A 58909-nucleotide genomic window follows, 5' to 3' on the forward strand; every position below is an offset into this window, starting at 1 on the left:
GCGCTTTATTCCGGGGACCCCGCTTATCCGGGGGCCTGGGGCCTGCAGACCGCAGCTCAGGGGGCGCTGCAGCCTGATTCTGAAGAAATGGCCTCCGCGCAGAGGGGTGTGTCGGCTCCTGTTCTCAGGAGGCTCAGGGGGGTCAGGACTCTCACATTTGGGGCGATGGGGCCTGGCAGTTGGGCCCCAGCCACTGCCTCCCCCACCAATCGATGGGCTGATTTGCATGCCCTGTTGTGGTCCAGTAGCCTCCGGGGCCCGTGCCTGAAGCACCTGGAGCGCACCCCACAGAACAGCGCACCCCACAGAACAGCGCACCCCACAGAACAGCGCCCGCCCGCCCGGCTGCCTGCTGCGGCCATGGCCTGGCGGCGCCTGGCCCTCCTCCTGATCGGAGCCCTCCTGGCAGGTGAGCTCGCCCTGGGCCTGGCTCCCCGGGGGGGGGGGGGGGGGGGGGGCTAGGGGACAGCACTCGCTCTGGAAGACCCCCTGCAAAGAAGCAAGTTGAGACGAGCAGGGGGAGGCTCTGGAAGGGGCACCGAGGCGAAGGGGAGAACTGGCTGCCCGGGGCTGGCTGTGCCCTAGACCTGGGGCAAGTCACTTCTCTGTGTAGGCCTCAGTCTCTCCATTTCTGATGGACCCGATCACCAGCGTCCCTTTGACCTTGGACTCCTCAGGGTCTGAGAAGGGGCTGGAGCTGGTTGCCTTTGGAGTTTTTCACAGGAAAAGCTGGTGTGGGCTGATCCCTACCTCACGGGGCCTCAGGAACAACCTAACTCCAAGGAGGTCCTCAGCATCCAGTTGCTTGAGGCTGAGCTGATGGGTGGGACAGCCCAGAAGCTTCGTGGGGGTGGGTAGTCTGTAGGCAGGGTTTGGCAGAGCCAGTGTGACTGAGGGGATAGGGATCTTCAGGGCAAGGGGTGGGCGTGAGCAACGAAGGCCACCAGTCCCACCTTTTATTTATTTTTATTTACTTTTTAAAATATATTTTATTGATTTAAAAAATATATATTTTATTGATTTTTTTTTACAGAGAGAAAGAGAGAGAGATAGAGAGTTAGAAACACCGATGAGAGATAATCATCAATCAGCTGCCTCTTGCACACCCCGTACTGGGGATGTACCTGCAACCAAGGTACATGCCCTTGACCAGAATCAAACCCTGAACCTTTCAGTCCGCAGGCCAACGCTCTATCCACTGAGCCAAACTGGTTTTGGCTGATTTTTTTTTTTTTTTTTTTTTTTTTTACAGGGAGGAAGGGAGAGGGATAGAGAGCTAGAAACATCGATGAGAGAGAAACATCAATCAGCTGCCTCTTGCACACCCCCTACTGGGGTCATGCCCACACCAAGGCACATGCCCTTGACCGGAATCGAACCTGGGACCCTTGAGTCCTCAGGCTGACGCTCTATCCCCTGAGCCAAACCGGTCAGGGCCACCAGTCCCACCTTTTAGACTTTAGGCCTTCAGCTGAACACAGATCCTTGGGAACGTGGCACTCACGGGGCTTTAGGAGTCACCAACTCTGTACCCCGCCCTGTGCCACACCCATGGCACCAGGTCCCGAGCCCTCCAGGAACAGGAGCTGTTGGGTTAGGGAGTCTGAGCACGTCTTCCTTAAGGCAGAGGTGGGAGAGCAGGGGCCCAGGGCAGCCAGGCCTGAGCAGCTCTGTCTCTTCCAGGCTCCCGGCCCGTCCTGACCCAGCCAGATGCACTGCTGGTGTTCCCGGGCCAGGTGGCCCAGATCTCCTGCATGCTCAACCCCCGCCTGGCCGCCGTGGGGGACTACGGCGTGTCCTGGTACCAGCAGCGGGCGGGAAGCGCCCCCCGCTACCTCCTCTACTACCGCTCAGAGGAGGACCAGAGCCGCTCCCCGGACCTCCCTGACCGCTTCTCGGCAGCCACAGATGCGGCCCAAAACGCCTGCCTCCTGATCATCAGCCCCGTGCAGCCCGAGGACGACGCCGATTATTACTGCTCCGTCGGCTACATACCCTAGGGGTGGGGGGTGGGGGGCCGAATGCCTCCTCTGTCTCCCACGTCTGTCCCTGACCTTGGGCCTCTCTCTTGGAACTTTCTCTGAGCCTTGATTTTCCTCCTCTGTAAAATGGGCTAATAATATGCAACTTGTCAATATTGACATGAAAATGTGACTGGTTGGTCGGGGAGAGTGGAGGGATTCTGGGGATTGGTGCATAAGAGGAAGCACTTGAGACCCTTGGGACAGGGCCCAGCCTCTCTCCACGGGCCCCCAGGGGTTTCAGACAGGTCGCTTGGCCTTCCTGTGACCCCAGGGAAAAAAAGGAACCAGCCCTGCCACTCCCAGCTCTGTGCGCGGCTGGTTGTGGTCCAATGCTCACTGAGTGACACCTGGGTTCCCAAGGATCCCAGGCTGCTAGGTAGGGCAGGGGCGGTCCCTGCCTACTCCTTGATGAAGCAGGGAGGCAGCTGTGTGTGTGTGTGTGTGTGTGTGTGTGTGTGTGTAGGGCACTCAGAGGCACCTGAGGGCGAGGGTGGAGGTGTGAAGGCGGTGGGCAGATGGCAGGGCTGGCTGAGTGGGCAGCACCCCCCCCTCAGGAACACGTGTTCTATTGGTCTCCCATGAGAGGCCTCTGCCCTCACTCTCCCCAGGGAGGCTCTCCCTCAGGCAGGTGGGCCCAGGAGGAAGCACAGAGGGAGGGAGGGGCATGTCCTGCCATCAGAAGCAGAGCTGAGAGTCTGGGAGTGGGGTGGGGGGTTCAAGAACACATCCCTCTTAAAAAACAAACAAACAAACAAACAAAAAAACAAACACATCCCTCTTTCCACCCCCTTCCTTCCTCCCCACTACTTCCTCTAGTTAGGGGGCGTCTCATGCCTGGAGGTCACCCCTCAAATGTCCTGAGTCCAGAGAGGGTGCAGCCAACACTCGCAGCCCTCTACGGCCTCCGCGGGCCCTTCTCATTCCCGTCTCCGGGGGGGGGGCTGGGGGGGCAGGCAGGACCAGGAAGGGATGATGATGAATCCCCGGGGCTCCTGGGCCTATGGGAGGTGATGGGCTCCCCTCTGGAATCCCCTTCTGCTTCTCTTGACCCCACACGCCTGGCGGCCCCTGGCTGTGCCCATCCCCAGGGCACGTGCAGCCGGCCTGCCCTTCCCGGCCTCAGTTTCCTCCCTGCACTCCTGCCCAGCTCTGTCCTCTTCCCAGCCGGACTCACTCCGGGAGGGCGGCCCAGAGACACTGCGTCCGACAGGAGAGACTCTCCCGATCCCTGTGCTGGAGCTGGGAGCTCAGCAGCCGCGCGCCCCCACGCCTGGCGCGGCGGGACCACCGAGACGCGAGGACCTCCGCGCGGCCTAGAGCGGTCCCGGAAGTGCCTGCGGGCGGGGGGCGGGAGGCGGGGGGCGGGGCTCCGGCGCTCGGGCCACCGCGGGCTCCGCGTCAGCAGCTGCCCGGGAGCCAGGCCGGGTCGGCCGCGGGTTGGAGCAGCTCAGGTGCGGCCCCGCCCCGGCTCCCGGCGGCCCCGCCCCGGCCCAGGTGAGTGGCTCCGCCCCGGCCCAGGTGAGTGGTGAGTGGCCCCGCGGAGAGCCCGTGTGCCCACCTGTCCCTCCGGGGTCCCCGGGGCGAGCGTCTCCGTTGGAGGGAAGCATGTTGTGGGGGCACCGGCGTCGCCGCCGCCCGGCCGCCGTGTGCGTGTCCGCGGCCGCTCGCTGGCCTCCTGCCAGAGAGCCCTGACCGGCCCGAGGTCCGCCCGCCGCCGGGCCGTGCGGGCTCCCCCGAGGATGGGGTGACGGATGCAGGAGCAGCAGCCCGGGAAGGCCCTGCTGAGAGAAGTGGGGAGCATGGGATCTCATACCTTTGGCTTTTTTTTTTTTTTCTTTTGTCCAAAACGTTTAAAACATTGTTGGGGGACAGGTGAAGGTTTGCCAACTTCTTAAATAGAGTGGGGACTTCAGGTGTATAGGTGGCACGTAGTGGGAATGGACAATTCCTAAGGAGGAAACGGTGGAAACACCGGGATTTAACAGGTGGGTGGGAGAAGAGTTGCAACGCACAGAAGGAGGGATCCCAGGCCATGAAAATTGGGGGGGGGGGGGGGGGGGGTCTTTCAAAAACCCAGGGAATAAGGCAGGATGTGGGAGTGGGGGGATTTGTCCAGCAAGCTCAAAGCCTTGAGGCATCCAGGTAGGCAAAGTGGGTTAAGGAAAGAGATGAGCCCCTATTGTCACATCTTTAGTGTGTTTTTTTTGTTTTGTTTTTTTTTTTTTTCAAGAGAAGGCCAGAAACCTACTGAGTTTTCCATGTTGGCAAGCTAAGTCAAACAAAAAGGAAAAGCCCAACTCTTTTGAGAGCCAGACAAAACGTGTCTATGGCAGGATCCCCAGGCTGCCAATTTTCATCGTCTCAAATGAAGGGTTTTGAGAAGGAGGTATGGGTGAGCAGTGCCAGAAGGGGTGGGGCAGGGGGCGGAGAAGAGAGGATTGGCAGTGAGGAGGTCACTGGATGCTGGAGCCGAGTGCCGAAGTCCCGGCTGAAATTGGAAACTGGAAATCTGTCTCGGTGCCATACACAGTCGTATGATTTTCCTTGGCAGCGCTTGACATTTCATGAGGAATTGGCAGAGGTGTTCGTGGCCGGTTACAGAAGGGCAAGGAATTGAGGAATGTGATGCTGGTCAGAGAGTTAGCTGAAGGGATGTCTGTAGTTAGACCCACTATGGAAGGAGGGGATCTGAGCTAGGTGGGAGTGGTAGAACTAGAAGAGGAGAAGGAAGTGAAGATGGGGAAATATTAGCCCTAGCCGGTTTGGCTCAGTGGAGAGAGCGTTGGCCTGCGGGCTGAAGGGTCCTGGGCTGGATTCAGATCAAGGGCACATGCCTGGGTTGCAGGCTCAATCCCCAGTAGGAGGCAGCCAATCAATGATCCTCATCGTCGATGTTCCTCTCTTTCTCCCTTCCTCCCTCCTTCTCTCTCCCTCTCCCTTCCTCTCTAAAGTCAATAAAAATAAAAAAATAAAAAATGGGGAGCTACTAGATTTGGTGCATTTGAGTGAGAGAACTGGAAGGACTGGAGATTATGGTTGCTGAAGAGGAGGGTAAGAAGAGGTAAAATGAGCAAAGACAATTCATTAAAGTGGCTGAAATTCATTAAGAAGATATTTCCAAATAGAAATGGCTCCATCATGACTATTCTGACTAATGTATATATTTGGATTCAGTTACTCTCTAAGCTTCAAGGTAATTATAGTAAAAGTAGTGCCTTTGTATAGAGTTGTGAAGATTAACTGAGAAACAGTTGTAAAGGTCTAGTAGTGTCTAGCACAGAGCAGATAATCAATAAACATGGCCTGCTGGGACCGGTTTGGCTCAATGGATAGAGCATCGGCTTGGGGACTGAAAGGTCCCGGGTTCGATTCCGGTCGAGGGCATGTACCTTGGTTGCGGGCATATCCCCAGAAGGGGGTGTGCAAGAGGCAGCTGATTGATAACTCCCTCTCATCGATGTTTCTAACTCTCTATCTCTCTCCCTTCCTCTCTGCATAAAATCAATAAAATATATATTTTTTAAAAATAATAATAAACATGGCCTGTTCTCATTAGGGTAGCTGTGGAGTTCCCCTTTAGCTGCACAGAAGTTTCTGAATGGGGTCCTGAGAGGCTCCCTCGGGCCACCACAGGGGCTGAGGGGCTGAGTGGGGTGTTTTAGCTTCCTTCTTTGTTCCTACAGAAACACCCTCCTTCAACTGCAGCAGTCATGCTTTTGTCTGTTTATTTGTTTACTAAAGGCCCGATGCACAAATTTGTGCATGGTGGGGTCCGGCTGGCCCACCCCAATCCTGGGGACTGATCGAGGTGGGGCCGGCAGCGGCGGTGGTGGGGGGGTCGGGGGAGGTAGGGGCCGGGGGAGGTAGGCCAGCTGGCCCTGCCCCCTGGTCGAATTCCCAGTCGAGGGGACAATTTGCATATTAGCCTTTTATTATATAGGATATCTCCCAGAGGATTGATTTTTTTATTTTTTTTTGGATAAAGAGTTCTAGTGTGAAAATCAGTTCTAGCACAAAACCAGATAGTTTTTCCTCCATGCAATTATATTGTATATTAATTCAATGAATGTAAGTGTAGAGATTGTCCTGTTGTGCTGGGGCTCAGGGTTCCAAAATGAAGGAGCACACGACTTGCCCTTAAAGGGCTCGCAGTGGTGGGGAGAGCCCTGTTAATCACGTTTGCCATCCAGGGTGGTGAGCGCCGGATGGATGTGTGCCCCGAGCTCCATGGGTCACGGAGGGCCGTGCCTGAGGGAGTCAGTCTGAGGGTGACAGAAGGGGGACATTGGGACTGAGTCTGGGAGGTTGAGAGAGGGGAGGGGCCTGGTAGGCAGAGGAAACAGCAGCACAAATGAAATGGAAGGCGAGGGGTGTGTGAAAGGAGGGGCCGGAGATGGGCTGGAAGGGCCATGCATGCGGGCCTTGTGAACGAGCTGAGCTGTCACAGGCTCCCAAGAAGAGAAATGGCACGATTAGGCCTGCATTTGGGGTATTTCACACTGGTGTCAATGCAGGGAACGGGCCAGAGGGAGGAATAGATGTTGGGGATAGACAGCCGTTTGGGAGGGGAGCATTGAAATAATCTCGGGGATTTGCACTGAGGCCTGAGCTCCAGAATCGCAGCGAGGACAGAGAGGCAGAGACAGACCCCTTCAATAAAGCTCAGGAAAAGGAAGGACAGGCCATGCAGGTGAGAGAGGAACAAGGTCTAGGCTGGCTCTCAGAGTTGTGGCTGGGGCACCAGGCGGAAGAAAGTGCACTCTCTCTTTCCCAACAAAACCCCATTCCCAGCGTCCTCCAGTAGGTGGCGTGTTGTGCCTTTTCCACATGGCTCCACTTCCTGCTCTAACCCACCTTTCTGAACACCCTCAGCCTTCAGAGTCTAGACACTATGGTGTGGTGTTTGATTCTGTAATTTCTCCGACTTTTTTTTGCAGTTGTTTATGATAAATCAAACTTCTGTCTAACCCAGTGGAGATCAAAGCAAAGGGCAAGATTGTGACTTTTTGTTTTGTTTTATTTTGTTAATCCTCACCTGAGGATATTTTTTCATTGATTTTTTTTTGGGGGGGAGGGGAGAGAGAAAAACAGTAAGCGTGAGAGCAAGAGAGAGATGTGAGAGAGACAGATTGATTGGTTATCTCTTGAAAGTGCCCCACCTGGGCTGGGAATCCAACCTGCTGCAACCCAGGTATGTGCCCTTGACCTGGAATCCAACCCAAGATCCTTCAGTGTATGGGCTGTCAGTCTAACCACTAAGCACACCGGCCAGGGCCAAGGTTATATCTTACATTTTTGTTATTATCTACCGCTGATTCTGGCACAGGAAGAAGGCACATACTAAGTGCTTGACTTGTCTGCTTGACAATGTCCCTTTTCTTTTTAGATCGTAAGAACAGTAAGTGTGTCCCAAAGAAGAACATCTTTCAAGAGATACAGTCCTTGGGGGTGATTCCAGATCCACGATGGAGATTCCCCCTGCATCCAAGCTCGGCGAGACCTTTGTGTTTGACGATGGGTTGGAGATGCAACAGGAACTTTTCCCGGAGGAGGACCTAGGGGACTCATTTCTCCAGGAAAGAGGGTTAGAGCAAATGGCTGTTATCTATAAGGAGATCCCTCTCGGGGAGCCAAACGAGGAACATGATGATTACGAGGGGAATTTCAGTCTGTGCTCAAGCCCTGATCAGCATCAGAGCATCCCCCAAGGAAACAAACCCCAGGACGATGACATCTTTGGCCAGACCTTCCTCCAGAAGTCAGACCTCAGTATGTGTGAGTTCATCCATGGCGGAGAAGAACCCAGCAAACAGGACTATGAGCTCGTGGGCAGGGAGGACTCGGGGCCCAATGAACCTCTCAGAACTGCACAACCACCGAAACCGTATGCGTGCCGGGAATGCGGGAAGGCCTTCAGCCAGAGCTCGCACCTGCTCAGGCACCTGGTGATCCACACCGGGGAGAAGCCCTACGAGTGCTGTGAGTGCGGGAAGGCCTTCAGCCAGAGCTCGCACCTGCTCAGACATCAGATCATCCACACGGGGGAGAAGCCCTACGAGTGCCCGGAATGCGGGAAAGCCTTCCGCCAGAGCTCGGCCCTCGCCCAGCATCAGAAAACCCACACTGGGAAGAGACCCTATGAATGCAGGGAATGCGGGAAAGACTTCAGCCGGAGCTCAAGTCTGAGAAAACACGAGAGAATCCACACGGGGGAGAAACCTTACCAGTGTAAGGAATGTGGGAAATCCTTCAACCAGAGCTCGGGCCTGAGCCAGCATCGGAAAATCCACACCCTCAAGAAACCTCACCAGTGCGAGCTCTGCGGGAAGGCCTTCTGCCACCGGTCCCACCTCATCCGGCACCAGAGGATTCACACGGGGAAGAAGCCGTACGCCTGTGAGGAGTGCGGGAAGGCCTTCAGCCAGAGCTCCAACCTCATCGAGCATCGCAAGACCCACACGGGCGAGAAGCCCTACAAGTGCCATAAGTGCGGGAAAGCCTTCAGCCAGAGCTCCTCCCTCATCGAGCACCAGCGGATCCACACCGGGGAGAAGCCGTACGAGTGCGGCCAGTGCGGGAAGGCCTTCTGCCACAGCTCCGCCCTCATCCAGCACCAGAGGATCCACACCGGGAAGAAGCCCTACGCCTGCAACGAGTGCGGCAAAGCCTTCCGGCACAGGTCGGCCCTCATCGAGCACTATAAGACCCACACCAGAGAGAAACCCTACGAGTGCAACCGATGTGGCAAGTCCTTCAGGGGGAGTTCACACCTTATCCGGCACCAGAAAATCCACGCCGGGGAGAAGCTCTAGAAGGAGTTCACACCAAAGCTTGAAAGCCTTTCCCTGATGGAGTCGCTGTGTCTGCAGGGCTCTATCCACCTGCCCGCCAGCAGAGTTGACCCTGGGTGCTCCTGAGCACCCACACCAGCTTGCAAGGGCCCCTCTTGGCCAGGCGCCCTGTGATCAGCAGGTTTTCTGAGCACAAGGGAGGGTGGGGGAGGGGGATAGAAAGGCTGCCAGAACGGCTGAGCACCTGAAAAGAGAGGGGTGCCTTCGATTTTCTCATTCTCCCCATATGACTACCAAGCCTGTGAGGTTCAGTTCTGCCCTCTGTTCCAGAATCCAGAGGAGAAATGACTGTAAGAGGGAGAAATTTGAGTAGAAACCCATGAGAATGTCAGGTGAGAACTGTAACAACCATTCTCACCGTTCACATTAGCTAAAGAAAAGTGAATCCAAAAAGTAGATACCTCAGCCACCAAATGGAATCTTCTGCCTGGTTTGGGTCGTCCTTGCAGGGACAACCCAAACAGGTTCCAGAACAAAGGGAGTGTCTGGAAGGATTAGGATTGGGACGGGGAGTGGGGGTGCGAGTCCCTGGTGTGGTCTCTGAGTCCTGTTCCGTGTTAGAGTGAGGGCGGTTTCTTCCAAGGAGAGGAGAGGTTGGGTCCTGCAGGCCAGAGCCCAGCTCCGGCTCAGCCCAGGCCCAAGGCATCGGTGCCTCCGGGAGTAGCCCCCCCACAGACCCCGGGCTCCTCACACCGCAGCGTGCCTTGGACATCAGCAGGGCCCCTTTCTGGTCCGGCAGCTATGCAGCCTCCACCGCCAGTGCAGGGGCAGGCGGGGTGGGGGGATGTTGGAAGCGGGGTGATTCAATCAGAGATCTGGGTTCAGGTCTCAGGTCCATCCCTCCTACCTATGTGTCCATGAGGAAGCCCCAGGGCTCAGTTTTCCTGCCTGTGAAGTGGAGATAGTGGGATCTGGCCCCATACTTCCAAGGACCGGTGCGAGGCTCCCATTCAGAATGAGAGCACATGTGAAAGTGCTCTGACAACTGGAGATTGAGTATGGATACCCAGGGTATGCCTGCCCCCAACCCCCCAACCTGGAAACACTGTCCCTGAAACCTGGAGAGGCATCCCCATCTGCTTTCTGACACGGCAGAGCCTGCAGCAGGCCCTCATTAAACCGGGCTCTCCCACACGCCTCAGGCTCGTACCCTGGGCCGGGGGTGCCCTGTGTTTATCTCGCAGATGTTTCCTGGAAGCCATCCTGAGCCTGCCTGTGGTGGTCATCCATGTCCCATATTTCTCTTGGTTCTCTCCCCCTCCCCACCCTCCCCCCCACCCCAGCCAACTGGTGTTCACCTGGGACCAATTCAGTGGGCATCCCCAGAGGTGGGGCTCAGCGGTGTGTTTTTGAAGCTGCCAGGTGGTTATAATGTCCCAGCATGCATCTGGGCTGTGACATAGTTAATCATGCAACCCCACATCTCGCACATGTCAGGCCTGCTTGCCCTGACTGAGCAGAGCCTGAAGGTGGCCCAGGAACCACACACTGACAGGGCTGGCTAGTTGGTCACTGTTTGTCCCAGGCCCCCGGGCCTTCGTGTGCCCATGGGGATCCAGTGCTGGCACTCCCCCCAGGTTTCTCAGCTAGTGTGGGCGGAGGCAGTCTGGAATCCCACGAACCTACCTATCGTGGCAAAGCTGGTTATGTCAGCCAATCAGAAGCTCAGGTTGACGGATATGTGTGGTTTCGATGAGTAAAATGGGAGAGCCGCACTGGCTAGTTCTCTCAGTGGTTAGGGAGTCTGCCCTCGGACCAAAGGGTCACAGGTTCGATTCTGGTCAAGGGCACATATCTCAGTTGTAGGCTCAATCCCTGGCCCTTCAGTCTGCGCATGCGGGAGGCACCCAATCCATGTGTCTCTCTCACATCAGTGTTTCTCTCTCTCTGCCTCTCCCCATCCCTTCAACACTTCCTCAAAATCAATGGGATAAAAATATTCTCGGGTGAGGATTAACCAAAAATAAAATGGGAGAGTCACAATTGTCACTGAGTAAGTTGGGGTTGGTAGCCAGAGATTTTAAACGGAATCGTCTGATGGTCTGGGAAGATCACTTCTGTCAAGTCCCTCTTCGCCATGTGAAACATTTAGCCAGCACCCCAGGCTCCCCAGACCCTGCTGTACCAAAGCTGGACTGGTCAGTTGCGCCTGGGCATTGTTGGCAGGAGGCCTGCAACCAGGCTCCGTAGTCATTTACCAGGAGCCAGGAGAGAATGCTAGGACCCCTGCTTGGCGCGGGTGACAGCAGCCACCAATCCCACCAGATCTACCTCCTGGCACCCCCCCATTCTGTGCCTATCAGGCAGGCATCAGTTTCCCTCCCACCTCTAATGTCTCCCTCCACATCCTATACACCCCAACCAAACCGATTTTTTTAAAGCATCACTTTGCACATGTCACCACTCCCCTTAAAACCAACCTTTGGGGGTATTTCTGCACATAAACCCCCATTTCAGCCAATCTGCTTCACCCGCCTCTACACAAGCCACATGGCATTCATGCCCGCCTCTGTCCTCAGCTCACCCCCAGCCTCTCGCAACTCATTTTGTGCTGTTCTCGCGTTTTGAAATATGCACTTTCTCCCCCTGTACCCTCTGCCACCCGTCTCCTTTCTTCCTTTTGACAATTAGTGTAACAGGATAAAAACCCCTTTCTGAAGGGTTGACGGATTCTTAACCATGGTTAAGACCAGGTACTTGTCATTTTTGGAAGTGTGAGTGAAACTAGTTCTCTGTTCAATGTATTTCATGGTTTGACTATGTATGTAAATTCCTTTCACTTTATTTAGGTCTCGGTGTAATGTTATAAGGGATTGCCCTGGTAACACTTTAATCGTCCTTGAATTTAGTGGTTTTTGTTGTCTTGTGTTTTTTCCCTGATGTTAGATGTTGAATGTTGTAAAGCTCCCAACTCGTGATTTTTTTTATTAGTTGGATTGTTGTGTCAAAGTATATGTGTTCTGGTGGGTTGTTGTTGGTTTTTTAGCTTAATACTTTATGTTTCTAAGATTATATATATATATTGATTATATATATATATTGATTTTAGAAAGGAAGGGAGAGAGAGAAACATGGATTGGCTGCCTTCTGCACGTGCCCTGACCGTGGATCAAACCCTCAACCTGGCTCTGTCCCTGACTGGAAATCAGAATCGAACCTGCAGCCTTCTGGCGCATGGGATGATGCTCCAACCAACTGAGCCACACAGGCCAGGGCATTAGTTAATCATATTTTTACTATTTCTAGTAAAGGTAGGTAATTTCATCTGATTTTTTTTTAATTGTTAGAGCTTTTTCTGCACTCCATAAGTTTGACATGTGGTATTTCTTGTTATTATATTATTAATTTCCTTTTGGCCCAAGTGTTGTTATTACTTTTTTATATTTCTAAGTGATGAATGCTTAAGGCATTATTGTTAATTCTTACTTTATTGTGGTTTCAACATTTCAAAGTGCCCACAGGACTTCTTTGGGCCTGAGTATATTATCCGTTTTTATGAAGCATTTGTGTACTCTTAAGAAATGTGTTTTTACTCCATCAGTTCTATTTGTTAGCTCCGTTTTAAAAATATTTTATACAAATTAATATTTTCTCTAATTGTGTTTACTTCAGAGTTCTGAACCTCAGGTCCATGGCCTGCCTGGGGTCTTCGGCACACAGGGGTTTTAAAAGGCTGTGGACCCCTAGGGACTGAACAGAGCTGTGAGGGCATGTGTATGAGTGAGTGGTCCTGGGTCTGTAGCATTCTCCTTATTTTGGAAGGCCTCTGTGACCCCAAAAGAGTTAAGAATACTTTCTTACCTGATCTAATTGTAGTCTGATTTTGTGTGTTCTTCTTTATGTGGTTTCTGTTCCTTTTTTATGTGTGTTGCTATGTTAGTCATGCAATTATCTCAGCTCTTTGGAGGAATAGACAGGGTATTTGTTGTCAATAAGTAAATACCAAGGTGTTTGGGATATATATATATATATATATATACACACTTAATAGTGATTTATTGAAAACCTGTGCCTTTTTGTGCCCTATTTGCCTCTTCATGCTTCTAGCTTAAACTTCTCTTTTCAGAATATTATAATTGCTTTTCTTGCATTTGCATGGGAGTTTAGCTCAGCATTTTAATTTTTAAATGTGTGTATATATTTTGCTATATACCTGTAACTTATAAACACCAAATTCTTGGATTTGATTTTCTGATTCTTGCTGTGATCCTTTTCCTTCTTGTGTAGCAAGTTCTGTCATTGGCATTATTGGTGTGTTTTTTTTGTTTGTTTTTTTTTTAAATATATTTTATTGATTTTGTACAGAGAGGAAGGGAGAGAGAGATAGTTAGAAACATCGATGAGAGAGAGTCATCGATCAGCTGCCTCTTGCACACCCCCTACTGGGGATATGCCCGCAACCAAGGTACATGCCCTTGACCGGAATCGAACCCGGGACCCTTCAGTCCCCAAGCCGACGCTCTATCCATTGAGCCAAACCGGTCCCGGCGGCATTATTGTTTAGAGTAAGGTAGACGTTTGCACTTAAACATTTTAGTTTCTGGTAATTCATTGAACCCACAGAGGCCATGCTCATTCATGTGTGAAGTCTGCCATTGGGCGTACCTGCTCCTTGCCTTCATCAGTGCCAGGCTCTCCCATAAGCCCACTCTTCAAGTCACAGGCTCTGTTGTCAGTGTCCTTGGCCGCAGTGTGGGGGAACGGTGCCACCTCAGCCCCGTGGAGGCCAGAGGACGGAGAACAAACCTGCATGGCAAACAGCAGGCACAGACCATTGCCACACTATTCCTATTTTGAATATTTAATTTTCTGTCCTTACTCCTAAAGTCCTTTGAACATAAAGCATTACATTGTGCTTTCCTTTTCAGAGAATCCTACCAGCTGTAGCAAAGAATTAAGTAGGCATCACAGGTCCATCCCAGAGTGAACCCACAGTCATTTGAAGAGAGGTGGGGGCCCCGGTCTCATAACCCCCATCCCCACCACCTGTCTGTCCCAGGTTGGTTCCCCCTCAACCTTCCCCTTTCTCCCCTACACCCCTCCTGGGATGGGGGAAGGGAGCACTGCAACGGCTCAAGAAGACGGCCCCTTATGGCTGCTCCTGTTACAGTGGGGAAACAGGCCAGTGACTTACCAGAGGTCCGACGTAGGGTCTGATCCACAGGCAGTCGTGGGAAGAACATTCTGGATGCTACGCCGGAGCCTGGCCAGCTGCTGCCAGGGTTTATCAGAGGTGGCAGGTGGGGTTAGCCATCTCGGGCCGAGGTAAAAACCAAATTGCCTCCATCTGTTCAGAGTTGCCCAACTCTTGGGTGTAAGTGGACATTTGCAAACATCACACAAAACGGATATATTTACTAGAAGGCCGATGCCTTGATTTACTGGGGGAACCCCATCTTTAGCATCTGATAACCCAGACACCAAGGTGGGTGCGAAGTTGGTGTGTCTCTCTCACATTGATGTTTCTCTTTCTCTCTCTCCTTCCCCCCCCCTCTCTCTCAAAATCAATAGGAAAAATATCCTCAGGTGTATTACCAAAAAACAGAAGGAAGACTGATTCTGCTGGTGTGTCCTCGACCCCGTGGGGGGGGGGGGGAGGTGTCCAGCCTGACGGGGTGAAAGGGAGGGGGTGAGGGTGGGGAGGAGCTGAGCTGGGCTCGGAGGGAGCAGGGCATCCCAGGGGGCGAGGGCACCTGCACCAGGGCAGGGAGCGAGAGCTTATCTGGCCATCATCGGCCATAGCCAGCTCCATCCGAGCAGGAGGGAAGGGACATCATGGGCTGGAGGAGGGACCGGGGGGAGGAGAGGGCAGAGGGACTGAAAGGTGACCGGACTCCTGTGCCCTGGCCGGGTTCCTGCGAGGTGCCCCAGGAAACTCCTGCGGGCACAGAGGATCCTCCCGCCCCGCCCCGAGAACCAGGGAGAGCCACACATTAAAAATGAGACTAAGAAAGAACGAGCAGAGAGCACGAGTTCTGATTGACAAGAACGTCTTGAGGCTTGATTGGGTTCAGGGAGCAGGGCTGGGGAGGACTGGGGTGGAGGGGAGACCCTCCCAGAGGTCCCGAGGCTCCAGCCCCGAGGGGGGGGGGGCTCAGGGCCCTAGGAGCACTCCGCGGGGACCACCGCCTTCTCCACGGTGCCCGCCTCGTGCGTGACCCGGCAGCTGTAGCTGCGGCCGGACCGCCACTTGGCGGGCGTGAGGCTCAGGAAGCTGCTGGCCACGAACGTGTTGTTGCTCTGCCTGGAGGGCGCGCTGGTCTCCACGCCCTGGGTGACGGGGCTGCCGTCCGCCTTCCAGGCCACCGTCACGCGGCCCGGGCGGAAGCCACTGACGAGACACACCAGGGTGGCCCTGTCGGTGCGGAGCTCCTCGGGGGAGGGCGGGAACAGAGTGACCGAGGGCGCCGACTGGGGCTGGCCTGCGTGCACAGAGGAGGGGTGTGAGCCGCAGGGGGGGAGCGGGTGTGGTGCAGCCCCCTACTGATCTACACCCTCTGCGACCCGTCCTTGTCCGTGTTTGTTCACCCAGGGAGCCTCCTTCCTCCTCCTCCTCCTCCTCCTCCTCCTCCTCCTCCTCCTCCTCCTCTTCCTCCTTCTTCTTCTCCTCCTCCTCCTTCTCCTCCTCCTCCTCCTCCTCCTCCTCCTCTTCCTCCTTCTTCTCCTCCTTCTCCTCCTCCTCCTTCTTCTCCTCCTCCTCCTCCTTCTCCTTCCTCCTCCTCCTCCTCCTCCTCCTCTTCCTCCTTCTTCTCCTCCTCCTCCTCCTCCTCCTCCTCCTCCTCCTCCTTCTCCTCCTCCTCCTCCTTCTCCTTCCTCCTCCTCCTCCTCCTCCTCCTCCTCTTCCTCCTTCTTCTCCTCCTTCTCCTCCTCCTCCTCCTCCTCCTCCTCCTCTTCCTCCTTCTTCTCCTCCTTCTCCTCCTCCTCCTCCTCCTCCTCCTCCTTCTTCTCCTCCTTCTCCTCCTCTTCCTCCTCCTCCTCCTCCTCCTCCTCCTCCTCCTCCTCCTCCTCCTCTTCCTCCTTCTTCTCCTCCTCCTCCTCCTTCTCCTCCTCCTCCTCCTCCTCCTCCTCCTCCTCTTCCTCCTTCTTCTCCTCCTTCTCCTCCTCCTCCTCCTCCTCCTCCTTCTTCTCCTCCTTCTCCTCCTCTTCCTCCTCCTCCTTCTTCTCCTCCTCCTCCTCCTTCTCCTCTTCCTCCTCCTCCTCCTCCTCCTCCTCCTCCTCCTCCTTCTTCTTTTTAAAATATATTTTATTGATTTTTTACAGAGAGGAAGGGAGAGTGATAGAGAGTTAGAAACATCGATGAGAGAGAAACATTGACCAGCTGCCTCCTGCACATCCACCACCGGGGATGTGCCCACAACCAAGGTACATGCCCTTGACCGGAATCGAACCTGGGACCTTTCAGTCCACAGACCAATGCTCTATCCACTGAGCCAAACCGGTTTTGGCCCCATTAGATATTTTTATGGATTTTGGGGGGAAGCGGGGAGGGAGGGGAAGGGAGAGGGAAAGAAAGAGAAACATGGAAATGGCTCCGGACCAGGAAACAAGCCAGCCACCCTTTGGTGCCCAGGACGCCGACGCCCAAACAACTGAGCCACACAGGCCAGGGCCTCGGCACGGGTTCTGAAGGCTGGGAGGCAGAGGGGAAGCAGCCTGCAGGGAGAAGGTGGGTTTCCCAGGACAGCAGAGGGTGGGGCGCCAGGAAAAGGGGAAGAGAGCCGCTTACCGAGGACGGTGAGCTGCGTCCCGCTGCTGAAGACGTACCACGGTGACTGGAGATCCGACCACAACCCGGGCCAGCACCGGGGGCCCGTGCCCTGGGGGCCGGTCCTGAGCAGGAACCTGCTGGGCACGATGGGCACAGGCACAGGTGGGCGGCCGGGCACACTGGGTGTCCTGGTGCCTGGCTCCCTTCCCGAGGCAGGCACCCCCTGAGCTTCGGAGTCCCCTGTGTGTGACCCCCAGAGGCTGCCCCGGTCACCACTGAAACCTCAGTCTGACGTGTCCCTCAGGCAGCTGTGTGGTACGGCCGATGACCCTGAACTTGAACTTGCTCGATCTGCTTGACCTCTCCCGGCCTCATTCTAGGGACGCGGAGGGCTCCTTCCCCACAATTCCCCACGGTCCGGCCAGGCGGGCTGCTTCCCCGGACCCAGGACACCGGTCACTCCTGACTCCCAGCATTCCCACGTGGAGGACCCCTTCCGCCTGGTCTCCACACACCAAGACACGATTCCGTTCTCTCTCCGAAGCCCGCTCCGGTCTCTTAGACCGCTGTCTTTCTGTCCATCCACCCACTAGTTCCTCCACCCGCCACCCATCCATCATCCAACCGTCCATGGGAAGGCACCCCCACATCAAGGCATCAGCCAGGGTCTGGGCCCCCTGCTCCAGAGGGGAAGAGTGAGAACACGGCTCACCCCCATGGTCACGGCTGAGAGAAGGAGGCCGACTCCCTGGGTCAGCAGCACCCACAGCCCTGGGGATGCCCTGGCCCTGCCTCCGCTTCTGCCCCACCCAGACCAGGTGAGGCGCTAGTCTTGGGTGCAAAATTTAAGGGGTGCAAAAAAAAAAAACAAAAACAAAAAAAAAAACAAAAAACAACAACAAAAATAAAACCAGTAAAGAAGAGAAATACATTTTAATACAATATTAAAAAGTAAAAATCGATGCGAACAAATTTACCCTGAACAAAATATCAACTCTTTCAATAAAAGCAGAGTCTGCCCAGGCCCCTGTTCTCCAGCTCACCCTCCCTTCTCTCCCTTTCCTCCTCATGGCCACTCTCTGTCCCCCACTCCCAGTGTGGGCTCAGGGACGCTCAGGTCCCCCCCACCCAGGACGCACTCGGCCCCTTACCTGCCCCACAGGCTCCTTGGGCTGCTCCTTGTCGGGGCTCCGGCCCCGGGAGCCTGGCTGTGAGGCCCCGAGGTGGAGGACAGCAGGCCACGGGCGCCCACGGCCAGGCCCAGCAGCAGCAGGGCCCAGTGCTGCCCGAAGCCGGGCCTCTGCCCGCTGCGGGCCTCAGAGCCCGCCCGCCCTGGCCTGGGCCTCATCTGCGCTCAGGGCCAGAGGCGCCTCTGGCTGGCCTGCTGGTGCACGCTTCCCGCGGGGAGGGTTAGGCTGGCAGGTGCCTCTGGCGCCTCTCGCTGACAGTGACTGTGCCGTGTGCCCGGGCCATGGCCCTGTCCTCCGCCTGGGCCTTTTCTGGTCCCTGCCCCCCGGGCCCCGCCCTCTATAGGGCCATGGCCGTTCGTTACTCCCGAGGGTCTCTCCCAGCGGGGCATCTGCCAACTGTCGTGCTGTGGTCAGGATCCAGGATTCAACCGCCTCCCGCCACAGCTGCCAGCCTGGCCGGGCCCCTGGGGGGCCTCGCGTGGGGCACACCTGCTCCTGCCCAGGCCCCGCAGGAAGTCAGTAACGGAATAAACAGGCCAGGGGAATCTCTCCTGAGGAGTGAGATTTGAGGTAACTGTGGGACCCCGAGTCCGTGCAGCCGGCTGGAGGTCACTGACTGACAAGGGACAGCAAGGACACACCCTGAGCAAAGGTTTGGAGGCAACCAAGAGGAGCAAGGGTCGGATCAATTGTGGGGGCTTCACAGGACACAGACAGCGAGGGGGGCGCACCTGTGTCATGGTCAGGTGTCTGAATTTTCTTCCTCATCCTGTACGGTCCTGTCCCAAGCCATAGGCAGCTGTCACTCCCTGGGGACATGGCTGGTGCAAACGGAGATGGACCCCAGTGTAAAATACATGCTGGGTTTTTAAAACTATATTTTGTTGATTTTTTACAGAGGAAGAGAGAGGGATAGAGAGTTATTGTAGAAACACCAATCAGCTGCCTCCTGCACACACCCCACTGGGGATGTGCCCACAACCAAGGTACATGCCCTTGACCAGAATCGAACCTGGGACCCTTCAGTCCGCAGGCCGACGCTCTATCCACTGAGCCAAATCAGTTTCGGCTACACACTGGATTTTGAAGATTAAAAAGAAAGCATTTAAACCATCTTATAACTAATGTTATCATTTTATTTTTTTCTTATAACTAATTTTATATTGATTGCATGTTGAAATGACAGTATCTGGGATATATTAGGGTAAAACTAATTTCACCTGTTTCCTTTTTTAAAAAAAAATGTAGTCAGCAGAAAATTGGAAATAACAGAAATGGCTTGCATACATACTTTTGAGATCAGGAGACAAGCTTAGAGAGAAGTGCAGGCAAGGCTGGATCTGGGACTAATGAGGGGATTGGACAAGGGAGAGGGCCAGGCCTGGTGACTGATGAAGACGGAATGATACACTATTTCGTTAAGCGTCCATTATAGTTAAGGCCAGGTAAGCACTTTATATAAATTAATGGGTGTTATTATTATTCTCCTTCCATACAATGTTGGAAATGCCGGCCTAGATTTCAACTGACCCTGGCAAGGCTGACCTCTGGCAAAGACTCACACTCTGCCTGGCCCGAGGCCTGAGGCCAGGGTCTCCGCGCAGGAATCCGGTGGGGCAGGGGCCTTAGATGATGGAGGAGCCCAGTGCAGCCCTGGTTCTCCGGGTTTATTGTCGCAGCACGGAATGCTGGAATCACGAAGGATGAACGCAGAAGGGCAGGTTAAAGGGAGAGACGGGGTCCTTTGGGACCACCTGCCTGGCCTTTAACAACACGAGCCTGCCCTGGCTGGTTGGCTCAGTGGTTGGAGCGTAGTCCCGCACACTGAAAGGTTGTGGGTTGGATTCAGGTCAGAGCACATACCTCGGTTGAGGGTTACCTAGGTTGAGGGTTTGATCCCTGCTCAGGGCACGTATGGGAGGCAACCGATCCATGTTTCTCTCTCTGTGTCTCCCTTCCTTTCTCTCTAAAAATCAACAAAAACATAGTCTAGCATCTTTCTCTCTGTAGCATGCCCACACCTTTCCCCATCTCCCTTTTCACAGTCTTTTTCTCCAGGACACGCCTCCCCCCTCTCTCTCTCTCTCTCTCTCTCTCTCTCTCTCTCTCTCTCTCTCTCTCCTGAAATCCAAGGGCCCTTCTTTTGCTATAACTTGTTTCTGAGCCCATTGCTTCTGCAACTCACTTCTACCTCTGTGACTTTCTAAATAAAAAAACACTACCCTCCAAAACAAAAACTTGAGCCTGGAGCCTCCTCTTCAGGAACAAAGAAAGGCTGGTGCAGAAAGAACTCTGTGCATTTGAGGAGGTGAGAGTTCAAAGGGCACCTCAAATAGGCTATGAGCTGAGGGCATTGTTTTACAAAAGAGACTCGGGCACATGTGCCTGCCTTTCTGGGGGGACCCCCGCCCCGGGTTATTTTATAAATATATTTTTATTGATTTTTTTACAGAGAGGAATGGAGATAGAGAGGGATAGAGAATCAGAAACATCAATGAGAGAGAAATGTCGATTCAGCTGCCCTCTACACACTCCCCACTGGGGATGTGCCCGTGACCAAGGTACTTGGCCTTGACCGGAATTGAACCTGGAACCCTTCAGTCCGCAAGCTGACGCTCTATCCACTGAGCCAAATCAATCAGGGCACCCCCTGGGTCATTTTAGCCATGATAAGTGGATGTTCTCAGCCAGATTTGCGGGCACAGGGGAGAAGGTTTGCCTGGCACCTCTCTGTGCACAGTATGTGACCCACCACCCAGGGCTCAGGGTGCTGCGCTGGGGGTCAGGGTTGCAGGGACTCACTTGATCCCTCGTCCCCCAACAAGCTAATTGGGGAGGCCGTGCCCCTTCTGCCGCTGGGTTCCTCGTTGGGTCCAGAGGTTTATATCCCTGGCATCCTCAGGCAGGAGGATTTGAGGGTGACCCGATCACCACACCTGGCATGGCTTGTTTAACACCTGGAGGCTGGAACGGGGGTGCTTCTCTGGAGCAGAGATTGGCAAACAGTGGCCCCGGCTGCTCCTATGAATGAAGTTGACTTCATTTGTTGACGGACTGTCTGTGGCTGCTTTCCTGCTGCAGGGACAGAATGCAGCAGCTGAGAGGAGGTATCCTCAGTGGCCCGGAAAACTGAGATGATTTACCACCTGGCCCTTTACAGGAAATACCACGGCCCGCTCTGCTGTTCTCCTGCCCAGGAGAGTAAATGCATTTCTCTCCCCCTGACCAGCGGTTCTCGGCGGGGGTGGTTTTGCCACCCTGGGGACACCTGGCAACGCCTGGAGACATGTTTGTTGTCATAAATAGGGGCGTGAAGGCGCGGGGGCTGGCGTTGAGTGGGCAGAGGCCAGGTATGCGGCTCCACTTCCTACAGGGTGGCCCCCAACAACGGGCTGTCTGGCCCCAAAGTCAATGGCACTGCCATGGAGCCCTCGCGCTGGACCCATCACTCAGCATCCACTCTCCCCAGAGGCCCAGGGAAGGCACCTCTAAGCTGGCTGACCCGGTAACTTCTGCGAATAACCAGGTGACAGGAGAGGGCCCTGTCCTTGGCCAGAGAGTCTCTCCCCTCCAGCCCAAAGGTGCCATGTCAGCTCCCTGCCCCCATGACCCACAGGGGTCTGTCTCTTGGTACCTTCGTTAGCTCTTGGGTGCGTCCTACCCATTTTGACCTGACACAGAACCGCCGGGGCCACCTTCTTGTAACTCAGCACACCAGTCAGACCAAACAACTTCCCGAGACACCAGTAACTTTAATCCCCCAACCCAGCCTCCAGCAGGGCCCAGCTGGACAAGGAGCGACTCCCTCACTCTGCACAACCCATGACCCACCCTCCCGCTCGCCCTCTCTGTTGGGGATGCAAAGCCCTTCCGTCTTCAGTTCCCGGTGAGTGTGCCCGGGGGCGCCTGGGACACGGACGCAGCAGGCTCCTTTTCTTCCTCGTTCTCCGTCTCCATCTTCTCCCTCTCCCACCTCTGGGCACCCACCGCACAGTAGTACACAGCCTCGTCCTCAGGCTGCAGCTCGGAGATGCTCAAGTACCCCGTGTTCTCGGCCTCGTCTTTGGATCCAGAGAAGCGTGGAGGGACCTTGGGGCCCTGTTTCTTGTCTGAATGGGAGAAATATCTCAGCAAGAATCTGGGAGGGTGCCCGGGCCTCTGCTGGTACCAGTAGATGCTATAAATGCTGACGTCATGGTCCCTGCTCAACGTGCAGGCCAGACGGATGGTGGTTCCAAGGTAGGAGGACACGGACGGTGGCTGATCCAGCACTGGCTGAGGGCCACAACCTGGGGACAGAGAAGAACATGGACACCCGGGGCAGGGCAGGGCAGCGCAAGGGAAGGGGCCCGCGGCTGTGAGCTCTGGGGAGTGCTCACCTGTGAGGCAGGCGAGGAGCGCCAGCAGGACAGGAGCCCAGGACATGCTGCAGACGTGCCGAGCTCTGCCTCCTGAATTGTGCAGCCGCCACTCCTGGGGCTCCCTGGGGTCTGGGCAGCGTCCTCCTCCACCCTCCCAGGGGTGGGGCCATTGCACACCCAGTTCCAGCCACCGGCATCCCAGACTTCCTTGGGTTTGCAGCATCAGTTAGGGGAATGGTCCCATGGCGGCCTTTGTGGCTGTCGCCGTGTCCTCATACAAGCATTCAGGGAGGAAACACCTGCTGGGAGCTCACACTCCAGTGCCCAGCAGGCCAGCCTGCCAGCTTGGGTCCCTGAGGGAGGAGACGGACCTCAGCGTCCCCTCGAGAAAGCCGGGCCCCACAGAAACAAGATTCTCTTGTCCAAAGTTACATGCCCGGTGAACTGGGAAGAGGGCACATCCTGAAGGTGGTGGAACACCTGCTCTGAGCAACAGAAAATGTTGGGCCCTGATGGTGAGTGAGACACTGTTTCTGAGCACTCGCTACCCACAAACCTAGAGCGACCCTTCCCTCACCACGGTCCAACCCAGGCCTTGCCCCGGCCCTGCTGACCGCTCCTCTCCACCACAGTCAGCCTAAGGTTCCACTGGAGGGCTGACCCGCTGTTCCCAGGGAGGCCTGTGTGGAGGGCTCAGCCGCAGGGCTCTCAGGGCAGAGAGCCCTGGCAGAGCTGAGAACACTCCTGAGACGCTCAGCCTTCCTCCTGCCATGCAGAACGAACTCCCGAGCTGGGTTAAATGAGCGGTGGGGCTCTGGTTTTGCTTCTCTGCCAACTGATTACACTATTTGCCGTAGTTCCAACCTAAGCCATGGCCTCTAGATATAACGGGGGTGGGGGAGTGGAGGGTGCCTGGAGAACAGACCCTAGGGTGGCAGGGTGGAGGCCAGGGGGGGTCAGAGTGGTGGCAGCCGAGGCAGAGAGAATTGATTGGATCTCAGATATATTTTTAAGACAGTGATGGATAGCGAGTAAGAGAGGCGGGGATCCAGAATGCTTCCAAGGCATAGGTTTTGAGCAACAAGGCAGATGGAGCTGCAGTTTTGGAGAGAGAGAGAGCCTGCCAAGGAGTGGGCTCAGAATCAGAAGTTCTGTTTGAAAGGGAAATCTCATTGTGATTCTTAATTTTTTGGCATTTCCCAGCCTTCGTTTGACCATTGAACTTTTTTTTTTTTCTTCTTCTTCTTCCAGATTAGGGGTGTCGAACTCAATCAGAGAAGGGGCCAAAATCTAAAATCCAGCCTAAATCGCGGGCCGAATGGTTTACTGAACAGTCATAAACTGACAATGTCATAAACTGACAGCGGAGTGCAGTGATGACAGCGCGGTGCGGGCCACATTGCAAGGCCTGGAGGGCTGGATTTGGCCCGCGGGCCTTGTGTTTGACACATGTGTTCCAGATCATCTATCAGGGCTAGGATTCAAAAAAAAAAAAAAAAAAAAAAAAAAAAAGCAAGTTAGGAAAGTGGCTACAGGGCCCAAAGGAAATGTGTATATGCTATTGTTTAAAATATATTAAAATATGGTCATTTTTACGTAACCCTAGTGCTCTAACACACAAAAAAAACTTATTTTCCAATTCGTCTTCCAGACATATTTCACACAGTTCATTCATTCATTCCACAAATGTTTATAGTATTGAAGGAAGCCTGCAATACACACCTGTAGTTTTAATTATTGTAATTATTCACAGCATATATGCCTTCATGCTTATCATCCAGCTTTTTCATAATTATTGTCATGACTGCTCCCCCATGGCGAGAAAGAATGCGAACCGCCTGGAGATTTGCCAAGACCGCCTCCCCGGGCCGGAACGCACAAAGCGCGGAACCCACGGAGGGAGACGTGCGGCGGCCGGAGGGCAGACGCGGGGACGCCTGCGGCGGCCGGACCCGGAAGTCGGGGTTGCAAGTGGCCGCCCCGCGGGGACTGGGACTGAAGCGGGAGCCGCTCGGGCTGCGGGTGAGAGGCCGGCGGCGGGCGCTGCGCTGGGCGGCTCCGGGGCGTGGGGAGCGCGGGCCTTTCTGGAGCAGGTTCCCCCGATGCTGGCGGGGCACCGGGGGCCCGGGCCTCACGGCTGGAGATCGGGTCCGGGCCGCGCTCTTGGAATTCTCTCCGCCTTTTCCCTGGAGGGATGGACCCCCAGGGCCTCCTGTGGGAGTTCGGGGAGGTGCGATGGGCCAGCGGTTAGCCAGGTGTGTCTGGAGGAGCCGGCGCTGCAGTTAATTCCCTTCTTCACGGAACCCGCCTGCGGCTCTTCAGGTTGGGTCTGCTGGGCAGCAGCCGGGCCAGGGTTGGGCCAGTTCGGTTGGGCTCCACTCCACTCAAAGGCACGTTCTATTCGTAACCACCTGGGCCCCCATTCAGTCTTTTTTTTTAAATATATATTTTATTGTTTTTTTTTTACAGAGAGGAAGGGAGAGGGATAGAGAGTTAGAAACATCCGATGTGAGAGAAACATCAATCATCTGCCTCCTGCACACCCCTCACTGGGGATGTGCCCGAAACCAAGGTACATGCCCTTGACCGGAATCGAACCTGGGACCCCTCAGTCCGCAGGTCCAGGCTCTATCCACTGAGCCAAACCGGTTTTGGCGCCCACTCGGTCTTGAGGGCGTCCAGGAGTCCTCGGAGTTGCTCATTAGAGGCAGGAGAGTGCTTTAACTCGGACAAATGGGCTAGGATCTAGCGGCCTTGTCTTCCCTGTTTCTCACTCAGCCTTTGGGAACAGCACGCGAGAAGTCAGGCCCCCGTGGACGAACGGCCAGGGAGCCCTGGGGTTCCTGGAGCCTTTGCAGAGGGCATCGGACGCTCGTCTGAACCTCAGTTTCCTCGTGGTTTAAGAAGTTACACCATCAGCCGCGTAGAGTTGTTGGCAAGAGCTACTAAAGTGTGTAAAGCAATGGTGTGCGTGGCACAGGGAAGGAGCTCAAGAAATGGTTGTTTCTTTTCCTCTGTTTTCTGACGCCACAGGTATTCGGTGAGGTTACTAAGGAGGGAAATCTAGCGCTCTCACTGCAGTTCAGACCACAGCTAGGCCTTCGCTGCCAAGCTCTGTCCACTTGTCTATAAGACACTGACAGGAAAAGACTTTCTCTAAAACAGTGTGTCCCGCCCTCGCTGGTTTGGCTCAGTGGATAGAGCTTCAGCCTGCGGACAGAAGGGTCCCAGGTTTGATTCCGGCCAAGGGCATATGCCTGGGTTGCTGGGCTGATCCCCCAGTGGGGGGCGTGCAGGAGGCAGTCAATCAATGATTCTCTCTCATCATTGATGTTTCTATCAGTCTCTCCCTCTTCCTTCCTCTCTGAAATCAATAAAGTATATTAAAAAACAAACAAACAAAAAACAGTGTCTCCCAGAGGACACATCCCGTTGTGGTATTGCTGGTGAGAGTTGACAGGGTAATAACAGGCTGGCCTGCTACTCCCTTGCACTTTCAGCCCTTCTAATTACAGCCTCAAGTTGGAGAGTTTGCTGTCAACACCCCCTTTGGCACTTGCTAATCTCCCTTTTAAAAATAAAAGGACAAGCGTCAGGCTCAGAGCTCTGGCAGGCAACAAAATTAAACTCGATATATCGCGTAGGTTACTGGAAAAGATCTGGTTCTGGCTGTTGATTACCACCGTTAGTTCCTTTGGGGCTATAACGTTTCCGTTTTTTGTATTGATTTAAACTTTTTTAAAAAAGCAAAACTTAAGTGAATAATAACGTTTTGCCAGTAAGGCAAAAAGCATTAGGATGGTAGCCCTAATGCTCACAGACAGTTGGTTACAGTGTAAAGTGTTTCCACCCGGCTAAAGTGTTTCTGGGCTGAAGAAAATGCAAGGAGGCTGGTCACTAGGGAGAGGAAGTCAGGTGTTGCTGCTTGAGATCATTACCCGGATGGAGGGAAGGGCACTTAGCATATTAGACTTTTATATAGATTGATTTCAGAGAGGAAGAGAGAGATAAATATCAATGATGAGAGAGAATCATTGATTGGCTGCCCCCTGCACACTTCCTGCTGGGGATCAAGCCCCAAACCCAGCCATGTGCCTTGACCAGGAATCGAACTGTGACCTCCTGGTTCATAGGTCGATGCTCAACCACTGAGCCACACCAGCTGGGTGCTTTTTTTTTTTTTTTTCTTTTTGAGTGAGTTTCCTTGTTAGCAAGCAGTATAGGTTCCATTAGAAGCATTGCTATTTTCTGTGTGTCTTTTTTTCTCTTTAGGAGTCAGCATTGACAGTAGTGTTGGGCAGCTGAACTTCTTCATCTCCATTTCCCTGAAACTGGCGCCAACCTGAAGACAAGATGAAGACTGTGCTCATGGTTGCAGAAAAGCCATCTTTGGCCCAGTCCATTGCCAAAATCCTCTCCCGAGGTAGGGAAGACCGACCCTGGTGTCTCTCTGGCTTAGATCTGTAAGGGTGGTCATCCCTCTTTTACACAGCGCTTCTCTCTTTCCAATGTGTGACTCCAGCCGCTGGATGGACTCGGGTCAGGGCAGCAGGCATTCATGAGGCACCTCGGTGTTGGCCACTGCGGGATGCGTTTTCTGCTGCGGCCAGCGTGAGCCAGGGCTGGGGCTCCCAGAAGGCCCAGGCGCTGTTCACAGCGTAGCAGCAGGTGCAGACAGGCCACTGGGACAGCGCTGTGCTGGCCAGGGTTGTGGGTCACAAGCGGCAGGAACCAGCCCTGGTAACTTACACCAAAAGGGAATTAATTTACTGGAAGGAGGAAGACAGCCAGAGCCACACCCGGTCTAAGTCTGATAAGACCATGCCACAGGCATCACCACAAGACCCTTGCCACTTCCCTTGACCCCTGACTGCTGCAGCTTCAGCCCACAGCCTCATGCCACTCAAGAGCAGCCGCTAGCTAAGCCTTGGCCCTGGCCCTCCCAGGACAGCAGAGCGCTGGGACACAGCCTCTGCCCACACCCCCACTCCGGCTACTGAGGTGACCCGTGCTGACTTCCCTCAAAGAGGAAGGGTGTTTGGGTGCTGGGGACCCAGTAATGGCGTACGTCCACCCTGACCTCCCCTTGCTCCCAAGGCTGAAGGAGGGAGAGACCCTGAGACACTGGGCTGAAGAGGAGGGTGGACCCCAGAGTAGTGCTTGGTCCCAGAGGCTGGGAAAGTTTGGCCGAGAGGCCATCAGTGGGGAGTGTCAGACGACACTGGGATTCACTAACTAGGAGGTTCCTGGGGACTTGAGTACAGATGAGAGGAGCCAGCCAGAAATCAAATTAAGAATGAGCACAGAAATGCAGAGAAAGAGCCACGAGGGTCTGCTCTTGAGAGTTCAGGGGGTGCTCCCGGCCCCCAGCCACCCGGGGCTCTGTGTGGTGAGCGCTCCGTGCTGGGTGGTTACCCCTGGTGCTTCCCTGTGGCCGTGAGAGCTCAGCACCTAGTTCCCCGCGGTGCCTGAGGACCCTCGTCACTGACGGCTCTGGGGAGGGGCTCCTCCGAGAGGCAGCTGCAGCCCGTGGAGCAGCCCCCTCTGTGCTTCTCTGCAGGGAACATGTCCTCGCACAAAGGGCTGAACGGCACATGCTCCGTGCACGAGTACACGGGGACCTTTGCCGGCCAGCCGGTCCGCTTCAAGATGACGTCCGTCTGCGGTCATGTGATGACCCTGGACTTCCTGGGTGAGTCCCCCACCCCCTGCCCACCCTCCATCCTACTGAGGGGAGCCCTGCTTCCCAGGGTCCAGTTGGAACCAGGGGAGGGCTCCAGGCACAGGGTCCTGCCGTCAGCAGGTCGTGGAGAAGTGACCTGGTGTCCCTGGGCGAGGCGCCCAGAACTCAGGTCAGCACCCGTGGATTCCCATTCCAGCAGCGCTTACTGCATGCGCCGTGCACCCTCCTGTGCTGACTGGAGCCGGTGCCCACCTCAGGGGGCCTGGCCCGAGCAGGCCCTGGGGAGAGGGCTGCTGTTCCTGGTGACTGTCGCTGTCGTCCAGGGGTCACTTGGTGGCTGTCATCTTCCTCTTTGTTATTATTATTATTATTATTATTATCCATCATCTTGGAATGGCCAGCATGAGTGTCACACTGGGGCGAGAGGCTGGGCTCTTAACCACACTCTGCGGGCGCACAGGCTGGGACTGGGGCAGTGGCCGGGCCTCCGTGAGTTTCTGCCCCTCGTGTGAGAAATGAGTCCTGTGACAGGGCCGCCCACTCCAGGACTGTCTGGACTGAACGTGGGTGGCAGTGATGATAGGTGCTTAGCAGGGCCGGGCACATAGCAAAGCCTCAGGGCTTCTCGCTGCTCGGGGACATCGATTCACTCGTGTGGCTGAGCATTCAGACCCTGAATTTTACCACAGCCTGCAGTTGGGGAGCTGGGACTTGAACTTGGCTCTGTCTGACCCCAGGCAGGAAATGGGGGCTAAAGGAAAGCCCGAGCGCTAAACATGTGAGCACCAAGCCCTGAACAACGAAGTAGGTGGATGTGTCTCACATGAGGCACAAAGAGGTTGATTCTCCCCTGGCATCAGCTGAGCGCCCATCGTGTGACCGGTCAATGCTGAGCGTGGGGAGAAGTCACGGCATCCAGGCTGGGAGAGAAGATGAGGGCATGTCTGGTGGTTCAGGGCTCTGGCAGCGGCCCAGCCCGGAGTGGTGCTTCCGGCACAGGGGCTGTCCTGGAAGCCAGGCTAGAGCAGCGGCCCTGCCCTGTGGGGCTCCCATGGGTGGCCCCTGCCCTGTGGGGCTCCCGTGGGTGGCCGAGGTGTGGTGTCAACTCGGCAGCCAGGAGGAGGAAGGCCCTGGGCAAATCCTCTTTCTAGCCTTCCCCTCCCTGTTTGTGAGACAAGACCGCAGTATGAGGATCATGGCGGCCAAGCTCTGAGACACTGCCTGTGGTTTACAGGAAAGTACAACAAATGGGACAAAGTGGACCCCGCAGAGCTGTTCAGCCAGGCCCCGACGGAGAAGAAGGAAGCCAACCCCAAGCTGAACATGGTGAAGTTCCTGCAGGTGTGTGGGGCGGGCGGGCACGGGCGGGCACGGCATACCCTTCCTCCAGCTCCCCCCTCCCCCTCCCTCTCCTCAGCAGACGGTAATTGACCAGCCCTGGGGCAGGCTCACAGCCTCTCTGTGAGCAGCCCCAGCTGACCCAGGAGGCACCTTCCAGTCTTGCTCCTCCCCCCACTACACTGTCAGCCACTGGAATAAAAAAAAATAGTTTGGTGGTGGTAGTTGTTTTCCTAATTTTAAAACAAATGCATATGCATTATGGAAAATTAGAATATATAACTAAGTATAAAGAAGGAAAATTACTTATAATCACACTACCCAAGACAACCACTATTGACATTCAGGGTTATTTCATTTCTGTCCTTTTTCTGTGCAATTTTCCGGTTAAGATCTTATTGCATTTTTAACATTTTTTTATCCACTAGAGTAGTTCTGAAGTAAATTTTTTTCTGACTGGCTAGGCCAGTCTAACTAGTTCTTCTGCTTAGCCTGGGCCCCTGCTCTGGGCACCAGGCACCTAAACAGCTGGGGGGGGGGGGGGGGGGAGATGTCTGCTCTGCTCCCTGAGCCGGTGCCGGTGCCACGGGCACTGCAGGCTGGGCTGGGGGTACTAGGGACCTGTGCTCCGGGGCAGGTGGAGGGCAAAGGCTGCGACTACATCGTGCTCTGGCTGGACTGCGACAAGGAAGGGGAGAACATCTGCTTCGAGGTGAGGGTGGCCCCACTGTGGCCTCGCGTCTGGCCTTCCTGCCGTCTGCCCCAATCCACTCCCGGGCCCGGAGTCGGGATCCACCACATGGGCTTGAAAATGCCTTTTACGCTCCTTTATTCTGGAAATGACCCAGACACTAAAGTACATAGACTCTGCTGCGGGTCCCGGAGTGTCTCCTCGCCTGCTGGGGCCGCTGTGTGCGCAGCGGTGGAAGGGCAGGTTTCTAGTGGATTTGAGTCCAGCGTGGGGCTGTCTCGAGGAGAGAGTTGGTTTTAGCATTTGGGCCTGTCGGCACCTCTCAGGGACCTTAGATCAAGGCTGGTTGGCACCTGGCAGTCCTCCCCCTTTCCCGTGCCTCTTTCTTCTCATCGCCCACCTTCAGCAGAATGCCCTGCCTCGGCCGTGGTGCCCTCGCACTGGGTGCAGCTACCGGTGTCACCTTGTGCCCTCAGGCTGCGACTCTGTAGGTTGTTGCCCTTCTGCCTCTGCACTCAGGGCCTGGCGCGTCTCAGGGGCACTCGGGTCACCCACCTTCCAGCACCAAGGGGGTATCCCTTCCAGATACCCGTCCCCTGCTCCTCCCCTCCTGGCTTGCTCCTCCCGGGGGACCTTTGCAGCTGGGGGTAAAGAATGGTGGCAGCTCATGGGCTTTCTCCCTTCAGAACCAAAGCCACCTCTTCCCTGTAAGAAGCTGCATGCCAGGCTCCAGCATGACTCCCCTCCCACTGCACGGCCTTCTTAGTGAGTCTCCAGGACCCTGCTGTGCCGGGTCCCTGAGCCCCCCACGCCCCCCACAGGGAGGCCATCAGGGCCTCCCCACTCCTGCCCACTGCCTTTTCCTCTTCATCCGTTCTCCCTCCCTGTCTTTTCTCCGGTCTCTTAAAAACCCCACCCACTCCCCCTAGCACTCCCTCCTCTGGAAGGAGGGGACATGGTCAAGTGGGGTGATTTGGCAGCTCAGTTCCCTGTGTCCTTGGCAGTAGCATCTCTTGGTTTGGTGAGGGTGGAAGCAGGAGACAGAGAGAGGATGGTAATAGGAAGGGGTGTGTGGATAAGTTTGTAGACAAAAGGCAGGAAGCCATGTGGCTGGAGTATGCGGAGAGGCGGAGGCTTCTGGAAGGGGAGAGACAGAGGAGGGTCTGGCTAGCGCGGAGAGGGGGTCGCACACGTGGCGGGAGGCTCAGTCCCGGAGAGGAGGGCCCCGGTGGGGTGAGGGCGGGAGGTGGGGACGTGGGATTGGGCGGGACCACAGCAGCGCCTCCCGCAGGTGTTGGACGCCGTGCTGCCCGCCATGAACCCGGCGCGCGGGGGCGAGAAGACGGTGTTCCGGGCCCGGTTCAGCTCCATCACGGACACCGACATCTGCAGCGCCATGGCGCGCCTGGGTGAGCCCGACCACAACGAGGCGCTCTCGGTGGACGCCCGGCAGGAGCTGGACCTGCGCATCGGCTGCGCCTTCACCAGGTGCCGGGCCCCCGGGGCCCCCGTGGCCGAGCCCGCCCCTGCTGGTCCCACCCTCGGCTCCTGGGCCTGGTCAGCCACCCCAGTGGTCGTCATTTTAAAATCCCTGGAGATGACTGTCTAAGTAGACCACCGCATGAAAAGCAGTGTCTTGAGGGGAGGGGGAGGGGATGGAATGTCATAGAGGGGCTTCCTGGCCTGGCGTGGTCAGAGGTCTGCTCCTCTTTCCCACCTTCTCTGTCACGTGTGCACTCACACCTCCCGGCCCCGAGCTGAGCATGTCCTCTGACCCTGCCTCCTGAGCCGGGAGCAGCCAGCCACCTTGGCCGCCTCCCTGCGCCAACCAGCTAACCCATCCCAGACCCCCACCGGGGCTGAATGATGGTTTCCTGAGCACATGCGTGACCGAAAGGCCTTTCTCTCCCCACCCCTCCTCGTAGGTTTCAGACTCAGTACTTCCAGGGGAAATACGGCGACCTGGACAGCTCACTCATCTCCTTCGGGCCTTGTCAGACCCCTACCCTGGGCTTCTGCGTGGAGAGACATGACAAAATCCAGTCCTTCAGACCGGAGACCTACTGGGTGCTGCAGGCCAAGGTTCTCCTTCCCTTCTCTGTTGCCGCTGGGTCTCTGCAGGTGTGGGTGTGGGTTCTGAGAGTTCCCATCATCATCACCGTCACCATCATAGTCCTACTGGCCCCTGAGGGCGAGGGCACAGTTGTGGAGAGCAGTCCAAGCGGGAGGCCAGAGAGGGGTCTGCGGGGCCCGAGGGAGGGAGCTCGGCTTTTGTGGAGAGGCAGGGAAGGCTCGGCCTGGACGCGCTGAATTTCAATAACTGGGGATGAACTCGGCTTTGGTGGGGCGGGGTGAGGTCAACCCTTGGGGCCATCAGCTGCCACAGTCATATCCAAGGACTGACTTCAAACTTTTAAGGTTTTGGAATCCCTTCTCCAAATAGACTCCATTGAAGCTTCTTGTAAGATTTAAATTAGTTTTTTTTTTTTTTTCTCATTGATTTCAAAGAGGAAGAGAGAGAGAGAAACATCAGTGATGAGAGAGAATCATTGATTGGCAGCCTCCTACCCTCCCCACATTGGGGATTGAGCTCGCAACCCAGGCATATGCTCTGACCGGGAATCAAACCGGTGACCTCTTGGCTCCTGGGTAGATACTCAACCGCTGAGCCACACCTGACTGGGCGCTTCTCGTAAGATTTAGAACATAATGCAGAGCTGCTCCAGTTGACATGGGCCAGGGGCGCCAGGGTGAGGCCACACCTGGTGTTGGCCAGGCACGAGGACATGGGCAGGGAGGGTGTGAGAGGTGGAGGCTCGGACACTCCGTAAGGACACAGCCTCAGCTTTGTGCTCTCCGCGTGAGACCATCTGCCTAATCCCAGGGGGGGCAGCTGTTACTTTATTTTCTTTATTCACCTTTCGAGGGAGGGTGGGAAAGAGAGAGAGAGAAACACCAACGTGAGGGCCTCTTGCACGCCCCCTCCCAGGGATCCAGCCCTGACCAATTGAACTGGCAACCTTTCGGGGCCTGCGATGAGCCCAGCCCGCTGGGCACTCGGGCCAGGGCACGGCTGTGAGACTTCAGAGCCATTTTGCTCCCAGGACAGGACCAGCTTCACCCGCCCCAGTTCTCTTCTCTGGCGACAGATTCACCTGGCTCCCTGCCTTTTGTCCTTCCTGCAGGTTATCGCTGATAAAGACAGATCCCTCCTTTTGGACTGGGACCGCGTGCGAGTGTTTGACCGGGAGATCGCGCAGATGTTTTTGAACATGACCAAGCTGGAGAAGGAAGCCCAGGTGGGGCCTGCTCCTCCCGCACCTGTCCCCTCCGCCTGGGTCGGGGTAGGAGCGGGAGACCTCCGGCCGGAGGAGCAGCTTCTGACCGAGGTCACGCCGTTCTCCCCCTCTCTGAAAAGGACATTTTGGGGAAAGAGCCGTTACGCACGCACTCCCACCGGGATAGTTCTGCCCCCTGCAGTAACTGCAGCGTGCTGCGCGTGTGCTCTGTATTGTGCACCGCCCCACTCCCTGACCCGCCAGGCCCCTTCCACGCTTCCCTTTCCGCGTGACCCTGTGGGCATCATCTCCTCTGGCAGGACTCAGTTTCACCCAGACGTCCCTTTTCTGTGACGTCTAAAGCTGACAACTCCAGAGAGCACACATGCACGGCCGTGAGCCTGCCCAAGGCCTAGCACAGACGGGTCCGAGCCCAATGCCAGTCAGCTCCCATGGCCCTGGTGGGGCTGTTTGTTCCTCGGGGTTTTATGAATTGGAAGGACATTAGCAAGGAGGTGATGCCACACGGAAAGGGGCTGGCTTCAGTGGGGGTGGGGGTGAGAGGGGCCCAGGGCATTGCAGCAAATGCCCTGCAGCTGTGACAGCTGCCACAGCCTCTGAGGGGCCTTCTCTTGGCCTCCTCGAGCCTCCGTAGGTGCCTCTCCCCGACCTGCGCAGGCGACTCAGGCTTCCAGAACTTCGAACGCTGCGCTGCGCCTTGATTACATTCCTGGACTAGAGACACCAGTGCTGCTGCCTCAGGCTCTCAGCCTAGCGAGCCAGCGTTCCTGGTTGCACATGACACGCTAGCCTCAAAGGTCACCCCACTCCGTCTGTCTGGAGTCAGAGGGCCCTGTCCCGGCCGTGTCTGCATGGGATCCAGGGATGTGCTTCCGGGTCGAGTAGTTTGTGCCAAAGGCAAAGCAGAGCCGTCGCTTCTGACAGCTGTTCAGCTTGGAGTATGAGAGAAACCGCTCACCAGGATTGTATTTAAACTGCACGGTGTTACAAAAGTTTCCTAATAGTTACCGATATTTTAAAAATGATGAGGTTTTTATATTAAAAGCCTGATTTCCGCTTTTCTTGACAAATCAGAAGATAGAGCAGAACCAGCTGGCCCGTGGAGCGCCCAGGCTCATGAGGGGAAGCAGCTGCCCGAGACAGCTGTGTCCCGGCCTCCTGCCCCCACTGCCGCCCCAGGGCCGCCCCAGGGCCGCGCCGACGCCGGCTCACGGCTGGTTTTGAATTTGCAGCTCCTTCTCTTCCCTTTTCCCCATCCCTCCAGTTTTTCTCTCTCCCTAGAAAATTCTTTAGAAAATTAGCATTTTTCTTTTTTTCCTTCCTGGGCCTGAATAAATATTCAAGTTTTTTTTTTTAATATATTTTATTGATTTTGTACAGAGAGGAAGGAAGAGAGATAGAGAATTAGAAACATCGATGAGAGAGAATCATCGGCCAGCTGCCTCTTGCAACACCCCCCACTGGGAATGTGCCCACAACCGAGGTACATGCCCTTGACCGGAATCGAACCCGGGACCTTTCAGTCCCCAAGCCGACGCTCTATCCACTGAGCCAAACCGGTCTCAGCTAAATATTCAAGTCTTAAGTGCACTGTGAGGAGGGAACTTGAGGCCAGATGCATGAAACCAGACCCTTTGCCCACCTTTCCTGATTCTGCTTTGCTGTCTTTCTCCTTCCCCTGCACCCCCGTCACTGTGCTCTGTTTCCAGGTGGAAGCCACGAGCAAAAAGGAGAAGGCCAAGCAGCGGCCCCTGGCCCTGAACACCGTGGAGATGCTCCGCGTGGCCAGCTCCTCCCTGGGTACGAGGGGGTGTCTGAGAGAGAAGGCATGCCGCTGCCCCGCTCAGCCCCCGAGGGCCTGGGGGTGTGGGCAGTGCCAGCGTGCTCCCCTCCCACGTGCTCCCCTGTGCCGGCACCCTCTTTCCGCTCAGTGTTCCCCGAGGCTTAGAGGGAACTGAGATTCCATGTCGCAGGGTTGTTGGTTAACACCAACAGCTTCTCTGAATCTGTGTGGGGAAAACACAGACTGTGTCATTTTACTAAATGTCTGAGGAGCCCGGATGGGATTGAACATGGGAAGGCCGTCAGCAGGGCCACCCACGAAGCAGGCCCCATGCCCCTCAGAAGCATCAGACCATGGAGTTCAAGCTCCAGGTACAAACTCTGGTCCAAATCCCAGCTCATCACATCCTTTCTGTCCCCGAGCTTCCATTTCCTCATGAGAAAAGGGGGTGACCACAGCGAGTGCCTGGCTCTCCGGTGGTTGTGAGGGTTAAGTGATTGAAATAGCGCATCCTAACCATAGCAGTGGTGATGGCGGTCACCACCGGGGAGGGGCATGCTCACAGAAGCGTCCCAGAGCAGCCCCTGCTGCAGGGAGAGGTCAGGACCCCGCTCTCCTGCCCGGGGCAGGTGTGTGTGGTCTGTCCGAGCCTTGTTTCCATAGCAGCAAGAAGGGGGTTGGGCTGGATAGTTGGTGGCCTCTGGAAACCATGAGCAGTGTGCTCCCGAGTGTGTTCAGGGGTCCTTGGAGGGCAGCGATGACACTGAGTGACCTGTAGCCGAGTGCCAGCCTCTGCTGATCAGGGCGGAGCAGGAAGGCGAGCCTCCCAGTGGCCCTGGAGCGCTGGAAGGACAGAAACATCCCTCCTCACGTCGGAGGGAGGGAGGGCGTGTGCTAATTCTGTCTCAGCAAAGCCGTCAGCAGACCCTGAGGGGTGTGGTTCCAGCCAGGGGGTGAGGCAGGCCGTCTGAAGGCCTACCAGCATCAGGAGGGTGACGGCTCCCTGTCCTGCGTCCGTCCTCAGGTTGAGGACCTCAGCCTTGGATGTGGCACAGGCGCCTGCTCAGCAGCTCTGCCCTCCTTGCCTGCTCAGGTTCATCGTCACCCCCAGGAGGTCCTGTCCGCCTTCGGGGGAGCCTGAGGGCCGTGGCATTCCGGGCCTCCTGAGCCTCCCGTCTCTCGCAGGCATGGGGCCGCAGCACGCCATGCAGACCGCCGAGCGGCTCTACACCCAGGGCTACATCAGCTACCCGCGCACCGAGACCACCCACTACCCCGAGAACTTCGACCTGAAGGGCCCTCTGCGGCAGCAGGCCAACCACCCCTACTGGGCCGACACGGTGAGCAGAGCCAGGCCCTGCCCGCACCCCCTCCTCCAGCCTCCCATACACCCTGTGGCCAAGGTCTGGGGACCCAGCTCAGGACTGGCCAGATCCAGGACTGGCAGCAGCTCCCTGCAGGTGGGCGGGCAGCCATGCCCAGACTCACGCTCCGCTTGGTCTCTCTCCCGCAGGTGAAGCAGTTGCTAGCCGAAGGTATCAACCGGCCACGGAAAGGTCACGATGCTGGCGACCATCCCCCCATCACCCCCATGAGGTCTGCCACCGAGGCCGAATTAGGTATCAGGTGATTCCCGCCCCCGCCATGCTCACACCCGCATTCATGCACACTAGAGCACGCATACACACACACACACACACACACACACACTCTCTCTCTCTCTCTCCCCCCAAGCTTTGGGGGAGGGAAGGGTAACAGTACTTGTACACGGTGTGGGGCCCCAGTGGCAATGTGGGGACTCCCCCCTGCCCCCATCTGCCCCTGGCTGTGGCATAGGAGGTCAGCTGGAAGTGTGCTCCCTCCCCAGGGACGGGACAGGAGTGCGCGGTGAGAGCAGTGTCTCCGTGCAGGTGCGGGCCCTCTGTGCGAGACCCTCAGGCAGGAGGTGGCAGGGGAGGTGGGCGGGTGGGTGGCTGCGGACAGGACAGGATGACCCTGAGGCAGAGTGACAGGCTCAGTCGCCGGGCCGATGCAGTGCTGGTGGCCACATGCCAGGAGAGGGCAGAGGGCGGGGAGCCATGTGGGCGGAGGCAGAAGCTGCCTGTGTGGAGTGATGGTGGCCTGTCACCGGAGAGGGACAGGCCGCGTGCCTGAACAGCATCCGCCGGGAGGCAGGCGGGAGGCGGGAGCCACGGCTGCGAAGGAGCCACCAGGGACCAGGAGACTCGCTCTCCCCGCTGTGCACTCCTCGTTTCTCCGCATCCTGTGGCTCTGCTGCCTGAGCAGGAGCCGGGAGGGCCCTAGAGCCAGCGTCCTGGCTGGTGACCAGCGCCTGTGCTCCCGCAGGGGGCGAGGCCTGGCGGCTGTACGAGTACATCACCAGGCACTTCATCGCCACGGTGAGCTACGACTGCAGGTACCTCCAGAACACCATCTCCTTCCGCATCGGGCCCGAGCACTTCACCTGCACCGTGAAGACCGTGCTCTCGCCAGGTAACCCGCCGGCCGGGCCTCACTCCTCCTCGCCCCCACGGAGCGCTGTGGGGGCAGGCCCGGGGTCTGAGGCTGCGCCCCATCTCCCCAGGCTTCACGGAGATCATGCCCTGGCAGAGCGTGCCCCTGGAGGAGAGCCTGCCCGCCTGCCAGAGGGGCGACACCTTCCCCGTGGGCGAGGTGAAGCTGCTGGAGAAGCAGACGAGCCCCCCTGACTACCTGACGGAGGCCGAGCTCATCACGCTCATGGAGAAGCACGGCATCGGTGGGCGGGCCCGCGGGACCCGGCCTGAGGGCTCCCCACCCCCACCCCACCCCCACCCCGCCCGGGAGCAGTGCTTCCAGAGCTGCCGAGCGTGAATGGCGGGTGGCGCGGTGCCCGGCGCGGTGCAGGCTGGAACCGGGGGCCGTGACAGGAGGGGGCGGAGGGGAGCCCGCAGTCCGAGGGGAGTGTCGGCAGGCAGCCGAGGGACACGAGGGCCGCGCTGTGCGTTGCAGGGACGGACGCCAGCATCCCCGTGCACATCAACAACATCTGCCAGCGCAACTACGTGGTGGTGGAGAGCGGGCGGCGGCTCAAGCCCACCAACCTGGGCATCGTCCTGGTGCACGGCTACTACAAGATCGGTGTGTCCCGCCCCGGCGCTCCTGGCTGCAGCCCTCCTTTGTCAGCCCAGGGCCCCCCCCCGAAACCCTGCGGGGAGCCCCCCCTCCCGAGCAAGGTGCTGCCAGGACCTGCCCGGCGAAGGATCCAACAGGGGAGGCGAGGGCTCTTCCCCACAGACCAGCCACCAGCCAGGCCTGATCCTCACTGCAGTGCTGGCTGCTCGGTCCCCGCGAGGCCCGAGGGATGGAGATGTGGCCCGGGCTCTGCTAGGAGCACCTGGGATGCGTTCTAGAGGCGGGTCCCTGGTGACGCACCCGGGATTTTGTGGGTGGGAAATCAGGAAAGGTGTTGGGGTCAGCCACGCGCCGGCTCTGCCCCCGGGACCGTGAGCCTCAGGGGAGCGCGCTCACAGCGCTGCCCCCCCAGACGCGGAGCTGGTGCTGCCCACCATCCGCAGCGCCGTGGAGAAGCAGCTGAACCTCATCGCCCAGGGCAAGGCCGACTTCCGCCAGGTCCTCAGCCACACCCTGGACATCTTCAAGAGGAAGTTCCACTACTTCGTGGACTCCATCGCAGGTCAGGCCGCCTCTTCCCCACCCTGGCTCAGGGCCGCCCCACTCGGGTGCCACGTGCCCCCAGGAGAGACCGGCCCCAGACCTGGGCTCCAGGCCTCTGTCGGAGGATGGGGTGATGATGAGTCAGGATTAAAGGCCAGCGTATTAACACCACACGCAGCCTGCCTGGTGTGCTCCATGGGTGGAGTGTCAGACTGTGCACCAAAGGGTCCCGGGTTCGATTCCTTAGTTGCAGGTTCATTCCCCGCCTCCAGTCGATCTCTCTCACCTCGATGTACCTCTCTCTCCCCTGCCTGCCCTGCCTTCCATTCTCTCTGAAAAGCACTGGAAACAAATGTCCTCGGTGACACATGGGGCTGCCGCTCTGCCGTTCCCGTCACTGACACGGAACCCCACCGCCCTCAGGGCCAGGGCTGTTTCCACGCCCGGATCCTCTGCCTCCTGTGGTGGCCTCCCCTGCGGCCCCCGTGGCACCTGCAGGGAGTGACCCTCCTGACCGCTTCCTTTCAGGCATGGACGAGCTGATGGAGGTGTCCTTTTCGCCTCTGGCAGCCACAGGCAAGCCCCTCTCCCGCTGCGGGAAGTGCCACCGGTTCATGAAGTACATCCAGGTAGGTGGCGGCTGAGGGCTGTGCCCGCTCCTGCGGGCCTGCAGTGCCCTGTGCACAGACCCGGGCGAGTCTTGTCCCCTCTGAAGGCCCCGCCTTCTCCTCAGTCATACAATGTGTTCTTTGTCCCAGTTGCCACCCAGGGATGACTGAGAGGCCTGGAGCAGCCTAGCCAGCAGACACCAGTGTCCCTAGGACCCTGAGCACATCAGCTGTTAGGCCACTTAAACACGTGTCACATGTCTGTGTTTCCTGTCCACACGTCCTTGCTATCGTGGGCATTAACATACATGCTGGGATTTTAGAACTGCCTTTCTTCATGCACAGAGCAAGTATCCTGAGACTCGTGGCCTGGGTCCTTGCCTAGCAACACATTATACATTATGTAATATATGTCAGGTATTACGTATTACACATGGCATATTCTCTATCTGTATCGAGTCTGTACATATGTTACACGTTACATATCATGTACATGTGTGTTATGTTTTATGCGTTAGTTACGTATTACCTAGGACTTGCTGCGTGTTATATGTTACGTGTTACATGTATGACTCTATTATGGGGGGAGTGAGGGTGGGCTGCAGAGTCAGCTGGCCCCAGCCCCCCCCCCCCCCGCCCCGTGCCACTCTCTCCCCTGCCATTGCCGCAGGCCAAGCCGAGTCGCCTGCACTGCTCCCACTGCGACGAGACCTACACCCTCCCCCAGAACGGCACCATCAAGCTCTACAAGGAGCTGCGGTGCCCGCTGGACGACTTCGAACTGGTCCTGTGGTCCTCGGGCTCCCGGGGCAAGAGCTACCCGCTGTGCCCCTATTGCTACAACCACCCGCCCTTCCGGGACATGAAGAAAGGTGAGCCTCTCCCTGGCCGCTCCCTCCTGCTGGGCTGCCTCGTCCCCCCGGGGCTGTGGTCTCTGTTCCGCACCACCCCCTGCCTGACAGCACACTGGCCTTGTAGGCGTCCCTACTCTGGGCCGTCCCATGCCACTGGCGCTAAGATAGGCGTCAGCCAGACCGCCGGCCACTCTCTCGTCGTAACTGTGCCGGTGACTGGTGAGCTCACTCGGTCTGGCCGTGGTGGCCGCGCCCTCTCCTGGGCTGGGTGAGCGGGAGGATGCAGCGGGTGGGGGTGCCCTCAGTCAGCACCCTCAGAGCTCTCCATCCCCATGCTTCTCCTGCAGAAGGGAGAGCATGTATCCAGGTGGGGCTGAGACCGAGCCGGGAGCCTGAGGAGGGCCTGGGACTCGGTGCTCACCCTCAGCTGTGCTGGCTCCTTCCCACCTCACCCAGGCCCCGGTGTCATCACCCCGCACCACAGACAGGAGCGAGACCCAGCGAGAGAGGCACCCGCCCACATCCCAGCGGTTCTGGGGGCCTCGGGGTCTTCGTTTACCCCTCCTGGCTCAGGCCTGGCCCAAGGGGCAGGCATAGGCTCGTCCCTGCCCTCCAGCAGCTTCCGGGGCAGCCGGTGGTCCCTGTGGCCACTAGAAGGAGGGCCGCACAGCGGCCTATGATAGGCTGCGAAAGCCAAGTGAAGGCAGGGCCTGGCTGGAGGCCACCAGGAAGACCAGAGGAGATGACCTGAGCCCACAGAGACGGGGCCTCCGCGGGTGAGGGGTTCCGGACGAGCAGAGCCCGGGAGCGCTCCGGGCCCAGGCCAGCGAGCACAGCCGAGAGGCGCACTTCGCTGGGACGTGGGGGCGCTGGACTGCGAAGCACTGAGAGGCCGGGAGGGTGGGCAGCCCCGGGGGACCGTCCGCTGTGCCTCACAGGCTGCCCTCTCCCCTCCAGGCATGGGCTGCAACGAGTGCACGCACCCCACCTGCCAGCACTCCCTGAGCATGCTGGGCATCGGCCAGTGCGTGGAGTGCGAGAGCGGCGTGCTGGTGCTGGACCCCACCTCGGGCCCCAAGTGGAAGGTGGCCTGCAACAGGTGCAACGTGGTGGCACACTGCTTCGAGAACGCCCACCGCGTGCGCGTGTCCCCCGAGACCTGCGGCTCCTGCGAGGCCGCCCTGCTCGACGTGGACTTCAACAAGGCCAAGTCCCCGCTCCCGGGCGACGAGACGCAGCACACGGGCTGCGTGTTCTGCGACCCCGTCTTCCAGGAGCTGGTGGAGCTGCGGCACGCGGCCTCCTGCCACCCCATGCACCGGGGCGGGCCCAGGAGGCAGGGCCGGGGGCGGGCCCGGGGCCGCCGGCCCACCGGGAAGCCCGGCGCCAGGCGGCCCAAGGACAAGATGTCAGCCCTGGCCGCCTACTTTGTCTGACGGCCCCGTTGTCCCTCCCCCGGGCTCCGGGCGGCTGTCCTGTGGGCCACAGAAATCATTAAAATGGCTTCTGCCTTCTCCAGTGCGAGCAGCTGGGGACCTTTTGCTGGTGTCAGGGTTGCTGTGTCCTCCCCACCCATCTCCTCCTCACCCCTCCCATCCCCGTCCCCTTGCCTCTCCCTTCGCTCTGCAGAGGCCTCCTAAGTGCCTGCTCTTCCCACACCCAGCGGTGCCTGGAGGGAGGATACCTTTGTGCATGGCAGGCCGGGAGGGAGGGAGCCCGGGAGGTCAGGCTGGGAGAAGTGCTCTCTGGCCCCAGCCCTCTGTGTGGGTGACACCCCACACTCCAGGCTCAGCAAGACCCCACTTCTGTATTTAATCTGACTTTAACCTTGCCCACACAAACAGCTTTCTTCTGGCATAATTGTTAATATATTATGCCAGAAGAAAGCTGTTTGTGTGGGCAAGTCATTCACCACTTCAAGCAACCGCAAGTAAAACAAATATATATATAATTGTTTTACTTGTGGTTCCTTGAAGTGGTGAATGACTGTTGGAGTAAACAAAGGAGAGCTGGGCCCTGGCCGGTGTGGTTCAGTGGTTGGAGAGTTAGCCCAAGCACCGAAAGGTCACAGGTTCCTTTCCTGGTCAGGGGCATGTCCTGGGTTGCAGGTTTGTGTGTGGGAGACAAATCAGTCAATGTTTCTCTCTGTCTCTCTCTCTCTCTCTCTCTCTCTCTCTCTCTCTCCTTCTCTCCCTTCCCTCTTCAATATGTTCTTGAAAAAATTAATGGAAAAAGTATCCTCAGTGAGGATTAACAAAGAGAGCTGGGAGCCCTGGCCAGTGTGGCTCAGAGTGTCGTCCTGTGCACCAAAGGTCACCAATATGATTCCTGGTCGTGGCACATGCCCAGGTTTCAGGTTCGGTCTCTAGTCCAGGTGTGTACAGGAGACAGTTGATAAGTGTTTCTCACATTGGTGTTTTTCTCTTCCTCTCCCTCTCTCTCTCTAAAAAAATAAATAAATAAAATAAAATCAATGTAAACATTTTTTAAAAAATAAGATGTCCACGGGGGCTTTGCAAAGCTCTATCTCACTCCTGGGACTCTAAAAGAACACGTATGGGGCTGTGGGCGTACTCAAGGTTGTGCACGTGCTCAGGAAGGTCTGAGAAGGCCCAAAGCTCTCACTTCTGGCTGAGCCGGTGTTCTCCAAAGGTAGGGATTGAAGGCTGCCAGAGTTTCCAGCTGCCTGGCTGAGAGTTGAAGACTTGATGCAACATGCTCATAGAACCCCTCGGCAAAGACTGGTGACTTCTTGATTCCAGGTTCATGAAATCTCTATCAATAGTTGATCGCCAAGTAACGGAGAAGGGACTATGTGCTCATACACGATACTAATACAGTAGAAAATTAGTTTAGAAAAGGCAGTAACAATGAAATAACTACAAAAAAAATAGCAAAAATAGTAAATCATGGGGTGGGGAGAGAATCTGATTCCCAGAGTTGCCTTATTTATACTAATAAAAGGGTAATATGCTAATTAGACTGAACATCCTTCCAGACAAAGCCACGGTGGCAGGGTCTGAGGCAGAAGCGGTTAGGGGTGATCAGGCCAGCAGGGGAGCAGTTAGGGGGCAACCAGGCTGGCAGGGAAGCAGGGGGCGATCAAGACAACAGAGGGGGCAGTTGGGGGCCGGCCAGGCTGGCAGGGGGACAGTTAGGGAGTGGCAGGCCAGCAGTAAGGGGGCAGCCAGGCCGGCAGGGGGGCAGCTAGAGGTGGCCAGGCCAGCTGAGGGCCAGTTAGGGGGCAACCAGGCCGGTAAGGGGGCAGTTAGGGGGCTATCGGGCCAGCAAGCAGAGGCAGTTAGGGGTGATCAGACAGGCAGGCAGGTGAGCGGTTAGGAGCCAGTGGTCCCACAGGGATCATGCCTAAACTGGCAGTCGGACATCTCCTGAGAGATCCGGATTGGAGAGAGTGCAGGCCAGGCTGAGGGACCCCCACCCATGCACGAATTTCATGCACCGGGCCTCTAGTTATATAATAAATGCCCAGTTTACAACAACAACAAAAGTGAGAGACCTGCAAGGAGTAAAGAAAGCAAAGCTCTGTGCAGAGAAGAGTTGACATAGTGGGACAGACAGCTTTCCTCAGGTCTGCCTGCTAGATTGGTCCTTGGCTAAGTCTGGGACCTTGGCCTCGGAAGGGACACTACGCTCTTGGTCTGCGGAGTCCCTCTTTTCTTCTGGAATTCGTGAGTTTCGGTGTGTGTGAGGCAGAGGGTGCGGAAAGGACTGGTCACAGTCTCTGCTGAGCTTCCCTGGCAGACAGCGTTTCCCGCGTTTTCACAAGCTGCTGCTGATGACGTGAGTGTCCCTGTGTGACTCCGTCGGGACAGAATTCCAGAAAGCTCCTGCCTGGTTTCCTCCGGACCTCCCTTCATGCATCGCCCTTCCCCTTTGCTTACTTTGCTCAGGGGGCTTTTACTGTAGCAAATCGTAGCAATGACTATGACTGTTTACTGAGTTCAGTGATTCCTCCTAGAGAATCACAGAACCTGGGGGCCCTTATCCCCCCAACACAGGCTGGTACATAAGAAAAAAAATAACCAATACACACTGTTCCTGAGAAAAGTCCAGCACTGGACTTATTAGCAGCTAATTTAAATATATTCAATGAGTTAAAGAAGATACTTTTTTTTTCCTTTTAATATATTTTTATTGATTTCAGAGAGGAAGGGCGAGTGGGGGGGAGAGAGAAACATCAATAATGAGAATCATTATCAGCCGCCTCCTGCACACCCCACACTGGGGATCGAGCCTACAACCTGGGCATGTGCCCCGACTGGGAATCAAACCTGATTTCCTGGTTCATAGCTCGATGCTCAGCCACTAAGCCACGCCGCCAGGCAAGGAAATCATATTTAAAGAACGAAATGATAGTATGAGTATTATGTTTCTCCAAGTAGAAAATAAAATAAATATAAAAGAGAACCAAATAGAATTTCTAAAGATGAAAAATACAGTAACAACTGAGAAATTCAACACAGGGGCTTTTATTCATTCCCCAGGGCTGCTGTAACAAAGCACTACAAACAGCGTAAGGGGTCTTCAAACTACGGCCCACGGGCCACATGCAGCCCCCCCAGGGGAGTCTGATCCAGCCCGCCAGGTTTTTTGGGCAGTGAGCGCAGCCGAGGTGTTACAGTAGGAATTAGTAGTTCATATAGTCCGGCCCTCCAGCTCTCTGAGGGACCGTGATCTGGCCCCCACTTTAAAAAGTTTGAGGACCCCTGCTGTAAAATAACAGCAATGCATTATTCCACACTTCTGAATGACTGGTCACTGTGACGCGCACTGCAGTGGCCACCAGCCTGATTGGAGCCCCCTCCCCCCCCCCCCGGCCAGCCCAGCCCCCAATCAGCCTCCTACCCTGGTTGGGGGCAGGCTCAGCCCGCCAACCTTCCCCATCCATACGCACAGCCTCCCTTGGCTATTCACGAATTTGTGCACTGGGCCTCCAGTTATTAATATATGACAAACTTTGGCCATTTCCCCCCCAGAGACCTATAAGGACATTCTATAGTGACAAAAGGGTCCGTCCTTCAAGGAGATAATGACACAGACTTTCCAGTTAACCAGAGACCTCTAAAATACGCAGAATGGAAGAGAGAAACAGAGCCCTCGACAATAATAGCTGGATGCTTCATGACTCAATTTTCATTTGTGGAGAGAGTGTTATTTCTTGTGATGCTCACTCACATCAGCCCTGTAGGTCATGGTTCAGGCCCTGAAGCTTAGATTCAATGACTTGCCCAGAGTTGTAACCATCAATGAGAGAGAATGAATCATCGATCAGCTGCCTCCTGCACACCCCCCAACTGGGGATGTGCCCGCAACCAAGGTACATGCCCTTGGCTGGAATCGAACCCGGGACCTTTCAGTCCGCAGGCTGACACTCTATCCACTGAGCCAAACCGGTTTCGGCCCCCACTTCCTTCTTTAATTGTAGCGCCCAAACCCTCCCTCTGGGAGACAGGTTTCAGCCCTGCCTCCTGTCTCCTTGCGGTTCCATTTAGCCAGAAAAGCCTCTTCTTTTTGCAAAAGCCAGTGCTAGGGTACCGGCTTCTGGGTGTGGTGCGTGTGCAGCCCTCTCTCCAGATCAGTCACAACACTGAGGAGGATGGATCTGAGGCGGGGGCTACAGATTGTCCCCGGGGGACAGAGACCCCTGGACACCTGGACCTGAGGCCGTGTCCCGGACACCCACACCCAGAGCTCTCCTCCCACCCTCCCTCCATCCTCCTGCTCCCACGGTGCCTGGAGCAGGTGCCTTGCCCAAGAGAATATTCGCTCGAATCCAGACACAGCTCCTGCCAGTTTCTTTTCTATTTTATTGTTTAAATTATTATAAATAGTAGTACATGTGTCTCCTTTTCCCCAGAGTCCTTCCTTCAGCCGCCCCTAACCCCTGGCACACGCCCTCATCCCACCCCCCACCCCCGTGTCTTGTGTCCATTGGTGTGCTTATATGCGTGCATACAAGTCCTTCAGTTGATCTCTCCCCCCCACCCCCACACCAACACTCCCCAGCCTTCCCGCTGTAATTTGACAGTCTGTCCGATGCTTCACTGCCTCTGTATCTGTCAGCTCCTGCCTGCGTCAGTCCTTGACCGGAAATACAATGCCTTTCCTCCAAATAAAGACCGTCCCCGCTCGATGGACTGGAGGGTCCAAACATGTGTCCATGTCCCCTGACTTATCTCCTCCCTCTCCCCCCCCCCCCCCCCGCCCCCAGCACTTGATTCTGGGAGCTGCCTTCCAGTGAGACTTCCTGGTGGTCAGGTGACCACCCTGAATGACCAGTAATCTGTTGGGCCCCCAACTGGCACGGAACCCAGGACATTCCAAACAAACTGCCCCCCCCAGTGACAGTTGCATAACGAGCTCCTTCAACTGCCAGAACCTGGACCGAGAGCAGTTCACACTTGGGCCTGGCTGAGCGTGGGCGGCGGTGCTGTGTGCAGAGTCCTTTTTCTCTCTTTTCCTTTAAAAAAAAAAATCTTTTTAAAAATATGTTTTTATTGATTTCTTATAGAAAGATAGGAAGGGAGAGGGAAAAGAGAGAAACATCATCCATTGGCTGTTTCCTGCACAACCCCTACTGGGGATGGAGCCCGTAACGCGGGCATGTGCCCTGACCGGGAATCGAACCGGTGCCCTCTTGGTTCATGGGTGGATGCTCAACCACTGAGACAGGTGGGCTGGGCTGCCGAGGCCTTTTTTCATCAAAACCCAGCCTCTGCTGTGCAAACGATAGTCCAAAGACTAGATCCTGCCCCTGTGGTTCCCAGGGCAGTTTCCATGGAGCGGGTTCAGGGAGGACATTGGTGCCTCTGCCCGCGGTTTGGGTAGATGCCAGTTTTCATGCCCGCAGATGGTTTCCTAGTGAATCCTTTGTACGAATCCTCGTGTGCATGCCCTCGGAGGCTCACTATTGAACTGAGGAGCTGGTGTCTGATGACCCGGATCAAAGCATCCTGGAGACCACAGAAACCTGGGCAAGCGACTTATGCTGCTTTGTCTGCAGGTCTCTGCTCCGTAAGGGGGCCTCCTTCAGCAGGCTAATGATAAGAAAAATTCAGATAGACTTCGGAAAAAAAAAAAAAAAATGATGGGTGCTTCCTAGTGCCTACACACGTGTGGAAATATGAAATGTCTGGGAGAAGCATGACATGAGATAGTAGCTGCCCCCAGAGAGGGCACTTGGGCGGCTACGGGGCAGGGCAGGGTGAGGAGTTACTGCTCAATCTGTACGGGGGGGGGGGGGGGGGGGGTGGTGGTGATGATGCTTTGTGGCTGCCATGGAAAGTGTCTGACAATCTGTGGACTCCACAGGAGCCCTGCAGAGGGGGCTGTGACCCATACTTGATGGTTCAGGGCACTGGGGTTTAGGGGCGTTCATGGACTTGCGAATTGTCACAACCCTGATGAGTGACGGACGGATCTGAGACAGGAATGCAGTGGGTTCCCTGGGGGACAGAGATCCCTGAACACCTAAGACCGAGAGATTGTGCCTTGAACCGCGGATCCAATAGCTCGCTCCCTTTCCTGCATCCTCCCGCCCCATTGCTTCGGGGGAAATGGCTAGTGCCCAGAAGAAGGGGTACCGGATCCAGCCCCCCGCCTCTACATTTCAATCCCCGCCTCCAAAACGGGGCTGTGTCCCCAATCAAAGGCCATCTGAATCCAGTCCCAGTCTCCCCCCGACAAACCCCCACCCAGCATCTTCATATACCAGAGCCTTCCTGGTGCTCAAATGACAACCCCGAGTGGCCGACCAGCCATTTGTGTGGCTCCCCACTGTCTGAGCCCAGGGCCTCCCACACCAGCTGCCCTCGGCATTAACTGTCTGGCACTGAGAACTAGCTTCACCTCCACCTGGCCACGCACGGACAATGAGCAGTTTGCCCACGGTGGCTCCGCGGGTGCCGTGTCCCGCCCCCCCCCCCCAGGGTCTGGCTGACTATCGGACTGAGCGGCCTGTGTGGGCTCTGAGGGTGCCAGCTCCAGCCCAGAGACTGGGCTCGCCGTCGTTATCTCCACAGCACCTTTGTGGGGGGAGGGCCCACAATGGCGGTGGGACATGGGTGCTTCTCCGGGTCGGTTGGTCGGTTGGTCGGTCGGTCGGTCGGTCGGTCGGGCCGATGCCCGTTTTGATGCCGCTGCACCGCCCCTGGGGACCCCAGGGGGTCCTCTTACCCGCAGGTGATTCCTGTCGAGTCCTCTCTATGAATCCCTCATGTTTATCTTTTTTTTTTGTCACCTGAGTCACGGTCCTGGAAATTTCATTCAACACGAATGAAGGAAGGGCTCCTGGCCTGTTGCTTGCAGAAGGCCGACTTAAATGGCTGGTTGGTTTCCAGGGGGCGGAGGGCGCACCCTCCCCCTTGCTGACCAGCCGTCCCCGGGGGTGGGTGGGGGGGCGGGTGGAGGCAGCGGATTCTGAGCTGGGCTGAGAGGAGGGGTGCTGCTGCTGGGGGCCGTGGGCTGGAAACACCCGCTTCCCCGGTCTTGCCGGGGCATGGCTTTGGGTGGATGAGCCGGCACGGAGAGCCAGCCCAGCACCGTGACTGAGCATACGAGCTGGCGTCTGATGACCTGCCTGGGGCCACCTCTCCGTCCTCCGCTCCCCGTTCTCTCTGACACGGGGCCTGCTTTCCATCAGGGGCCTCCCCGTGAGGAAATGCAGGTGGGAAAACAGCTGCAGTGAAACGACTGGCTCTCCACGGGCGCCGAGTGAACCCGCCGACACGCAAGGCCTGGCAGGATGAGCAGGCCGCGCAGGGCGGCCGCCTCCGGGGAGGGGCACACGGGGGCTCCGGGGTGGGGCGCACGGTCACCGCTCTCGGAGGACACCTGCCGTTGGCTGTGAGGATCCTGTTAACTCTTCCCAGGATCCCTCCCGGCCACTAACGTGTGGAGGTTGCACGTGACTTAGCTGGAGTCACACCACCTATGACAGGCGGATCTAGACAGGACCGTAGTGGGAATCCCTGGGGACTGAGACCCCCCTGAACCCCCCGAGTCGTCTATGTCAAGTCCTGGCCTCCACCCTCCCTCCGTCCCCCATGCCCGCCCACCCCCAGCTTACAAGGGGGAGACGGGCCGTGTCCGAGCCGAGGGAAGGGCCCGGGCCTCACTCAGCTCCCACCCGCACGTTTCAATTCCAGACCCGCAAGTTTGGGACGTTTTCCCGAAGGCCCCGGACGGGCCTGGGGGGTCCCACCGGCGTCCCTCCTCCCCCCCCCCCCCGCGTTCTGGCGCGTTGGCACCCGAAGGAGCGCCCCCCGAGGGTGGCCAGCGTGCGCTCGGCTCCCTGGGGCCAGCCGTCCCGCGGCAGCTCTCAGAGGCAGGAGCTGGGCCCCGATGGGGGGGGTCATGCACCTTGGCCAGAAGGGGGAGCTGCTGGGCCGGCGCCCTGGGGGTCTAACGGAGGACGTGGCACTCCTCCCCTCCCTGTGGGCACTCCTCCCCTCCCTGTGGGCACTCCTCCCCTCCCTGTGGGCACTCCTCCCCTCCCTGCCGACCGCTGGTGCTCCCCAAGCCCTGGCTGAGAGTCAGCACCTCACCCACTCATCCTGCCTAACTACAGCCTGGTGCCTCCACACCTCTCGCCCCTCCCCGGACCCTGCAGTGGCCAGGGACAGAGACCCGTGTTCTCATAAAGGGACCATCCTCACCCACAGCCGGGAGCCCCGGCTCAGGACCCCCTCTGATCATCACCCCACCTCTTCCCCGGTGTGTACCCCGCCTTCCCGCGGGCCCTGGGCTTCCTCACCCCTCTCCCAGCAGCAGCACCCTGGCACCCGGCGGGCCCGGGCCCGGGGAGGCGGGGGGGGGGGGGGCGGCCGGGGGGAGGGAAGGGGGCAGAGATCCCTGGGTTCAGACTGTGGCGCCTGGTTTCCGATTTTGGCATTCAGGGCAGGAGGGCTGCCTGCCTGGTTTTTTGGGGGGCAGGGAAAGCAGTGTGTGTGTGTGGGGGGGGGGGGGGTCCTTCTGCAGCTATTCTCTGGAAGACTGTGTAGGAGACTGGCGTGATTTCTGAAATACTCGGTGGAAATCAGAGCAGGCCACTCGGGCCTGAAGTCGACTTTGTGGGGGGACGGAGGGATTTTCCTTTTGCATTTTTACTGTTGTTCTCACCGAAGAACCGGGACCCTCGACCCTTCCGGGGGGCGGGGAGGGGGGCGGCGGGCGGTGTAACCCTCTAACACACGGAGCGAGAGACCCTGGCCAGGGCTCCTTTCCCTGTCTGTGTTTTTTAGGTTGGTATTTACCGATGGCAGAGCACCCAGATCTTAAGTGCAAAGCTTTACGGTTTCTTATAAACACAAGCACGTTTGTTGTCAACACCCAGTTCAGCCTGCAGAAGGTCCCCAAGGACCCCGGGCAGCTCCCTGGGGAGGGAGATAAGGCCTAACGTCTTAGGTTACAAGAATGGCATCGGTTCCTCCGTGTCTATTCCAAGCACCATGGCTGTGCCTCATTACTCGCTCCATAGAGGGGCGGCAGCACCCCTCAGAGCTGGAGAGCTCGGGAAACCGGAGGAAGTGTGTGTGTGGGGGGATCAGGGAGGGTAAGGGTGACAGGGCCAGGTGGACAAGATGCTTCCAGAAGCATTTGGGCTTTGACTGTGGAAAACGGCTGCACAAAGTGCAGTGAGTGAGGTGCGGGTGGGAGCCGAGTGAGGCCCGGGCCCCTGCCGGCCCCTGGCCCCTCTGTAAGGGCGCGTTCTGTATTTCTGTCTCATTTTGTATCCAATTGACTGGTGGGCGCTGTTCTGTATTTCTGTCTCATTTTGTATCCAAACGGGCGAGTCTATCTTGGACCTGGACACACTTGAGCACCTCACCAGGCACCTTCCGCTGAACCACCAATCTGCACCCGCCAGATACCCTGGGCCCTGGCTCCTGCATGGACCCCACATTAAGCCACCGATCAGAGTGTTGGGAGTACACTAAGCCCGCCCCCCCCCCCGCCCCCATTCCTTCCCGTCCCTCCCCTCAGGAGGCGAGTTCCCCTCTGCATGTATTGCCTTTCTCCTTGCGAGACAGGCCGAGACAGGCCCGGTGGGTCTCTCTCCCCTCAGAAAGCCTGCGGTCCCGGTTTTCGGCTCCCGGTGGGTTTTCTCAACATCAGAATGTGTAAAAAAAAAAATAATAAAACCAGGTGGAGAGAAAATGTTGCACGTAAAGCCTCTCTCTGGGCCTGCATCTGCACAATGAGATTGGGAAGGCTGAAAGGCCGATTCCACTGTAACCCTGATGTGTCTTTGGGCGGAGGAGGGCCTAGCCATCGGAATCGGTGCCAACAGCGTTAGGTCACTGCCCCTTCCTCCGCAATCCGGTCTTGCGAGACCTAGATGCTCGCGTTTTGCAGAGGCCATAAACCATGAACGATACACACGCACCTCCCCTCTCCATCTCCCCCCTCCCGCGGCAACAAAATAACTGGCAGCAAATTTCCTGACCTGGGAAAGGAGCGGCATGGAGGCAGCTCTCGATTCTTGGGCCCTCGCCTCCCTTAACCACCTTCCCCGACTGCGTGTGAGCTCCGTGCCCCGGAGGCAGGGCTGAGGCCTCCCCCCCCCCACCACCGGGTCCCGGCATTCAGAGGGATGGAGCAGAACGTGCACCACAAGAGCAGGGGAGAAACACACACACACACACACACACACACACACACCCGGGGAGACCCAGGGACGGATGCAGAAGGGCCTTCCTCAAGGTCCCGGGAGCCACCTTGGGCCCTGACGTGTCCCCCCCCCCCCCCCCCCGGGGCCTGCTGGCGGCTCGCGCTCTCTCTGATTTCACTGTCACTGCTGCTGTCCGGTGCTGTCCGTCCGCTGAGCGTCTATAAATGTTCTCCAGGAGGGACTGAGCCCGAGCACTCGGCTGGGCAGCCTTCAGGTGGCCGATCTCCTTCCCGGACAGTAGAGTTGATGCCGAGAAAGGGGGGGGGGGTTCTAAGACTCCAGGGGGAAAAAAGGATGAGTCCCTCTCCCCGAGGTCTGGTGACACGGCCCCTCCACCCCACGCACTCAGCACGACCCAAGTCACGAGGCCTTCACAGCGAAAACGATGAGGGACCTGGAGCGTTTGTATTTCCCCCTAATAAAACCCCCTCCCCCGCCCCAACCCCAGGCACCCGCACCCTCTGCCCGTGCCTTTCCGTGTAAAAACCACGATGCTCTGGTAACTGGAAAAAAAAATAATAATAAAGCTGTATGGTTTAATGTATTCCCGTGTATTAGGAAGGTTACAGAAGACACTGCTGTTTAAAACGGCATGAGATCGATTCTATTTGATTTATTTACAGATTTAGGTGAGCTGTGTATGTAGGTGATTTACCTGAGACTTAAAAAAAAAAAAAAAAGCAGCCAATGAAATGGTTGCATTAGAGACGGCTGCATTGTGTGGAGTGTGGGCCCGGGGCGCCCGCCAGGCTGGCCCAGCTCATGCCGGGTCCGGGGTGTGCGTGAGAAGCAGCAGCGGTCGCAACGCCCTTCCTGGTCCCCCCGGGGCCCCTGGAGTCCTGGGCTGCGGCAGTTGAAGCTCAAAACTCACTTTTAATCTCCCGGGGTCCGTCCCCTTAGCCACTGAGCCGCGCCACCCGCCGTTCCCCGCGGGCCCGGCCACAGGGCCCCGCCAGCAGGCCTGGCTGGCTTTCCCGCACAAAGAAACGAGAACAGACTTTATTACAACTTACGGAGAAGACAAGAGAGTTCTGGGCAGTCGGTGGGGAGAGGGGCACAGTCGGCTGTAGGCTGGATGTAGGCTGGATGTAGGCTGGATGTAGGCTGGATGCAGGCTGGATGTAGGCTGGCGACCAGCACTAGGTGCGGGCAGCGTAGGGGGGGAGTGAGAGGGCTCCCGCCTGCTGGAGGCCCGCAGGGAGGCTGGCTAAGAACTCTGTCAGCTGTCCTGAGGCTCAGACCCCTGGCTCCGGGGGACCCCAGCCTCCGACCCCTGGCTCCAGGGGAACCGCAGGGCGGGGCAGGGCTGGCAATGGGGTGCTTTATCTCTGGGCGCCCGCCCGCCCGCCCGGCTTGCTCCCGGATGGCACAGCCCAGCCTGGGAGGCGGGGGTGGGGGGTGGGGGGCAGGGCTGTGTCTGGAGAAAGCTGTGTCTTCAGGCCAGCATCTGCCGCCTGGGCCTAGAGGAAAACGACTTGGTTGATGGCTCAGCGGTTTTGCATGCAGCCGGCCAGCCAGCCAGCCAACCCCCGGACGGGCGACGAGAGGGCCCTGCCTAACACTAACAGCAAGGATGCTCCTGGGCGTGCCCGCCCAGAGGCCAGGCTGCCGGGGGCGGGGGCCGAGGCGGATGCCCCGCTAGGGGCAGCCTTGCTGGCAGTGGTGGCGCTGGGTCCCCGGGCCTGGAAGGAAGAGGGCCCTTCTTGGGGGCACCGACTGCGATGGCCGAGGATGGGGCTCCAGGTGGGAGCTGGAGCGCCTCCAGACGCGTGGTGGCCACCAGGGGGAGCTCTGGGGAGAACCGCTGCCCCGGAGAGCTCCTGCCCAAGCTCCCCCAGGGTGGTGGGTGGTGCGGGAGGGGGCGGGGGGCGCCCCACTAGCTTCCGCAGTCATGCTGAGTGTTGCAAAGGTGCAGCCCGGACCTGGGGGAGCTGCTCTGCTCCGGGGAGGGGGGGGCCCCCCCGCAGGTGCTGCACAAACCCCCACCCGAAAGTGGGCGGGGCTTGGGCAGCACAACTTTGGGCTGCGCTACCCTTGGGTCCCGCATCAATGACACCACTGGGCCTGTGGGTGGCAGCTGCAAAGCCAGAGGCAGGGGTTATGCCAGAGGCTGGGGTTACGCTATAGGACGAGGTTATGATATAGGATGAGGTTATGATATAGGACGAGGTTATGCTAGAGGTTGAGGTTATGCCTGATGTCATCCGCAGGATGCGGTAATGCCAGAGGGTGGGGTTATGATAAAGGCTGGGGTTATTCTGAGGATGCGGTTATGCCAGAGGGCGAGGTTATGCCAGAGGCTGTTATCCTAGAGGTTGTGGTTATGCCAGAGGCTGTGGCTGTAACAGAGGCAGGGGCTATGCTAGAGGTTGGGGTTATGCCAGAGGGGACTACATCTGGGTTGGCAGCAAAGACTGGCCGGACGCTGGCGCGGGCGGGCGCCCACGGGTATAACGGGCCTGCAGGAGCTGTCTGGGCGCCGCTGCCCGCCCGCGGCCGGCCGGGAGCAGAGAGGCTGGAGCCCCCCGCTTTCCACTCCGGGCAGAGCTGTCAAAGGCGCTGGCACTGAGCTGCTGCCCACCCATCAGGGGCCCCACCGGGGTCTGTGCGGTGGCTCCAGGGTTCATGGGCGGGGTCAGAGTCAGAGCTGAGGCGGGGCTGCAGAAACAGTGCCGGCAGGCTGGAGGCCCCGTGACCACGGCTGGACTGACCCTGGAAGGCCCCCGGAGGGCCTGGGGGAAGTCGGGAGGAAACGGGGGGGGGTGCCCCCGAGAGGAGAGACGAGGCAGGGGGGTGGTGTCCATGGTGGTGAGCCCGGTGTCAGAGGAGCACTGGCCACCTGGCGGGGCGGGGCGCCGGGAGCAGGGATGGGGCGCGGCTTTGAGAGGAGGCTGGAGTGTCTACAGACGTGGGGGTGGGGGACTCTGCGGTGGGAGCAGCGGGGGAGGAGGGGGGAGCAGAGCCTGTGCACCCCGCAGCTGAGGTTGATGCCTAGGGCTGCAAAAGACCTCCCCCTCCCCCCACATCCAGTGGGGGCTTCAACAGGAAGTGAGGAGCAGGTGCCGGGTGGCGGCGGCGGGAGCGGGCCTGCGGCCGCGGCTGAGCTGGGTTTGCACTGCCCATGCCCGCTGCGGGGAGGGAGCATGGGTGGGAGGCCTGCACACCCACCACCCGCCCCCCCTGCTTCCCCCCCACCCCCCCCCACACACACACACGTGAGCCCTGCTGAGGCCTGGGAGGAAGCGGGGGCACCAGGCACCAGGGCTGGGCGGTGAGGGTGAGGAGTGCCTGGCAGGGGCTCCCATGGGGAGAAGGGGGGGCGTGAGCTGTGCCTCCGCGGACACAGAGGATGCACAGTGGCGCCCCCTCTGGCGGATCCGGGATGGCCACTGGGCCCGGGCGGCCTGCTCCCTCCCGCCTCCCGCCGGCTGGGGGCTCTGGCCCGGGAGGGGAGGGGAGGGGAGGGGAGGGCAGGGGCCGGCGGGGCAGCCGGGGTCGTCGGATCGGGCCTTGCAGCCGCCTAGCTAGGGGGCAGGGATGGGAAGGCTCAGAGCCCCGCAGCCCGAGGGGCCTGGGTCTCGCCCGGAAAGGAAAAGCGCCTGGTGCCCAGGACCTCGAAGCCCTCGCCCGGCCCGGCCTGCGGGCGCGGCGACAGGGAAGCTTGCGTTTTCTGCGCCCAGAACTGTCACCGGCCGGGGGGAGACCATCCAACTGTTTCTGTATCCCCTCAGTGTCCACCCCTTCCTGCTGCATCTTCGTCCTTTTCGCGCTGGCTCTTCCTCACTGTCTCTGAGGGCCTCTGAGCCAGCCTGGCGCCCCCCGGGCACCGGAGGGAAACCTCGACAGCAGCTGCGGGAGCTGGTGATGGCGCTACTTCAGGGACAGGAGCTCACCCGGACCCCCCCGCCCCCCCGGATGTCCCTTCTCGTCAGGGGCACCTCCTGGGTTCTCTGCGGAGGCCGGGAACCCGGGCACAAAGGAAGAGAGCCCCTCCCCTCCCCCCTCCTGGCCCCCCAAAAGCCTAAATGCAGATGGTGCTTCCCAGGGCAGCCGGGCCCCGCTAGGACTGTGCGGCCTCTTCCCGCCCCCCACCCCCGCCCCGGGCTCCGGGACCGCCGCTCCGGGTTGGCGTCCGGCCCGCCCGGGGCTGTGACGGGTCGGAGGCCGCTGGCTGGGGGCTCGTGGCGGCCGAGCTGACGGCGCCCGGCGCTGCGGTGGCCGCCCCTGCGGGCGGGGCCGATGCGGGTGCCCGCACAGGGCCCAGCGCCGGGGGAGGCTGTGGCACCGCTTGGAAACCAGCTCAGCAGACGCTCGCTCACACGATAGCCCGTGGGTAGATGCTTGTGAACCCAGGGAACTCGCGGGGAGTGGGGAAGGGGGGCCGGGCCCGCGGACGAGATGCCGGGGCTGAAGGCGGGGGCAGAGCCTGCCCGGCAACAGCCCCCGGGGCATTCGGGGGAGGCCTGTCCTTGGGCAGAGGGCGAGCGCTCCGCTGGCTGCCAACGCTGCTGAAGAGGGCTCGCTGCGGGGCCGTGCTGGGATGCACGCGGAACGCGGCAGAAGTGCCAGGCAGGGGGGGCGGGGAGGGCTCAGGGGGGAGAGGCAGGTGCAGAGGACCCGGGAGGACCGGGGCCAGCGAAGGTGCCGATCCACCAGGGTCTCGGGCACCTTGCCTGATGTGCTGAGGGCTGGGGGCGCTGGCTTGAGGGCCCCGTCCCTGTGCCCCCGCCAGCCTCAGAGGGGCTAACGGTGCAGCACCGAAGGGCGAGGTGCCCTGTCAGGCTGAGGGGGGACTCGGGGGGCGGGCAGGGTCCTGGCACAGCCGCCTACCTGTGATTCCTCCTGCCCTCTGCCCTGAGGAGGAGGGGAGGAGCCACTCAGACTAAAAGCGCCCAGGCCACTCGGGTCACGCTGGGTGACACCTGAAGGTTTTGGGTGGAAGAGGCGGGGAAGGGTACACCTAACATGTGACTCTAAAATTCCAATGGTGGGCGATTGGCCCAGAGAAATGAGAGTCAACGCTCTCACAAAAAGCTGTGCGCGGGCATCTTGCCGTGTCATCCACAACTAGGAGACAGAGGACTCTCGAAGCTGTCTGAGATGTGGTAGCGATCACAGAAACTGCTGTTTGAATTTTAACCCTGCTCTTCTGGCTGCTGCACTTGTTTAAACACTGGGTCCTTCCCTCGGCTTCCGGATGGAGACCGAGGCTGAGGCAGTTTTCCTGGGCCCAGGGCCAGAACCACAGGAGATTGGTTCCCACGGACTCAGTAGCTCCAGGGGTAGAAACTGCTGATAACCTTTAGAGATTAGCCCGTTGAGCTCTGCTTCTGTGTTATTTGCTATCGCAAGATAGGGCCACATTCCAATGTCCGGGGCGGGCTGTTCCCAGCCTTTAGAATTTAGAACCAAGGAGAATTCCTGTGGTTTGGACCTTTAAAAGGACTGCCTGCACCTGGAATTAGTGTGGAGTCTACCTGAGTGTGGTGCTCTCGCGGCTGTCCTGGCCAGTTTTCAATAAATCCTTGCCTCCTTTCTTAATCCTCAGCCTCCGGCCGTCTTATTTGGAGCCCAGGGTTTGACCCCACAACCCTGTCCGGCTCGTCTTGAGTGCATTTGTCATTATTCTCCCGTTGTTCTGGGGGAAGAACACGGAGTAGACGCCTCGGTCCACGCTCTGATCGGAGCTGACGTTTTACCAGCGAAGGAGAAGGCAGACGCCTCACAGCCACGCGGACTCTCCGCCTCCCCTGCTGTGTGTGTTGTCCTATGTCGCCTTTCCGGGACTGGAGACTGTGGCGGGGTCTGTTTTCCCCCTTCAGGTCTCCAGTGACGGAGACAGGAGCCCCCGCGCTGATCCAGAGCCTCAGCGTTTACCTGCTGCTCCGGCTTTGTCCCTGCGGCTCCCGGCTCCCCTCTCGTCCCCTGTCGCCTCGGCTTGAGTTTTCCGAAAAGCGGAGCGTGAGACAAGGGCTTGCATGCTCTGGCCAGCGATCCCCAGGGACAGTTGTGGTGGACACGGAGGAAGCACCATTCCGAGGGCGGGGATTAGCTCGATCGTTACTGTGTGCCGCCTGGGTCTGGTCCCCCTGGGGACCCGGGGAGGGGCCACGTGCCCTGCGCCTCTCTCGGGAGGGGGGAGGGAAGAGGCACCCCCTGGTTCCTGTCTTCCCACTGGCCAGGGGTGGCTCCATGGGGTGTGAGCCCTAGGACTGGGGGCTGCAGGACACCCCTGTTTGCTAAGGGGACCAGATTTTAACATTGGTAAAGAGGGACACCATTGATCGGGAAGGGGGGGGGTCTTGATGAAAAATTTGGTCTATATGTTAATAGCATGAAAAGGCAGAAGTCCTTCTGCTAATGCTAATTTCTTTTCTTCGTCCCCATAAGTTGTTTTCCGAAAAAATTCCTGTATTTTGGAGGAAGATGCAGCAGTATTTAAATATCTTTCATGTATCTGTATCTCCCAGTGCTTTAAATATCATTCTTCCTGCCATGCAAAATAGAAAATTCACCATTACATTTCTCACATATTACCATGTAATCGCTTTTGGTTTTTTTAATGAAAGGAAATCCACTTCTTAGATCATCGTTGAATTTGCATCCCTCTTTTCTTACTTGTTATGTTAAAAATCTAAAAAAAAATAATTTAAAATTATAAATTATTATATACATATTGCTTAAAAACACAGTAAGTAGGTACATATAATTACATGAACATATTTTATTGTTAGTATATAAATTAAATTAATTTGGTTGTTATAAAGTAACTATATTTTTAAAATTATTTAAATTTTAATCCTATATTTCTTTCCAAATAATAACAATACTAACTTGTATCATTTTTCCTCTGAATTTGCCGTAACGTAAGTCATGTCACTTTCAAGGCCGGCACTAGACTTTTTGCCGTCACTATAAAATATAAATAATATGAGTACTGTCTGCTAAATTCAAGAAAATTTATGTATTTATTAAAAAAATAAATTACTTACCTAAATTATCTGAATAGCTGATTTGTAATGACATCACTTGTTTAACTAGCTTACTAGCACGCAGTACGATGTGTATCGTCTGAGAGACAGTTACAAAATGTTTTCCTCCTTGCCAATCCCCAAAAATGCCATTGTTCATTAAGTCCAAACAATGGTGGTCGAATTCTAACAACTGATC

The 58909-nt window shown here is 57.4% G+C and overlaps 4 protein-coding genes and 1 gene segment (V, D, J or C); 3 read left to right on the forward strand and 2 right to left on the reverse strand.

Annotated features, from left to right (window-relative positions):
* Positions 1-251: 251 nt before the first annotated feature.
* VPREB3 (V-set pre-B cell surrogate light chain 3) lies at positions 252-2134 on the forward strand. Its single transcript, XM_084867857.1, has 2 exons — positions 252-409; positions 1684-2134. The coding sequence occupies exons 1-2, from the start codon at positions 361-363 to the stop codon at positions 1998-2000; spliced, it is 366 nt and encodes a 121-aa protein (XP_084723983.1). The 5' UTR covers positions 252-360; the 3' UTR covers positions 2001-2134.
* Positions 2135-3375: 1241 nt separating this feature from the next.
* On the forward strand, positions 3376-13062 carry ZNF70 (zinc finger protein 70). Of its 3 annotated transcripts, none has more exons than XM_084867844.1 (2): positions 3376-3546; positions 7419-13062. In XM_084867844.1, exon 2 carries the CDS (start codon positions 7490-7492, stop codon positions 8834-8836), a length of 1347 nt encoding a protein of 448 aa, XP_084723970.1. In that variant the 5' UTR covers positions 3376-3546; positions 7419-7489; the 3' UTR covers positions 8837-13062. The 3 variants fall into 3 exon arrangements, with proteins under 3 accessions (XP_084723970.1, XP_084723969.1, XP_084723971.1); XM_084867843.1 differs by having other exon boundaries at positions 3377-3542; positions 7411-13062; XM_084867845.1 differs by lacking the exon at positions 3376-3546 and adding an exon at positions 3999-4013.
* Positions 13063-14885: 1823 nt separating this feature from the next.
* On the reverse strand, positions 14886-17931 carry LOC311613985 (immunoglobulin lambda constant 7-like). The segment is given in 3 exons: positions 17735-17931; positions 16602-16717; positions 14886-15297 (listed from the first exon to the last, which is right to left on the reverse strand).
* Positions 17932-21649: 3718 nt separating this feature from the next.
* LOC311613442 (immunoglobulin iota chain-like) lies at positions 21650-22198 on the reverse strand (the record flags this gene model as incomplete). Its single annotated transcript, XM_084867373.1, has 2 exons — positions 21650-22062; positions 22153-22198. 2 exons carry the CDS (start codon positions 22196-22198, stop codon positions 21650-21652), a joined length of 459 nt encoding a protein of 152 aa, XP_084723499.1.
* A 1859-nt stretch (positions 22199-24057) lies between these two features.
* Positions 24058-42484, forward strand: TOP3B (DNA topoisomerase III beta). Of its 3 annotated transcripts, none has more exons than XM_084867821.1 (18): positions 24058-24156; positions 26407-26557; positions 27695-27826; positions 29052-29158; positions 29793-29867; positions 31138-31334; positions 31772-31928; positions 33032-33145; positions 34855-34945; positions 36114-36268; positions 36442-36547; positions 37275-37421; positions 37513-37686; positions 37920-38048; positions 38455-38604; positions 39114-39214; positions 39864-40065; positions 41005-42484. In XM_084867821.1, exons 2-18 carry the CDS (start codon positions 26488-26490, stop codon positions 41481-41483), a joined length of 2586 nt encoding a protein of 861 aa, XP_084723947.1. In that variant the 5' UTR covers positions 24058-24156; positions 26407-26487; the 3' UTR covers positions 41484-42484. The 3 variants fall into 3 exon arrangements, with proteins under 3 accessions (XP_084723947.1, XP_084723948.1, XP_084723949.1); XM_084867822.1 differs by lacking the exon at positions 24058-24156 and adding an exon at positions 24255-24456; XM_084867823.1 differs by lacking the exon at positions 24058-24156 and adding an exon at positions 24255-24389.
* The last annotated feature ends 16425 nt before the right edge of the window (positions 42485-58909 follow it).

Source organism: Pipistrellus hanaki (genome assembly GCF_964339955.1).
Source record: "Pipistrellus hanaki genome assembly, chromosome: 19".
Taxonomy (NCBI): domain Eukaryota; kingdom Metazoa; phylum Chordata; class Mammalia; order Chiroptera; family Vespertilionidae; genus Pipistrellus; species Pipistrellus hanaki.

Bases quoted from the DNA above. Each gene is read 5' to 3' on its own strand.
- VPREB3 (XM_084867857.1), top strand. From the start codon at position 361: ATGGCCTGGCGGCGCCTGGCCCTCCTCCTGATCGGAGCCCTCCTGGCA. The intron at 410-1,683 runs GTGAGCTCGCCC...TGTCTCTTCCAG, and splicing joins GATCGGAGCCCTCCTGGCAG to GCTCCCGGCCCGTCCTGACC.
- ZNF70 (XM_084867844.1), top strand. From the start codon at position 7,490: ATGGAGATTCCCCCTGCATCCAAGCTCGGCGAGACCTTTGTGTTTGAC.
- TOP3B (XM_084867821.1), top strand. From the start codon at position 26,488: ATGAAGACTGTGCTCATGGTTGCAGAAAAGCCATCTTTGGCCCAGTCC. The intron at 31,335-31,771 runs GTGCCGGGCCCC...CCCTCCTCGTAG, and splicing joins ATCGGCTGCGCCTTCACCAG to GTTTCAGACTCAGTACTTCC. The intron at 40,066-41,004 runs GTGAGCCTCTCC...TCTCCCCTCCAG, and splicing joins CTTCCGGGACATGAAGAAAG to GCATGGGCTGCAACGAGTGC.